At 41.4% G+C, this 72,089-nt stretch overlaps 2 protein-coding genes across 2 annotated transcripts; both read left to right on the forward strand.

The window, feature by feature from the left end:
- The first annotated feature begins 30,128 nt into the window (after positions 1-30,128).
- Positions 30,129-30,587, forward strand: LOC149006152 (uncharacterized). The gene has a single exon (XM_089165347.1). The coding sequence runs from the start codon at positions 30,129-30,131 to the stop codon at positions 30,585-30,587; it is 459 nt and encodes a 152-aa protein (XP_089021473.1).
- A 1,509-nt stretch (positions 30,588-32,096) lies between these two features.
- On the forward strand, positions 32,097-36,658 carry LOC149006153 (uncharacterized). Its single transcript, XM_089165348.1, has 2 exons — positions 32,097-32,910; positions 36,408-36,658. Exons 1-2 carry the CDS (start codon positions 32,097-32,099, stop codon positions 36,656-36,658), a joined length of 1,065 nt encoding a protein of 354 aa, XP_089021474.1.
- The last annotated feature ends 35,431 nt before the right edge of the window (positions 36,659-72,089 follow it).

Raw genomic sequence — 72,089 nt, forward strand, 5'->3', positions numbered from 1 at the left:
CGTTTTGTGAGACCTACACCCTATCCCACTCCTGCTTTTCAGCCTAGGAGTGTAGGTCAGAACTTTGGTTTTCAGCAGCCCGGCCAGTTTAAGCAGTATGGCGGGAATCGACAACCTGTGAATGCGAGTGCTAGGCCAGTGAATTCGAATCTAAGGCAATTGGTTAAGAAGCCCCCTGTTGCGGCTACTTCAGTAGGACTTAGCAATCCTGGTTGCTTCTACTGTAAACAGCCTGGTCATTTTGCTCGTGAATGTCCGAAGAAGCCTGTCCAGAGCCCTGCCCTAGTGGTGAAGAGTGCCGCTGCTCCTCCCTCTAGTAGAGTGTTCACTATCTCCAATACTGAACAGGATCCAAGCCATGAAGTGATTACAGGTACATTGTTAGTCGCTTCTATTCCTGCATTTGTTTTATTTGATACGGCTGCATCTCATTCATTCATATCATCTGCATTTATCAAGAAGACTGACCTAATCCCTGAGAAATTTTCTAGTTGCTTATTGATTAGTACACCTACTGGTCTTGTTGTGAAACTAGATAAAGGGTTAGTTAAATGTCCTGTATTGATTAGTGAGAAGAACTTGGAAGCCAATTTGGTACTTCTTGACATGAAGGACTTTGATGTCATCTTGGGAATTGACTGGTTGACAGCCCACAAAGCTATGTTTCTTTGTTCCTCAAGGAAGATCCAGTTCCATGTTGGTGGAAGTCGGGTTTTTGAATTTCAAGGTGAGAAAAGAAGGGTATGTAGGAAGATATTGTTCGCACTGATGCAAATCTATGCCCTAGTAGATGATGCTTCATCTAAAGGCAAGAGTAAAGTGGAGAAAAGAATTGACGAAGTCAAAATTGCCTGTGACTTTGTTGTCTTCCCTGATGATCTATCAGGAGTGCCTCCAGATAGGGATGTTGAGTTTTCTATTGATCTCATCCCTGGTGCCGCTCTGGTATCTAAGGCTCCGTATAGGATGGCTCCTACTGAGATGAAGGAGTTGCAAAACCAGTTGAATGAGCTCATTGATAGAGGTTTCGTACAACCTAGTGTGTCACCTTGGGGAGCTCCGGTCTTGTTTGTCAAGAAGAAGGATGGTAGTATGCGTCTGTGCATCGACTATCATGAGTTGAATAAACTGACTATCAAGAATAGATACCTGCTGCCCAAAATTGATGATCTCTTTGATCAGTTGAAGGGTGCAGCCGTGTTCTCGAAGATTGATTTAAGATCTGGATATCATCAGTTGAAAGTAAAGCCTAGTGATATTTTCAAGACAGCTTTTCGAACAAGGTACGGCCACTATGATTTCCGAGTCATGCCTTTCGGATTGACTAATGCTCCTGCAGTGTTCATGGACCTCATGTACAGAGTCTTTCATGATGTGCTCGATAAGTTTGTGATCGTCTTCATTGACGATATCCTGATTTATTCGAAGAGTGAAGAAGAGCATGCAAGGCATCTAGATTTCACTTTGCAAAGACTGCGAGAAAAGAAGCTTTATGCTAAGTTTAGCAAGTGTGATTTCCGGCTCAAGAGTGTAGTATTCCTCGACCATGTGGTTTCAGCTGAAGGTATTCGTGTTGATCCTGAAAAAGTCCAAGCAGTGGCTAATTGTGAAAGACCGAAGACGGTGACGGAAATAAGAAGTTTCCTTGGATTGGCAGGCTACTACAGAAGGTTTATTGAGAACTTTTCTCGGTTGGCTGCTCCTATGACTAAGTAAACTAGGAAAGAAGAGAATTTTGTTTGGTCTGACGCTTGTGAGAAGAATTTCCAAGAGTTGAAGGATAGATTGACAAGTGCCCCGGTTTTGACTATACCTGATAGTTTCGATGGTTTAACAGTCTATACTGATGCGTCAATGATTGGTTTGGGTTGTCTACTGATGCAGCATTGTAAGGTTGTAGCCTATGCTTCTCAGCAATTGAAAGATTATGAGCGGAATTACCCCACTCATGATTTAGAGCTTGCCGCGGTGGTTTTTGCTTTAAAGATTTGGAGACATTACCTCTACGGTGAGAAGATTGCCATTTTCACGGATCATAAGAGTTTGAAGTACTTCGTTACCCAAAAGGAGTTGAACATGAGGCAAAGAAGATGGTTAGAATTGATCTCTGATTATGATTGTGATATTCAGTATCACCCTGGGAAGGCAAATGTTGTTGCAAATGCTCTTAGTAGGAAGATTCAGAAGAAGACTTTGGATCTGAATACTTTGAGTTTTGATTTGGAAGTTGTCCCTGAGAATTCTGATTTTGTTCTTTCTGCCATGACGGCAAGATCTGGTCTTAGAGATAAGATTGTTGCTCTGCAGAGTTCTGATCAAGAACTTAAGGACAAATTTGAGAAGATTTCTTCGAATCCTGAGTCGGACTCTGACTTTGGTATATCCATGGATGGTGCTTTATTGTTTAGAGGTAGATTGTGTGTGCCAACAAATGATGAAGTTAAGAAGGAAATATTGAAGGAAGCACACCAGTCGATCTTTACAGTACACCCTGGAAGCACCAAGATGTACAAGGACTTGAAGGAACATTTTTGGTGGATTGGTTTGAAGACTGATGTTGATATTTTGTTGCCAAGTGTGAGACTTGCCAGCGTGTGAAGGCTGTTCATCAACCTCCATCTGGATTACTTCAACCCCTTCCTGTTCCTAGTTAGAAGTGGGAAGATATCTCTATGGACTTCGTGACTAGCTTGCCTCGGACAAGTAAAGGCAATGACACTGTGTGGGTGATTATTGATCGGTTGACCAAATCAGCCCATTTCATTCCTATGAAGATCACTCATACTCTGGATAAGCTAGCAAGGCTTTATGTGGATAATGTGGTTCGTCTGCATGGTGTGCCAATGAGTATCGTTTCTAATCGTGATCCTAGGTTCACCTCAAGGTTTTGGAACAGTTTGCAGAAGGCCTTGGGAACCCAATTGAATTTGAGTACAGCTCATCATCCACAGTCTGATGGACAATCTGAGCGGACAATTCAAACTTTGGAAGACATGCTCAGATCTTGTGTGGTGGATATGGGTGGAAATTGGGATGAACACTTAAGTTTGGTTGAGTTTGCCTATAACAACAGTTATCAAGCAACAATAAGCATGGCTCCGTTTAAGGCTTTGTATGGTAATACTTGCAGGACACCATTGTACTGGACTGAGACTGGTGAAAGAAAAGTCTTGGGTCCTGAGATGATTGAAGCTACTAGCGCAATGGTCGATATGATAAGAGAAAGGATGAAGTCTGCCCAGTCTAGGCAGAAATCTTATGCTGACAAGAGAAGGACTGATCTAGAATTTCAAGTTGGAGAGAAAGTTTTCTTGAAGGTTTTGCCAATGAAGGGTGTGATGAGATTCAATGTTAAAAGAAAGCTTAGCCCTCGTTTCATTTGACCTTTTGAGATTTTGGAAAAGGTTGGACCTGTTGCATATCGATTGGCATTACCTCCGTCTATTGCTGTTGTGCATAATGTGTTTCATGTTTCGATGCTCCGGAAATATATAGAGAATCCGGAACACATTCTACAGCAAGCACCTGAAGGACTTAGTGCTAATCTCACTTATGATGAAGAGCCAGCCGAAATTTTGGATAAGAAGGACAAGCAATTGCGGAATCGCACCATCCCTTTGGTAAAGATTCGTTGGAAGAACCATACCCCTGAAGAAGCTTCTCGGGAGAAGGAAGAAGATATAAAGGAGAAGTTTCCTCACCTCTTTGGAAGCACAGGTACGCTTTCAATTTCGAGGACGAAATTTCTTTAATGGGGGGAGAATGTGAAACCCAGCCATAACCCTGACCCAGAAACTCTGTTGTTTGTAGGTCCAGCAACCCGAAGTAAGGCAAAAAGTCATCTTTGGGCCATTTCTGTTGAAGACTTGATGGCTAGATTGGAATCCTTGAGTGCGGATGTCAGTGTTCCATTTATGGAAACTACACCCTGATGAAGATTGGATTAGTTGATGGACTTGGAGTGCTCTCTATATTGGTTCGAAGGCATTTTTACCTACTAGGTATGTCACTTTAGGTGTGTGCAAAACCCCTTGATGTTTGGACTTGATCTGAGCCTTCAATTCCCTGTTTTGAAGTTGCTGTTCTGATTGGTTGACTCATTGGTTGACTGGACCAGTCGACCAATCAATCGACCAATTGATTCAGTTTTTGAAAATTAGGTCGTGGCTACTCTATTTAAGTTTAGTCTCGGGAATACTCCACCTCCTAAGCCTCTGGAACGAGTTAGAACCCTATTCTAATCAATTCCCTTGCATCTTTGGTTGATATCTCGCAAGAACTCAAGTGATCTTCATCCTCCTGCATCAAAGGTATGTTTATGATCTCTTTCTTCTCTATCTCTGATTTTTCTTTTCTTTAATCTGTTCTTGATTGAGATCAGGAAGATGATGCTGCATTCTTGCAACCATCTATTCCATGATCTCATTCGATTCTTTGAGATCCGTGATCATCATCATGATCTCAACCTTAACCAGTTGAATCCTGGAAACCCTAACCTTGTGTGGTCATCAGGAGAACCTTTGGTAACCTCCCATGTGAGGGAAACCTCATGGGTAATGTGGAGGTTGATCTAAATTTAATATTCTTTAATTCTTCTTGTTGTAATTGGCCTATCATTAATTCCCTCCCTCCTGTGATCTCAACCTTTTTCATGGGAGCCAAAAAGGGTGAAACCCTAATTTCTTGGATATATATTATTGACCCTATTAACATCCAATCAATGTGTTTTCTTTACTAGAATCATAACCTATCATCCTCTAGTTCATTATCCTTGATCCATACTATATTCCCTTCATGATCTATGATTTAACCTAATTAGGTTAACCTTCTGGTTCCTAAGTTGTAACCTGGAAACTTGAATTGATTAATGGTTTGATGTCCTCTATAGACATGGATGCTTCCATTGAAGTTTCCCCCTTATTTTGTACCCTTTTGAACCACCAAATTCGGATTCATATTCTAAAATTTCTGATTCTTGAAGGCTATTGTCTCTGTTGGTCGATCAAGAGACCAATCGATCGACCAATGGGTACAAACAACCCCATTATTGGTCTGTTTTGATTGAATTGTGATCTTTCCTTCTATGTATCTTTCCTAACTTATTGTATACACTTGTTTAAGACTCTTTTCTCAGGTTTAGTCAAGGTCTTACTTGATTCTCTAAGTTCCTTTACGAGTTAGAAGGTAAGGACAGTTATCTCCTTAACTACATAGATCACATACTCTCTAGTTTCTATCTTTATGAAACTATGAGTTTAATTATTGTTTGTATACTTTTACTTCTGATATACTACTGTGAGAACAGTAGCACTTGTTTGGGTTATCTTTTCATTATTCGTACTTATATGAATTAGTTATTATCATGTTGTTAATGATTAGATTCATGACTTTATATTTTCTTTGATATATGATGAACTATTGATTGTGTATGTCATGACTGATCTGAGATCGTATCTGATTAGGTATGATTTGGGATTGAGAGGTGTCCTTTTGACACTTTTGTCCTTGGACATTATCGGAAATAGTATGGGATGTTTCCGGGGTTGTCCATCGACGCTTTCCCGAATTATTGATTGTCATACCTAGGGCTGTCTAGCAGTGTTTGGCTAGGATATCCCCATTATATCAGACCCAAATCGGAAGGGTATTGAGACCGAATGACCCGTGGCAGCAATGGGGATTCACGGGCGCTCAAGACCGGTAACCAACCCGTGAGAGGACGGGAATCACATTGTGGGGGCCATGTATTGGAGGGTTGCATATGGCTAGACTTGGGCTCATGGGCGCTCAAGACCGGTGAAAGGATCCGTGAGGGGAAATGAGAGCTTCCCGTTTACCATATGTGAATAACCAATAGGGTTGATGAGTCCGTAGTCCGGGACTATTAGGACTCTAGTGGAAAGGATACTGGAAAGGATCGCCCGGGGTAAGGAATGGAAGTATCTAGACCTGAGTTGATGTAACTAAGTAGATGACTTGCATTGGGGTAGGCTTTACCCTGACATGCGCCGGTACTTATGCCAAATGGATGTGTGAGAGAGTATTGACTTGACCCCCTGCCATGGTTTGTCCTGAGGGATGCCAGACCCACTACCAACAGGAGCCGTATGCGTGACCTACCCAAAGAAGTACGGTGCTATGACTTAAAGCATGTCTGCCATAGAGACCAGCATACATAGAGTTTAGATGCATACATACATTAATTGTTTCATATTGCATTTCATCTTTTTATGGATTGCTTTTATGTTATTTATGTTGTTATGGATTAACTACCTTACTGAGTTTTTTCGGAACTCATTCCTTTTGTACATTGTTTTGTTAGACTATTCTACAAGTACTGATTACTATGGCCAACATTACGATGAAGCGCAAGCCGATGAAGCGTACTACACGCAAGGTGTTGGCAACAATCAAGATTACTCTGATGATCCCTTAGTTGATCAAGTTGCGTACTACGATTAAAGACAACGTGTATTTAGAACGTCTCAAATGGATTGATGAAGTCTACTATTTTGAAGACGTCATCTATAGAATAGAAAACTCTTATGTTTAGTTATCTTTCTTAGTTCTTTTGATATAGTTTTTTTTTTCTTTTAGACTTACATACTGCGTTCCGTTGTATTTTGTGGAGTGAGTTTCCGCCTCACTCTACTTCTTTTGATGTGATTACATCAGGTATCATTTTTGCACTCTGATTATATTGGTTATTCATTTCTTGACTTTAATCTTTTGTTTATAATATTAAACCTTGATTATTTCCTGTTTATGATTATGTTATTGTATATGTGGGAGGATGATTTCCTCGATACTTGATCTTCGGGGCTGTGGATCACAATCTCGAGTATGCCAGTTAGGGTACCGGCTGGGAGGATGTGACAATATACCTTGAATCGGTTTTGAGTTCAATCGTTTATTAGAGAATTGTAGGGGGCAATTTTGGGGATTTGCAAAGGAGTTGGATATGGGGGAACACAATGGGGATGGTTTGTCACGGGAGGAGAAGGGGGTGGAGGTGTATGTAGAAGAGGGGTGAAGGGATTATCTACTTGGGTATGGGAGGGTACTAAATTGAGGTTATATTGTCGTTTCTTTTCCTAGAGGGCATTTGGGTAATTTGAAATTTAAATTTTAAAGATTTAAATAAAAGTTAGGGCATTTGAGTAATTCCATATCTTATTTTAACAACAAATTTTACTGTGAGTAACTTGTAATTATGCATGTAGGTGCCATGTAATTTATGAGACAATAGTAGATGATCACTAGTTTCACCCCAAATATAGTAGGTGCATGTAATTTGCTCAATATTGAAATAGTGCCCTCATCTCATGAAAGAGATTAGAGTGGCTAAAGAATGATTTAAACCGCAGCTAATAAAATTATACAACATTTCTTGGACTGAATTAGCCACTTGGAATTCAATTCAATTAGTTGATCATTTTTTTTTGGGGGGGGGGGGGGGGAGAATGAAAGTGAAAATCCTTGATTTGAAATACTGTCCTCATCCCCATATAAAGAGATTAGAATGACAGGAGAATAATTGAAACAACAACAAATAAGATCATACGACATTCCTAACACTGAGGCAGCCACTATAATTACAATTCAATTAGTTCAGCAGTTCAGACATTAATGTAGAAAATCTGTGATTTTGGCGATGGAACTATTTAAGAGGCAAGCTTGTAGGGAATTCTAAATTTACAGAGACAATCGTTATAGATAAGCTAAATTTGCAGAGAAAATCGTTAGGGAATTCTATCTTAATTTGCCAAATTTTTAGATATATTCTCTCCTTCAGAAAATCCCTTGGCTCCTGACAGATTAAGGTTAAATTATGGAGAGAATCGTCATGTAAGATTATAAGAGGCCATTGGGAGAAATATCTTAATTGTCATTGCTCTTGTAATATATGTATCACTTCCGCGTAAAATATCAAACAAAATTAAGAACAGTTGCCAATCCCATCTTGGAAAAGCATCCTTAATTAACGTGTTAATAACACAACTTGACCTTCTTCCTATTTTGTGTCTGCTGATAGGTTAGTGGTTTTTTTGCAAATATCGATTGTATTTGGAACCTCTATCTGGTGGCGCTTTGGACATCTGACAGCTGAGTTTTGGTCGTGACTGGGATGTGCTAGCTTTGGATGGAAACCAAGCATGGTTGTTCATTCATGGCTACTAGCTAGGGCCAAGTTACATCACACCATAGACAGTTTTTGAGGCCATTCTTAAGCCTGCAGAAGTAGACACATGATCCTGCATTTGATAACCTGATCGTATTGGAAGGCCATTCGACATGTACAATCTTGATACAAATCTGAGTTTCTGCTTTTTTTAATAAGAAATGAAAGAATCATTGTTTTAAAAGTTATGTTGATGGGAGAACATGATCAAGAATAATTAATTACGAGGTGACAAGAGGAAATCTTGCACATTCTGCATTTAGTGGAAGCTTTAAAAAGTCATGTATATTAATATATTAAAACATCTAAATGGTCAGTGTAAACCATATCTTGCTCTTAAATGATTATCCACCAAGAATGAGCATCGGAAATTGACGTTCTGGCCGTCTTCCATTTCAAAGTTTTGCAGCTCCTTTTCATCATCATCAAAATCTTCATACAACAACCTTTGGAAAACATCTATATCATTAGTGGAATAATCACTGAGATGTAAACTGGGGTCCGAATGAATGACCTGCTTGAGTTCATTTTTCGTGGATTCCTTCTTCATTCTATAAAATCTATAAAATCTAAAAAACGAACGCGTATGTGGAAAAAACCTGATCCTAACATCCGGACGCTCTAGCAGAGGCCCCCTGGCCATGCCATCCACATACACCACCATCTCATCTGGCTGTGCTGGATAGAGCAAGATTTCTGAGTCATTCTTTATACCATAATGACTCCTTAAACATAAGGAACCGTTCCTTAGAACTTTGTCTTGGAATTTCAGTGCAAATTGGTTTCCATTGAAGCCAGTGATCTCTGAAATTGTGCTTCTAATTTCAGATACTGTGGTTGTTGACGTGATTGTTACTTCAGCTCCGTTTTCAACAATACATTTCACCTCCATCTGAAAATAAAAATAAATAAATAAATTAACGGCATATTTTTAAAAAATAGTTAATAAAAATTATAAATAGTAAAAGATTCACCTTGACACAAACGAACGAGCAAAATAGGCGGTGGAGTTACAAGAGGAGAAGGAAGAAAAGCGAGAGAGACACGATGCGGGTGAGTGAAAAAAAGTGAGAGTGAAGGGTTAATATATAACCTCTACTTCGGATTCAAGGCTAGTTAATTGGTAGTTGGCGGGCATCTATATCATGAGATTTAATATCATGCAATTTGGGACTTTGTGGGAGTCGTGTGTGAGAAGATTACTTACATGGGAAGTTGGTGGAAGGTGTGGGATTTGTGGCATTTGATAGAAATCCTCGATCTGAAGTTGGAAGGTGTGGGATTTGGGCCTCCTACTCTTGGTACTTCAACTGGGCCTCAATCTGATTTTTCAGTTATGCATGGACAACATGATTTAGTAACTCATGGGCTTTCTGCAGATCATGGGCTTTCAGGATCATTTCCATCAACACCACCATATGGGCCTCCTTGAGCAGCTACTACTACAGAAATTTTACAGCACTCTAGTGGATTTTGATACTGTTCATTTGATTCTGCAAAATTCTGTAACTAATGATTCTTTTCTGACTGTAAATGGGACTGTTAAAGGAGTAGTATCTGTAAGTGGGACAGTTTTTCCAAATTCTAATATTTGTCGTTAGGGTTGTAAATGGACAACCGAAATCCGCTTCTGAATTCGCATCCGCATCCGTTTAGGGGTATCCGAATCCGTCCGATTATTAATAGGATGCGGATATGGTATTGATATGGAGAAAATATAACCGAACCTGGTTCAACCTTGGTTCGATCCTCGACCCCGGGGTCCAGGAGATAGCTTGCTGAGGAAGTAAACTAACTCAGTCACAAGCACGCCCTAATCTGCTATGATCGGAATGGACTAATCGTCAAAGAGATAGGTAATAGCATTTGGCGGCTGTTACTTATCACTATTATATGGATAACTACCATATAACAATCGTATGATCGAAGGAGTCATCTACTAGTCTAACCTAGTAGGGATCTATCACTCAACGGATCTATCCGTTAAGATCTTACGACTATCCGAAGAAGGCTCAAATACATCCAACGAAGGAGATTCGAAGGTACACTCTATATAAGACATCACCTATTCACAAGGTAGGAGGACGGATACAATCTGAATCTTATTCGTTATTCATTCCTTATCTCTGTGCTCAAGCAGAGCCGTTTTTGATTAAGTTCATCAACTAACTTAGCCTTCGGAGGTGGACTCCCGACCCCAGCGGTCGGGCCACATCTGACGTTCATTTTTGCAGGTCATCCACAAGAGATCTAAGGGCTGAGCAGATTTTGGACGCATCATTTGGCGTCGTCTGTGGGAAACGCTTCAAAAAGCCATGGTGACTAGATCATCGACAGCAGGATAATCTAGATATCCCTGAGGGGAGTTGACCTCTCGAGGTACGGGAAGATGGCGGACAAGGAGGTAATAATCCTCCGGATCCACTCCAATATCAATTGGATCAACTGAAACTCCAGTTATTGGAGGTGAGTCAGACGCTTCGTACGCTGACCAGACAAGTGGTGGCACCACAAGCACCGGATCACAGTAATGCGGGAAGACACGTGTTACAACGAGAGCAAAGATTGATCGATGAGCAGAATGTCGGTCAAAATTTCCGGGAAGGCGACCGGTGGCGAGAAGGAGAGCCTAGGAGAACGGGAGAACTCCTTAGGCGGGACGATCAGTTCGAAGGACCGCAAGGGAGTACAACCGATTCAAATACAAGGTTGGGTGCAGGAGTACGAACTCACTCACCAACCATCAGACGTGTTGCTCGAGAGAATGATCGTGTCATCGAAGATCGATCCGCATATATTGGTCAAGAATTGGCCAATATCAATCAAAAGCTCGGACAATTGACGAAAGGGAGAATAATTGATGATATTTATTCGGGTTATTCGAAAAACTCCATTTGCCGGGCCCATAGCCGGATATTAGTTCTCTCACAATTTCCGTTTGCCGACTTTTTCCACGTTCTATGGTTCAGGAGATCCCACCGCTCACATTAGTTATTATGAACAGACTATGGCTGTTGCGGGTAATTCCGATGAAATCCTTTGCAAAGTTTTCGGTTCATCCTTGACTGGAGCAGCTCATAAATGGTTTTCAAATCTCCTGTCGAGAAGGATAGTGGATTTTGAAGAATTGGCGCGCAAATTCATAGGACGATTCCAAAGTGGTATTCAGATCAAAAAGACCGAGGAGACCTTGTTCACTATCAGACAAGGGAAAAGTGAATCGATTTGGGAGTACCTAAAAAGATTCAACAGGGTCACAATGGAGATAGAGAATCTAGATGAACAAGTAGCTAAAACTGCTTTGTTCACTGTACTCACTAACCAACGACTTTTGGAGTTATTACTTCAAGATATGCCTACCACTTATGCTAAACTGGTGCAAAGATGTCAAAAGCAGGTAGAGGTGACGGAGATCCTAGATGCACGCCAGGGGGATAATAAAACCTTTATAAGAGAACAGAAGGCCCCTGAGAACAAGCAGAAGCCGAAACAAAATGTTCGTGATCGGGTCGGAAAGCCTCACCAGGCGTGGCGACAAAGATCCCCCGGTAAAAGCGAGTATACTCCATTAAATACTCCTCGAGCTTATATTTTAAATATTATCAAGAAACAAAATATCTTGAAGTGGCCTCCAAAGCTTCCCACCAAACCTAGGGAGCAGGATCCATAAAGGTATTGCCGTTTCCACAAGGATTACCGTCACTATACCAATGATTGCAGACATTTAAAGGCGGATATTGAGAGATTGATATCTCAAGGGCACTTGTCCAATTTCGTCAGAGGAAGACGAGCAGAACCGCGAGACACAGGTAGCAAAAGGGACCGTTCAGTTAGCCCAGAACAAACCCGGATACTCTTTGATCGTAGGTCTGAAGACCCAAAGTAGAAGTGAAAGTCAACTATGGGCCATATTGGTAGATGATATAGTGTTCGACTCCGAACCTATGGAGATTGAAGATGATGCCCCATACTTGAAGACAGTGTTGGATATAGAGAAGAGACTGCACCTTGATGAAGAGAAGATTAGTTGATGACCTTAGAGCTTGTGTGATTTGATTTAAAGCCATTTTTCCATGCTAGGTATGTTATAGAATATGTGTTTAAAGTTTCGTTTGATTCCGAGTAGTGGAAGACCCTCAAATCCCTATTTTTGGCTTTGCTGTCAGCCTGGGTCGAGTGCTTGGGTCGAGTGCTCAATGCTACCTAGCCAATCGACCCAGAGTTGCTAAACTCGAACAGAATCTTCTGTTTTGAGAATCTTGCTATATATACCCCATGACTTCGTGATTTTAGTATCCCTAGCCTCCATAACACCTAGAGAACGAAGGGAAACCATCTCCAAGCCTCCAAGAGTGAAGAAGAAGACCTAATCTTGCAATCTTGCTAACTCTCTCTCCTGTTCTTCAATTAAAGGTTAGTAATCTATCTTTTATGTTAATGATTTATTCTTTAGTAATCTATCTTTTATGTTAATGATTTATTCTTTCTATGATCACTCTCATCTCTGAACTGAGATTATGATGAAGATGCTGCAACCTTGTAGTCATATATTTACAATCTCTTTTCATTCTCTTGTACTATGATCATCTCATTCATTCTTGACATGATTCTTTTGATTTCTTCTTAAACTATGATAATATTTCCTATTTTGATTCATTCTAGCATTATAGATGCTTTTCTATGATTATTCATACCTCTGATCTACTATGTTCTTGTACTAGAATGAGATCTAATCATCTCTAGTTCATCTCTTTCATTCATAGCATGTTTCCAATGAAAACTATGATTTTTACCAAAATAGAAACTATGGTTCTAAATTAGGAAGTAATGTTTTAATGGTGGTTTGATGTCTAAATTATGCTTTCTAGGCTTAGACTACTGTGTTAGACAATCCCTCCAAGTTTCGTCGCATTCCGGTTTGTGTAGCATAGGTTTCGGATCAAGATTCCCTTTTTACTTTCGAATTTGCTCTTGGGCAAACTGCCTGGGTCGACTTGCCAATGCTACCCAACCAATCAACCCGCAACAGCAGATTCTGTTTTCTTCGTCCGATTTGATTCGAATCATGCTTATTCTTTTAGGACTACTTCCTAATGATTGTGTGATGCTATTTTAGGGATTATTTGCTGACTTTGGATTCATCCTCTTGTTCGTCCGGAATATTCTCAGATCTATTTAAGGTAAGGAAAGTTGTTACCATATTAACATAGATTTGCATAGATTTAGTTTCTAATTTGGGAACTACTTAGACTTGCTACTGTTATGTTAGTTTCTATTATGATATGAATGTTGTAAGTACATTAGGATTTTATTTCCTTATTTACTTTATGTACTTGATTATGTGTGAATACTTACTCATGTATGTTTCCTTATTTATTTAATCTTGTCTTATTATACTCTTTCATATGATGTGATATTTGTCGTGGCTGATATGACTGAATTATGGTTGTGATTGCTTAGGTATGATTTGGGATTGGGGAATGTCCTTTTGACATTTCTGTCCTTGGAGCTCATTGGGAGTAGTATGGGATATTTCCAATGTTGCCCTTTGACGCTTTCCCGGATTATTGGTTTTCATACCTAGGACTTGTCTAGCAGTGTCTGGCTAGGTTATACCCCTGTTATATCAGACCCGAATCGGAAGGGTATTGAGACCGAACGACCCGTGGTAGCAATGGGGATTCATGGGTGCTCAAGACCGGTGAGTTATATCCGTGAGGGGACATGAATCACATTGTGGGGACTATTTGTGGGTAGAGTTGCATATGGATAGACTTGGGCTCATGGGCGTTCAAGACCGGTAACCAACCCGTGAGAGGACATGAGAGCTTCCCATTTACTATATGTGGATGACATATAGGGTTGATGAGTCCGTATTTGAGAGAGTCGGATATGCTGACTCTAGTGTGAAGGATACCGAAAAGGATCCCGAGAGGGGAGGAATGGACATATCTGGATCTGAGTTGATATGACTAAGTAGAAGACTTGCATTGGGTTAGGATTTACCTTGACATGTTCCAATACTTAGACCAAATGGTGATGTGAGAGAGAGGTGACTTAACCCCTAACCATGGATTGTCCAAGATGGATGAAGGACCCACTACCAACCGGCGTTGTGTGATGAGACCTACCCAAAGAAGTATGGTGCTATGACTTAAAGCATGTCTGCCTATAGAGACCAGCATACATAGAGTTAGACTCATACATACATTGTTGCCTCATATCATATCATCTTATGCTTTGTTTGTGATACTATGTTATTTATGCTATTATGGAATAACTTGCCTTGCTGAGTTTCTTTGAAACTCACTCCTTTTTGTACAATATCCTTTGTTAGAATATTCTACAGGTTTTGATGGCTATGAAGCGCAATATGAGGAAGCGCAAGATGAAGAAGCGTACCATACGCAAAGTGCTGGCGACTACGAAGATTACTGTGAGGATCCCTCGAGTGGTCTCTCTGGTTACCAGGATTAGCCCTACTGTGGAGTGGGAGCGTTTGAGCATCATCGATGAAGTCTATGTCTATGAGGACATCCTTTACAAAGTAGAAAAGACTCTAGTTTAGATTATATCTTTCTTTCTTGTCTTTAGAATCAGTTGTAATCCCATTTGATTTTCGAACTACATTCCGCTATACTCGTGGAGTGAGATTCCGCCTCACTCTACTTTTGATTTATATATCTATTGGTATCTTTTCCGCACTCTGATGAATATCTCGTTACTTTACCTTGATTCATTGAATAATATTGTTAACATTGATTTAGTCTTGTTCTTGATTATATTGTTGTGAATGTGGGAGGTTGATTTCTCTAACTACTGGATCTTGTGGACTGTGGATCACACACTCGGGTATGCCAGATAGGGTACCGGCTGGGTGGATGTGACAGATATGAAACATTGAGTTTTATGGATGCATACTCAGGATACAACCAGATCTTCATGAACAAAGAGGACGAAAAGTTTACGGCTTTCATGACTGATTGTGAGAGTTTTTATTACAAAGTCATACCGTTTGGCCTGAAAAATGCAGGGGCTACTTATCAGAGGGCCGTCAACAAAATTTTTAAAGACCTGATCGGGAAGAACGTGGAAGCTTATGTCGACGATATGCTGGTAAAGAGCACTGCAAGGACAAAACACAATGAAGATTTAGCAGATGTATTTTCAGTACTGTGGAATTATCAAATGAAGTTGAATCCGGAAAAGTGTGCCTTCGAAGTGTCGTCGGGCAAGTTCTTGGGCTTTATGATATCACAAAGAAGTATTGAGGCTAACCCGGCCAAAATACAAGCTTTAATTGATATGGAAGCCCCCAAGACTATTCGGGATGTGCAATGCTTAATGGGGAGAGTAGCCGCGTTGAATCGTTTCATCTCACAGTCGGGAGAAAAGTGCCTACCTTTTTTCGAAGCACTCAAAGATTTAAGGGGCAGTAAGTAGGCCAAATGGACTGAGGAGTGTTAGAAGGCTTTCGAAGATATGAAGGAAACATTAGGAAGACCACCACTATTGTCCCGACCCGAAAAGGGAGAAGTTTTATAGCTATATTTAGCAGTATCCCCTTCAGCAGTTCGCGCGGTACTCGTTAGGGAAAAAGACAAAAAGCAGTGGCCAATCTATTATGTCAGCCAAGTATTACTCGACGCAGAGATACGGTACTCTCAGATCGAAAAACAGGCTTTAGCTCTTATGATAGCAGCTAGAAATCTACGGCCATACTTTCAGGCTTATCCAATCGAGGTATTTACTACTTTTCCCCTTTGTAAAGATCTTCGTAAACCTGATTTGTCTAGAAGAATGGTAGCTTGGTCGGTCGAGCTCAACGAGTTCCAAGTAAGCTTTAAGCCTTGAACGGCAATTAAAGCTCAAGCATTGGCCGATTTCGTAGTAGAGACTACTGCACCGACCAAGGAAACTGTCGAACCCACTATTCCAACTGTTTGGGAAGTGTACGTGGATGGTTCGAGTAATAAGCAAGGAGCAGGGGCTGGAATTCTTTTGAAGAGTCCAGCTGGTTTTATTATTCGATATGCATTAAGATTCACATTCGAAGCAAGTAACAATGAGGTAGAGTACGAGGCCCTAATAGCTGGACTTCGATTGTCAAAAGCATTGGCAATAGTAGAGGTAACTATTTTCAGTGACTCACAGCTTATTGTCAATCAAGTACAAGGGGAGTATGGCGTCAAAGAACCTCGATTACTAAAATATCAAGAGATTGTGCAAGCATTGCAGAAGGAATTCGGGAATCTGAAAGTATGTCATCTCCCAAGAAAAGAAAATATGATGGCAGACGAGCTATCCAGATTAGCCAATGCCAAGGAAAAGAATTTAGACCCTTTGGTCTATATAGAAGAAGTAACATTCCCAAGTTATCGGGAGAAGGAGATATCCTATATTGAAGCTGAATGGTGCTGGATGGATCCAATCGTGGAATATCTGAGAGATGACAAATTTCCAGAGGATCCGAAAGAAGCAAGATTAATCAAGGTGCGACCAGCACGATTTATTATGCAGAATGGAAGGCTATACAAAAGATCCTATGCCGGACCCCTCTTAAGATGCTTGGGTCCCCAAGGATCTGAACTAGCTTTGGCCAAAGTGCATGAAGGAATTTGTGGTGCTCACATGGGTGGTCGGGCCCTGGCACACAAAATTTTGAGGCTCGGTCTATATTGGCCTAAGCTTCAGCAAGCTGCTATGGAATATGTTCGTCGGTGTAGCAATTGCCAAATCCATGCTACGGTATCTAAAAGCCCAGCTGAAACCTTGACTTCGATTCTAGACCCCATCCCTTTCGTGATGTGGGGAATCAATATCATGGAAAAATTCACCAAGGCGTCGGGCGGAAGAGAATATCTCATAGTAGCGATTGACTACTTCACCAAATGGGTCGAGGCTAGCGCCCTGGCAACCATCATTGAACAAAAGGTGGAGAAGTTCGTGCTCAAGTCTATCATATATCGGTTCGGGATGCCAAAAATAATCGTGACCGATCATGGCACTCAATTCGATAACCCACAATTGAACAATTTTGCGGAACTTATTTGATCGAGCATCATATGTCATCAGTGGCATACCCCCAAAGCAATGGCCAAGTAGAGGTTACAAACCAACATTACTTGAGGGGATAAAGAGAAGACTCGAAGCTGATAAAGCCTTATGGATCGAAGAATTGCACAACGTACTGTGGGCCTATCGAACTACGGTTCGAACACCCACAAGAGAAACTCCTTTTAAACTGGCTTATGGATCTGAAGCATTGGCACCTGTTGAAGTAATGGCTGGAACACTACGGGAAAGAGAGTTCGAAGAAAAAGCGAACGAACAAGGACTGCTAGATAGCCTTGACTTGTTAGATGAAGTTTGTGCAAAAGCAATAGCATGAACTCAACGTTATCAACGAAGGATAGCGTCACATTTTAATTCCCGAGTGAAGAGTCGTCGATACATAGCGGGAGACTTAGTATTGAGGAATACCTTAGCTTCAGATCCACGCCATCAGAGGAAATTGGACCCTTCATGGGAAGGCCCATATATGGTTATTAAACTAGTTGGTTCAGGAGCTTATAAGCTAAAGAACGTGACAACGCAGAAAGAGTTGGATCGTTCGTGGAATGCCAGGCACTTGAAGAAATATTATCCTTGAGGAGATTATCATTTTCATTCATGATGTAACAAATTTCAACTCAATCAATACAATTTCAGTTTTCAACATACTGTCTTTTGATTGGGAGCAACACAAAACATCAAGATCAGATCCAGCAACAAAATCAAAAGGCATCGGTTTAAAACCCATGTGGGACCTTCTACAAGGCATCGGCTTAAAACCCGAGTGAGTTCCTTCTCAAACTTATTGAATTTCTCCGATTCCCACGAATTTGGATTTGGCTTTCAGCTTCTGAAGCGACTCAGGTTCGGGACCTCCAAATATTGTTAGTATGGGTGATTGAGTGGCATCAATCACTTCCTTACCTTTCTTAGATTTAGGAGCCTCCGTCGGTTGTTCAGGGCTAACCGAACTGTCCCTTTTGCTACCTGTGTCCCGCGGTTCCGCTTGCCTTCAGACGAAATTGGACAAGTGCCCTTGAGATATCAATCTCTCAATATCCGCCTTCAAATGTCTGCAATCATTGGTATAGTGACCGTAATCCTTGTGGAAATGACAATACCTTTCTCGATCCTGCTCCCTAGGTTTTGTGGGAAGCTTTGGAGGCCACTTCAAGATATTTTGTTTCTTGATAATATTTAAAATATCAGCCCGAGGGGTATTCAATGGAGTGTACTCACTCTTACCGGGAGATCTTTGTCGCCATGCCTGGTGAGGCTTTCCGACCCGATCACGAACATTATGTTTCGGCTTTTGCTTGTTCTCAGGGGCCTTCTGTTCTCTTGTAGAGGCTTTATTATCCCCTTGGCGTGCGTCTAGGATCTCCGTCACCTCTACCTGCTTCTGACATCTTTGCACCAGTTCAGCATAAGTGGTAGGCATATCTTGAAGTAATAACTCCAAAAGTCTTCGGTTAGTGAGTCCAGTGAACAAAGCAGTTTTAGCCACTTGTTCGTCTAAATTTTCTATCTCCATGGTGACCCTGTTGAATCTTTTCAGGTACTCCCGAATCAATTCACTTTTCCCTTGTCTGATAGTGAACAAGGTCTCCTCGGTCTTTTTGATCTGGATTCCACTTTGGAATCATCCTATGAATTTGCACGCCAATTCTTCAAAATCCACGATCCTTCCCAACAGGAGATTCGAAAACCATTTTTGAGTTGCTCCAGTCAAGGATGAACCGAAAACTCTGCAAAGGATTTCATCGGAATTACCCGCAACAACCATAGTCTGTTGATAATAACTAATGTGAGCAGTGGGATCTCCCGAAGCATCGAACGTGGAAAAAGTCGGCAAACGGAAATTGTGAGGAAACTGATATCCGGCTATGGGTCTGGCAAACGGAGTTTTTCGGATAACCGAATAAATATCATCAGTTATTCTCCCTTTCGCCAATTGTCCGAGTTTTTGATTAATATTGGCCAATTCTTGACCAATATGTGCGGATCGATCTCTGACGACTCGATCATTCTCTCGAGTAGCACGTCTGATGGTTGGTGAGTGAGTTCGTACTCTTGCACCCATCCTTGAATTTGAATCGGTTGTACTCCCTTGCGGTCCTTCGAATCGATCATCTTGCCTAGGAAGTTCTCCTGTTCTCCTAGGCTCTCCTTCTCGCCACCGGTCGCCTTCCTGGAAATTTTGACCAACATTCTGCTCATCGATCAATCTATGCTCCAGTTGTAACGCGCATCTTCCCGCATTAGGTGATCAGGTGCTTGTGGTGCCACCACTTGTCTGGTCAATGTACGAAGCGTCTGACTCAACTCCAATAACAAGAGTTTCAATTGATCTAGTTGATACTGGAGTGGATCTGGAGGATTATTACCTCCTTGTCCGCCATCTTCCCGTACCTCGAGAGGTCGACTCCCCTCAGGGATATTTGGATTATTTGCTCCGGGAATTTGGACGCCAGCATCTCGCTAGGTTGCAGCAGCCGCTGCTACCGATGATCTAATCACCATGGCCTTTTGAAGCATTTCCCACAGACGGGGCCAAATGATGCGTCCAAAATCTGCTCAACCCTTGGATCTCCTGTGGATGACCTGCAAAAACGAACGTCAGATGTGGCCCGACCGCTAGGGTCGGGAGTGCACCTCCGAAGGCTAAGTCAGTTGATGAACTTAATCACAAACGGCTCTGCTTGAGCACAGAGCTAAGGAATGAATAATGAGAATAAGATTCAGATTGTATCCGTCCCCCACCTGGTGAGTGGGTGATGTCTTATATAGAGTGTACCTTCGAATCTCCTTCGTTGGATGTATTTGAGCCTTCTTCTGATAGTCGTCAGATCCTAACAGATAGATCCGTTGAGTGATTGATCTCTACTAGGTTAGACTAGTAGATGACTCCTTTGATGACACGATCGTTATATGGTAGTTATCCATATAATAGTGATAAGTAACTGCCGCCAAATGCTGCTACCTATCTCTTTGATGATTAGTCCATTCCGATCATAGCGGATTAGGGCGTGCTTGTGACTGAGATAGTTTTCTTCCTCAGTAAGCTATCTTCTGGACCAGGCTTGCTCGGAAGCGAGTCGATTCCTTTTGTCCCGACCGGGGTCGAGGATCGAACCAAGGTTGAACTAGGTTCGGTTATATTTTCTCCATATCAAGAGTTCTTGGGTTTGATCCTTGCAGATGGCACGGCACCAGTACCAAAAAAAATGTTACCAAAATTACTAAATTCTTAAATTTCAAACTTAGCCCTCACAAATAAAAGGGTAAAATGTAAACAGGTAGTTGAAAACTAAAACTTTTATTAAATCTATATTCATGCCCATTTAGGCTGCCAACACCATATCTTTCCACAAGAGTTAGTAGCACCACACCCAAGGTTTAAAAACTTAACATATTCTTAATTATATTTTGTTAGGCAAATTATTTATTACTTTGTATTGTTTACTTTGGTGATGATTCTCTGCTTCAGCACAACAAAGCTGGGATTACACTATTTGGATTCATGTTGGATAGGTCTAGGCTGAATACCATCTTTGGCATCCAATTATCTCTTGTACTTTGGTTGCTTAAGAAAACAATTGAAATTTCTTAGGGCCTATTTGGCTGCATGAATCTAGAGATTTGAAATCTCTGGATTCATGAATGTGAGATTTATACCCGTTTGGTTGGGAAAATCTCTAGATTCATGAAATCTAAAGATTTATCATTTTACACTAAAAACATGAATCTATAGATTTATGGGTATGGGGTGAAATCCAGAGATTTCATCTCTACTATTAAAATACTAAATATTTGCATATTTACCAAAATTATAGATGAATCCACAGATTTCATTCCACATATTCGGTTAAGCAAACAATTAATTTTATAAATTATGACTCCACACATTTGAAATATATAGATTTGAAATCTCTAGATATTTGAAATCTCTAGACTCATGTAAGCAAACAGACCCTTAAATATCTTTGGGCTGGCTCTCATTTCTTTTCCCCAGCATACACTTGGAGAAAGGGAAAAATGATGTTTATCATGTAAGTATTGTGGGTTTTTTTTTTTAGTTAATTATTTTTATAATTCTTCTCACCTTTTTCTTCTATTGTGGATTCTTTTACTGTCCCACTAGGGAGAGTTGTTTGCCTTGAAACAAGTCCTAAGCATAGTCTTGGGACTCTTTATTCCCATGGATGGTGTGTTTTTCAAGGAATCTTACATCTGTCATACAATTTTCTTTTGTCTCATAAATGTATATGTTCTCTAGGATTTGATTAAAAAAGATAAATTGTGGATTGCATGTTTTAGTGGAACTTAAATTCTAAGTTATATGCTTTAATGCCCTTGATACGAGGAAAATTACAACCGAACCCTCAGACCGGGTCATAATCTTTGTGCTAGTCAAACCAGTGACCGGGACCCACTAAAACCCTAATTTAATGATGATAGAAGGGTGCCGTATTTCAGTTACCAGTCCGGTACGACCCTCCAATTGTTATTGTCACATCCCCCCAGCCAGTACCCTAACTGGCATACCCGGGAGTGTGATCCACAGCCCTGAAGATCAAGTATCGAGGAAATCATCCTCCCACATATACAATAACTTAATCATAAATAGGAAATAATCAAGGTTTTAATATTATAAACAAAAGATTCAATTCAGGAAATGAATAATCAATATAATCAGAGTGCGGAAAATGATACAAGAAAACCGAAGATATCAAAAGAAGTAGAGAGAGGCGGAAACTCACTCCACAGCTACAGCGGAACGTAGTATGTAAGTCTAAAAGGAATTACAACTGAAACAAAAGAAAATAAGAAAGACAAACTAAACTTAAGAGTTTTCTATCCTATAGATGACATCTTCAAAATAGTGGACTTCATCAGTCCAACATAGATGTTCCATCTCTACATTACGTCTAATCGTAGTATGCAATGTGATCACTCGATGGATCATCAGTGTAATCTTGATTGTCGCCAACACCTTGCGTGTAGTACGCTTCATCGGCTTGCACTTCATCGTACTGTCTGTCATAGTAGTCAGTACCTATAGAATAATCTAACAAAAGATCGTACAAAAAGGAATGAGTTTCGAAAGAAACTCAGTAAGGCAAGTTAACTCATAACAACATAAATACATATATCAGAACATAACAAGATGCAATGCAGTATGAAACAAATAATGTATGTATGCATCTAAACTCTATGTATGCTGGTCTCTATTGGCAGACATGCTTTAAGTCATAACACCGTACTTCTTTGGGTAGGACAATCACACAACACCAATTGGTAGTGGGTCCTTCATCCCTCTCGGACAATCCATGGTTGGGGGTTAGGTCACCGCTCTCTCACATCACCATTGGTCTAAATAGTGGCGCATGTCAGGGTAAAGCCTAGCCCAATGCAAGTCATCTACTCAGTTACATCAACTCAGATCCAGATATGTCCATTCCTCCCCTCTCGGGATCCTTTCCAGTATCCTTCACACTAGAGTTAGCATATCCGACTCTCTCAAATACGGACTCATCAACCCTATTGGTTATCCACATATGGTAAACGGGAAGCTCTTGTAAAACCCAGCCCTAACCTTGACCTTGAAACCTTGTTATTTGTAGGTCCAGTGACCCGAAGTAAAGTAAGAAGTCAGCTTTGGGCCATCCCAGTGGAGGACTTGGTGTCTGGCTTTGAATCCATGAGAGTTGATGATGAAGTTCTATTTATGGAAACTGAATCTTGATGAAGATCGGATTAGTTGATGGACTTGGAGTGCTCTCTATCATGGTTTGAAGGCATTTCTACCTATTAGGTAAGTCACTTGATATGTGTGCAAAACCCCTTTAGGATTGGATTTGATCTGGGTCTTCAATTCCCTGTTTTGGAATTGCCATGCATTGGTCGACTGATTGGTCGACTGGACCAGTCGACCAATCCACTCGACCAATGAGTGCTGTCTTTGGCAATTAGGTCTTGCTTGCTCTATTTAAGTCCAATCTCGAGTCTACTTCGTATTTGCTGCCTCCAAACTCTTTGGAACGAACCAAAGACCTCTGCAAGTCATCTCCCTTGCATCCTTGGTGATTTTCTTGACGGATCTTCGTCAAAACTCTTCCTTTTGCATCAAAGGTATGTCTACACTCTCTTCTTCTCCTCCATCTCTGTTTTCTTTTCTTTTTGAGTTGAGACAGTAGAGGAGATGCTGCATTCTCTGTTGCAAACATCTCTGGACTTGTCTCTCATGATCTTCCTAAGGATTAATGGCTAATGCAATGATCTTAACCATGATCATTGCAAGCTTTTGAAGGAATCATGATCAAACCATGATCTAGTCTGTGTTTATCTTTTGATTTGAATTCTGATCTCCTTGGATCTACTATATTGATCATGTTAGTAGTCAATTGCTGTGTTTTCTTTTCATGATCCATGATCTATCAATCTCTAGTTGTTTCTCTTCTACCATACCATGTTTTCTTCATGAATCATGATAGTTACATATATGGTAGGTTTTGTTTCCTTATTTAGATTTATGCTCTTAGGTCTATTTTCTTGAAGATCTAAGTATGCTTTTCATGATACCTTTACCTAAATCAATGATCCATTCTCCTATTGTTCTTGTCTTTGATTTCTATCTTGAATTCTTCAAGATCCATGATTGATCTAATTATGGTAACTTTTTGTTTCCTAATTTGGATCTTGATGACTTGATTTGATTAGTGTTTTGAGACCCCCTATATGTTAGGATACTACTAATGTAGTTTACCCCTTGATTAGTACCCTTTTGAACCACCAAATTCGGATTTTATAACTCAAAACTCTGATTTTATAGGCTACTGTCTGCATTGGTCGACTGATTGGTCGACTGGACCAGTCGACCAATCCACTCGACCAATGAGTACAAGCAACCCCGCAATTGGTCTGCTTTTGGATGTTTTGGTATCTTTTCTGTTAGGGATCTTTCCTAATATGTTGTATATACTTGTTTAGGACCTTCTTCTCAAGTTTGTCAAGATCTTACTTGATTTCTTAGGATTCCTTTGCGAGTTATAAAAGGTAAGGATGGTTACTTCTTTAACAACATGAATTGTAAATCTTAGTTTCTATATTTGAATCTTGTTAAGTTATTTCTTTAATTAGATTCTTATAATGTTATACTACTGTGGTACTGTCTTGATATCAGTAGCATTACTTATTCATATTGAATTGACTCATGAATGATTTACTTACCAATTATATACAAAATTGATTGTAGTTATTGATTTCTTTCCATATATGAAGTTACCATATATGTGATGATATGTATTGATGCATGTGTATGCTTAAGTATGGTTTGGAAAGGAGAGGTGTCCTTTTGACACTTCTGTCCTTGGACTACTACGGGAATATTATGGGATGTTTCCGGAGATGCCCTCTGGACACCTTCCTAAACTGTTGGATGACATATTGAGGATTGTCTAGTAGTGTTTGGCTAGGATGTCCTGTTATGTCAGACCCTAATCGGAGGGGTATTGAGACCGAACGACCCGTGGTAGCAATGGGGATTCATGGGCGCTCAAGACCGGTAACCAACCCGTGAGAGGACAGGAATCACATTGTGGGGGCCATTTATTGGTAGGGTTGCATATGGATAGACTTGGGCTCACGGGCGCTCAAGATCGGTAACCAACCCGTGAGGGGACGTGAGAGCTTCCCGTTTACCATATGTGGATGACCAGTAGGGTTGATGAGTCCGTAGTCAGGGACTATGAGGACTCTAGTGTGAAGGATACCGGAAAGGATCGTCAGGGACGAGGAATGGACGTATCTGGATCTGACTTGATGTAACTAAGTAGAAGACTTGCATTTGGCTAGGCTTTACCCTGAGATGTGCCGGTACTTAGACCAATGGTGATGTGAGAGAGTGGTGACCTATACCCCCAGCCATGGAATGTCCCGAGGGATGCCGGACCCATTACCAACTAATGATGAGTGATTGAGACCTTCCTAAAGAAGTACGGTGCTATGACTTAAAGCATGTCTGCCAATAGAGACCAGCATATGTAGAGTTAGGTTCATACATTCATTGTTTGTCTTATACCATATTGCATCTATGTTTGTTGTGTAATCCTGCCATTTATGTTATTATGGATTTAACTGCCTTACTGAGTTTCTTTGAAACTCATTCCTTTATTGTACAATGTTTGTTAGACTATTCTACAGGTACTGAATATCATGACGGCCCCTATGAAGAAGCGCAAGGCGAAGAGGCATATCTCCAGGAAGGTGATTGCGGTTACAACAATTACACTGAAGATCCCGCGAGTGGTTATGCTCCGTACGATGCTTAGTCCGACCATAGAGTGGAAGCGCCCTTGTGCCGTTTATGAGATTTATACTTATAGGGATGTTGTCTATAAAGTTGAGAACAATTTAGTTACCTATTGTACCTGCTACTGGGATTAGATTCTGTCTTGCTTATTCTTTTTTAGAACTACTTTTCCGCTGGTTGTAGAGTGGGATTTCGCCTCACTTTACTTATCTGATTTAGACACTCTGATTTTATCTAGTACTCTGATTTATATATGATTCATTCTTTCCGTTTTTGGATCTATGGTTTATCTTCCGCACTTTTATTATTATTGTTCATGATTATGTTATTGTTTATGTGGGAGGTTGATTACTCGATACCTGATCTTCGGGCTGTGGATCACACTCTCGGGTATGCCAGATAGGGTACCGGCTGGGAGGATGTGACAGCTCTCATGTCCTCTCACGGATATGACTCACCGATCTCAAGCGCCCATGAGCCCAAGTCTAATCATATGCAACCCTCCAATAAATGGCCCCCACAATATGATTCCCGTCCTCTCACGGATATAACTCACCGGTCTTGAGTGCCCGTGAATCACATTGCTACCATGGGTCATTCGGTCTCAATACCCTTTTGATTCGGGTCTGATATAACGGGGACATCCAAGCCAAACACTGCTAGACAGCCCTAGGTATGACAACCAATGATTCGGGAAAGCGTCGATGGGCATCTTCGGAGAACATCCCATACTATTCCCTCTGATGTCTAAGGACAGAAGTGTCAAAAGGACACTTCCCAATCCCAAACCATACCTAATCAAATACATTCTCAGATCAATCATGACATACACAACCAACAATTCATCATATAAAAGAGAATGTAAAAGCATAATCCGATCAAGCAGTAATAAACATTTCATATAAGCTTGAATAATGAAAAAGAATACATAAACAAGTGCTATTGTACTTACAGTAGTATATCAGAACTATAAAGTACAAGAACAGTAAACAAACTCATAGTTTCATAAAGTAGAAACCAGAGAGTATGCGATCTATGTTATTATGAAATAACTGTCCTTACCTTGATTATCGCCGAAGATAATCCAAAGATCAAAGAGAGAGACACCAAACTTGACAAATAGACTCCTAACAAGCATAGATACAACATTAGGAAAGATACCTAAAAGATCAGAGAGCAAACGAATCAAATCGGGCAAAAAATTAAGCTACTACCTCCTTTGGTCGAGTGCTTGGTCTACTGACCAGGTCGACCAAGCAGTCGACCAATCAAGTCAGTACAGAATTGCAGAATTTAGATTGGTCATAACTTCTTTGTTTGAAGTCGGATTGATCCGAAATTTGAAGGGGAACTTCCTAGAATGTATTAGAATCATTTAGGAGGATAAAAACATCAAGCCATGGTCAAAATATGTGTTCTTGATTTGACCCAAGAAACTAGGGTTTCAACCTTTATGGTTCCCATGAAAAGGTTATGATCACATATTGAGAGGGAATGATTGCTATCAAGAAAATAACAAGAAAATCATTGAAAGATCAAATTTAGATTAACATAAATATTACCCATGAGGTTTCCCTCGCATGGGAGATTACCAAAGGTTTCTAGAAAAATCATAGAAGGTCAGGGTTTCAAGAAATTAATCAGGCTAGGGTTAAGATCATGACGATGATCATAGATCTCAAAGAAATGAAGGAGATCACAAAGGGATGGTTGCAAGAATGCAGCATCTTCTTCCTGATCTCAATCAAGAACAAGATCGAAGAAAAGAAATTCGTAATGTCGAAGTGATTACAAACCTTGAATTGGCAGATTAGAGATGAGAGGCTTCAGATCTGCAGAGGAATCGTTCGAATCACCAGAGAGTTTTGGAGAGGTCTTCTCACATTCAAAAAGTGTTTAGGAGGCAGCCGTAACTAAGAAACACGAAGTAGGGTTTAAATATAAGTGAAAAAACCCTAAAATTACATTTTCTCAGATTTAACAATCCTTTGGTCGAGTGCTTGGTCGACTAACCCAGTCGACCAATCAGTCGACCAAGGCATACAGTAAGGAACAATCAGGGAATTGAAGGATCAAATGGGCTCTAAACCTCAAGGGCTTTTGCACACACATCAAGTGACATATCTAGCATGTAGAAATACCTTCAAACCAAGTCAGATAATATTCCAAGTCCTTCAACTAATCTCATCTTCAGACAGGTGTAGCTTCCTTTCCAAATCTACACAGACTTCCAAGTATGGAACTCCATCATCAACATCCATGGGTTCAGAGTCAAACACCATGTCTTCTACTGAGATGGCCCATAGTTGGCTTCTTCCTTTACTCTGGGTCTTCGGACCTACAAACAACCGGGTTACCGGGTCAAAGTCAGGGTTAGGTTAAGGCTAGGTTTCACAGTTATAGTAGATGAAGCTGACTTGTAGGAGGCTACTACCAGAAAAGCGGAGAGGAAATCATGCTGAGATAGGTAACTACTCACGTCTCCGAGTATTCAGGGAATAACCCTATGATTGGACGGCCTTCAAAGGGGATCGAGAATTCACTCAACGGTCGAGAATTGGGGTAAGGTCTATTTACACTAGTGATCAACTCACTCTAGAGGTATCTGAATCGTTTCCTAATTACGTATTCGTTATTCTTATGCTCTGCAATCAGCCAGAGCCTTGGTGATTAGTCTAGTTATTGACTTAAGCTTCGGAGGTGGTCTCCCAACTCCCATAGTCGGGCCACGTCTAATTCTATTTTGTGGGTCATCTTTACAAATCCAAAGGCTTAACAATTTTTGGACGCATCATTTAGTGCCGTCTGTGGGAAACGCTTCGAAAAGTCATGGTGACTAGATCAGCAACAGCAGCGGCAGCTTTACGAGAAATTACTGCTCGTCCTCAAATAGAGATTCCGGTCGTTAGACTTGAAGGAAGCAGACTCCCAGAGGTCCAGGAGGATGGAAGGGAAGAAAATCAAGACCCTCCCAATCCTCTCCAGGAACAAATGGAGCAATTACAAACCCAGTTCTTGGAAATGCAGCAAACGCTCCGTTTGCTACCCGGACAAGTAGTTGCACCACAAGCACCTGACCAAATAGAGGTGAGAGGACGTGCACATGGACCAATCTTGGTTCCACCCTTGATCCAGGCACCAACACTTTCTCATCAAGTAGATAAACAACAGGGTGAAGGTCAGAATTATGGTCAGAATCATCAAAAAGATCCTCAGGACCGAGTCCGGGAAGTAAGAGCCGACGAACCACTCGAAAGAGATGAGCGGCATGATAGGCCACAGGCAAGCCAAATAGGAATGAAGGCGAGGAGGCGAAGAGGAGTCCACACCCACTCACCAACCTCGAGACGTTTAGGAAGAGGAACTGTTCGGACAGAAGATGGACGATCGCTACATATTGGCCAAGAACTCGCCAACATAAATCAAAGATTGGGGCAACTGTCTCGAGGCAGAAAGGTTGATGATATCTATTCAGTCATCCGAAAGACTCCTTTCACTGATGCTATCACTTTGTTCGAATTTCCACATAACTTTAGGCTTCCAACTTTTACGGCTTTTGATGGATCGGGAGACCCCACGGCCCATATTAGTTACTATCAACAAACGATGGCAGTGGCTGGAAACTCTGATGAAATCCTTTGCCGAGTTTTTGCTTCTTCCCTAACCGGCGCGGCCCAGAAGTGGTTCTCAAACCTTCCTTCGGGAAGAATCAATGGCTTTGAGAACTTAGCACGCAAGTTTATTTGACGTTTCCAGAGTGGTATCCAGATCAAGAAAACAGAGGAGAAACTCTTTACTATCAAGCAAGGAAGGAATGAATCAATACGGGAATACCTGAAGAGATTCAATAAAGTTACTATGGAAATAGGCAACTTGGATGATCAAGTAGAAAAAACGGCCCTCTTTACAGGTTTAACCAACCAAAAGCTACTGGAGTATTTACTTCATGATATGCCGACCACCTATGTTGAGTTAGTACTACAATGCCAAAAACAAGAGAAGTGGTAGAGATACTTGATGCCCGACAGGGAGATGGTACGCGACAAGGAGAACCCAAGGTAGCAACCAAAGAGATAAAAAGTCTTAGAAAGAGGCCCAAAGCAGAAGCAGCCCGATCGAGAACGGGCTAGAAAGACACGTTTGGCTTGAAGAAGGCGATCCCCAGACCAAGACGAGTACACACCATTAAATACTACTCGGTCTGAGATACTAATGCAGATAAAGAATCAAGATATTTTAAGATGGCCCCCCAAGATCGTTACAAAGACGGGAGAAAAGAATATGGAAAAATATTGCCGCTTTCTCAAGGACTACGGGCATTATACTAATGACTGTAGGCATCTCAAGGCGGATATTGAAAGGCTAATTAATCAAGGACACCTTACAAACTTTCTAAAAATTAGGGAAGATGAAAAGAGAGCGATCAATGAAAAAAGAGGTCGTTCGCCAAGCAGGGAACGTCGGGTCGAAGCACCAAAGTCTAAGAAAGGAAAGGAGGTGGCAGGACCCTGCAGATCCCCAATTCTTACAATGTTCGGGGGAACTGAACCCGAATCCTTACGAAAGTTGAAATAAAAAATGAAATTTGTGGGATTGGGGGAAGCTCAGAAAAGAAAGAAAATGGATGAAGTACCTATTACTTTTGGTGAGGAGGACGAACGAGGCATTTGCATGCCCCATGATGATGCTATAGTCATCAAAGTAGAAGTTGGGCGAAGACACATAGGATCTTCAGTTGATCTCCTATCTTATGAAGCTTATGAGAAGCTGAATCTTGAAGAAGGGCTGATGAAACCATCCTCGACTCATCTCTATGGATTTGTGGGTTCATCAACCGTGGCAGAGGGGACAATTCAGTTGGATCTCTCGGTAGGAAATTTCCCGAAAGAATCAACCATTCAAGCGAATTTCTTGGTTGTTCGAGATCTTCCCGCATATAATATGATCTTGGGAAGACCCTTGTTAACAAAGCTGGGAGTTGTGGTGTCGCCAAAACACATGAAGATAAAGTTTCCTACACACACTGGAATCTGGTAAGTAGTTTCAAATCAGAAACTATCCCAACAGTGTTATGTGGCTTACCTGAAGGACAAGGTAGGACCTGAAAAAGCCACGGCCTTACCAATTGAAATAAGGGATGATCGGGAAGAAGACATCATGCAAAGGCCCGAACCCGTGGAAAAGTTGGAACGTATATGCTTACAATCGGAAGATGAAGTAAAGTTTACTTATATCGGGTCCGAACAACCTGAAGCCTTCAAAGAGGAATTGATGATTTTCCTTCAGAAAAACATAGACGTGTTCACCTGGTCAGCAAGCGATATGCCAGGAATTGATAGAACTGTGGCCGAACACAAGCTATGGCTTAATCCCGACTTCAAACCTGTAATTAATTCAAAGGAGGCGAAACTTCTCGATTGAAAAGCATGAAGCTACCAGAGGGGAGGTTGAGAAACTAGAGAAATCTGGTTTTATCAAGCCCATTGAGTGCCCAACATGGTTGGCCAATGTAGTAATGGTAAAGAAGCCCAACCGAAAATGGAGAATGTGCATTGACTACACAGACCTCAATAAAGCATGCCCGAAGGATTGTTATCCTTTGCCACGAATAGATCTCTTAATTGATGCCACTATCAGGTATAAAACGTTAAGTTTCATGGACGCTTATTCCGGATATAACCAAATCCTAATGAGTAGGGAAGACGAAAGATTCACGGCGTTCATGACCGATCGAGAAAGCTATTTCTATAAAGTCATGCCATTCGGTTTCAAAAATGTAGGAGCTACATATCAAAGAGCCGTAAACAAAATTTTTAGCAACCTAATTGGGAAGAATATGGAAGCATACGTAGATGATATGCCAGTAAAAGGCCTCCTACGGACAGGCCACATTAAGGATCTTCAGGAAATATTTCCGTCCTGAGGAAGTACCAAATGAGGCTGAATCCAAAAACATGTGCCTTTGGAGTGTCTTCGGGCAAATTTTTGGGGTTTATGGTTTCCCAAAGAGGAATTGAGGCAAACCCCGCCAAGATACAAGCATTGATCGACATGGATTCCCCAAAAACTGTTCGAGATATACAATGCTTAACAGGACGAATTGCAGCTCTAACCAGATTCATCTCACAAGCGGGGGAAAGATGTTTACCTTTCTTCAAGGCATTGAAAGACCTAAGGGGAAGTAAGGAGGCTCGTTGGATGGAGGAATGTCAGAGGGCATTCGATGAACTAAAAAGAAGAATCAGACAGCCGCCACTACTTTCTCGACCCAAAAAAGGCGAAACCTTACAAGTATACCTAGCGACCTCACACTCGGCAGTGAGTGCAGTCCTCATTCAGGGGAAAGATAAAAAAACAATGACCTATTTACTATGTAAGCATGTACTCTTGGATCCTGAAAGAAGATATTCAGCGACCGAGAAGCAGGCTTTGGCCCTCATGATAGCGGCCCGCAAGTTAAGACCTTATTTCTAAGCTCATCCAATCGAGGTGTTAACCAATTTTCCTTTGAAGAAAGTACAATTTAAACCGGATCTATCGGGAAGGATGGTAGCGTGGTTTGTCAAGTTAGGAGAATTCCAGGTAGATTTCAAGCCCCGAACAGCTATAAAGGCACAAACCCTAGCTGATCTCATAGTAGAATCCGTAGTCCCAAGCGAAGGGGAAGACGAGCTTACATTACCCAGCATGTGGCACATTTATGTCGACGAATCAAGCAACAAATTTGGTTCGGGAGCAGACGTTTTGTTAAAGAGTTCAGGAGGATTTTTAATCCGGTATGCTTTGAGATTCGGGTTCCCAGCAAGCAACAATGAAACCAAATATGAAGCTCTCATTGCGGGGCTCAAACTAGCGAAGGCTTTAGCAGTAACTGAAGCAACGATATATAGTGACTCCCAACTTATCATCAATCAAGTAGAGGGGGAATACGAAGTAAAAGAGCCATGTCTGCGGAAATACCAGGAATTGATTCAAGTCCTGAGAAAAGATTTCAAGGACATGAAAGTGTGCCAAATACCTCGAATGGAGAATTCGGTAGCAGACGAACATTCAAAATTAGCAAATGCTAAAGAGAGAACTTTAGAGCCATCTATTTACATTGAGGAATTAAATCTCCCAAGTGAGAAGGTTGAAATTGTTTCGTACATTGAAAGTGCAAGATGTTGGATGGATCCCATCATTGAATACATTCGAGACGATAAACTCCTTGAAGACATAAAAGAGGCCCGATCAATCAGGAATCGTGCGGCGAGATTCACCATCCAACATGGAAGGTTATATCGTCAATCATTCGCGGGAACCCTGCTCAGGTGTGTCGGCCTAGAGGGGGCCAAAACGGCGTTAGCCGAGGTTCATGAAGGTATCTGTGGTTCACATACGGGAGGACGAGCTCTTGCACATAAAATCCTTTGTCTTGGATTATATTGGCCTAAATTACAAGAAGATTCCTTCAAGTACGTTCGGGAGTGCCCCCAATGTCAGATACTGTCACATCCACCCAGCCGGTACCCTATCTGACATACCCGAGTGTGTGATCCACAGTCCACAAGATCCAGTAGTTAGAGAAATACCTCCCACATTCACAACCATATAATCAAGAACAAGACTAAATCAATGTTAACAATATTATTCAAATGAATCAAGGTAAAGTAACGAGATATTCATCAGAGTGCGGAAAAGATACCAATAGATATATAAATCAAAAGTAGAGTAAGGCGGAATCTCACTCCACGAGTACAGCGGAATGTAGTTCGAAAATCAAATGGGATTACAACTGATTCTAAAGACAAGAAAGAAAGATATAATCTAAACTAGAGTCTTTTCTACTTTATAAAGGATGTCCTCATAGACATAGACTTCATCGATGATGCTCAAACGCTCCCACTCCACAGTAGGGCTAATCCTGGTAACAAGAGAGACCACTCGAGGGATCCTCAAAGTAATCTTCGTAGTCGCCAGCACTTTGCATATGGTACGCTTCTTCATCTTGCGCGTCCTCATACTGTGCTTCATAGCCATCAAAACCTGTAGAATAGTCTAACAAAAGATATTGTACAAAAAGGAGTGAGTTTCAAAGAAACTCAGCAAGGCAAGTTATTCCATAATAGCATAAATAACATAGTATCACAACAAAGAATAAGATGATATGATATGAGGCAACAATGTATGTATGAGTCTAACTCTATGTATGCTGGTCTCTATAGGCAGACATGCTTTAAGTCATAGCACCATACTTCTTTGGGAAGGTCATTCACTCTCCCTCAGCCATCTAGGCATCTTGGGCTCTGCCAGTGGTAGTTGGTTAAGGCATCCCTCAGGACATTCCATGGCTGGGGTTTAGGTCACCACTCTCTCACATCACCATTGGTCTAAGTATTGGCGCATGTAAAGGTAACGCCTAGCCCAATGCAAGTCTTCTACTTGGTCATATCAACTCAGATCTAGATACGTCCATTCCTCGCCCCCAGCGATCCTTTCCGGTATCCTTCACACTAGAGTCAGCATAGTCCCAGACTACAGACTCATCAACCCTATAGGTCATCCACATATAGTAAACGGGAAGCTCTCATGTCTTCTTACGGGTTGGTTACCGGTCTTGAACGCCCATGAGCCCAAGTCTATCCATATGCAACTCTACCCATAAATGGCTCCCACAATGTGATTTATGTTCCCTCACGGGTTGGTTACCGGTCTTGAGCGCCCATAAATCCCCATTGCTACCACGGGTCGTTCGGTCTCAATACCCTTCCGATTCGGGTCTGATATAACAGAGGTATAACCTTGCCAAACACTGCTAGACATGTCCTAGGTATGACAAACCAATAATCCGGGAAAGCATCAAAGGGCAACATTGGAAATATCCCATACTACTCCCAATGAGGTCCAAGGACAGAAATGTCAAAAGGACATTCCCCAATCCCAAATCATACCTAAGCAATCACAATCATAATTCAGTCATATCATCCACGACAAATATCACATCATATGAAAGAGTATAATAAGACAATATTAAATAAATAAGGAAACATACATGAGTAAGTAATCATACATAATCAAGTACATAAAGTAAATAAAGAAATAAGATCCTAATGTACTTGCAGCATTCATATCATAATAGAAACTAACATAACAGTAGCAAATCTAAGTAGTTCCCAAATTAGAAACTAAATCTATGCAAATCTATGTTAATATGGTAACAACTTTCCTTACCTTAAATAGATCCGAGAATATTCCGGACGGACAAGAGGATGAATCCAAAGTTAGCAAATAAACCCTAGAATAGCATCACACAATCATTAGGAAGTAGCCCTAAAAGATTAAGCATGATTCGAATCAAATCGGACGAAGAAAACAGATTCTGCTATTGCGGGTTGATTGGCTGGGCACCATTGGCCAGTCGACCCAGGCAGTCTGCCCAAGAGCAAATCCAAAAGTAAAAAGGGAATCTTGATCCGAAACCTATGCTACACAAACCAGAATGCGATGAAACTTGGAGGGATTGTCTAACACAGTAGTCTAAGCCTAGAAAACATAATTTAGACATCAAACCACCATTAAAACATTACTTCCTAATTTAGAACCATAGTTCTATTTTGGTAAAAATCATAGTTTTCATTGGAAACATGCTATGAATGAAAGAGATGAACTAGAGATGATTAGATCTCATTCTAGTACAAGAACACAGTAGATCAGAGGTATGAATAATCATAGAGAAGCATCAATAATGCTAGAATGAATCAAAATAGGAAATATTATCATAGTTTAAGAAGAAATCATAAGAATCATGTTAAGAATGAATGAGATGATCATAATACATGAGAATGAAAAGAGATTGTAAGGATATGACTACAAGGTTGCAACATCTTCATCATAATCTCAGTTCAGAGATGAGAGTGATCATGGAAAGAATAAATCATTAACATAAAAGATAGATTACTAACCTTTAATTGAAGAACAAGAGAGAGAGTTTGCAAGATTGCAAGATTAGGTCTTCTTCTTCACTCTTGGAGGCTTGGAGATGGTTTCCCTTCGTTCTCTAGGTGTTATGGAGGCTAGGGATACTAAAATCACGAAGTCATGGGGTATATATAGCAAGATTCTCAAAACAGAAGATTCTGTTTGAGTTCAGCAACTCTGGGTCGATTGGCTGGGTAGCATTGGGAAGTCGACCCAAGCACTAGACCCAGTGACACAGCAAAGCCAAAAATAGGGATTTGAGGGTCTTCCACTACTCGGAATCAAACGAAACTTTAAACACATATTCTATAACATACCTAGCATGGAAAAATGGCTTTAAATCATATCCCACCAAGCTCTAAGGTCATCAACTAATCTTCTCTTCATCAAGGTGCAGTCTCTTCTCTATATCCAACACTGACTTCAAGTATGGGGCATCATCTTCAATCTCCATAGGGTCGGAGTCGAACACTATATCATCTACCAATATGGCCCATAGTTGACTTTCACTTCTACTTCGGGTCTTCGGACCTACAATCAAAGAGTATCCGGGTTAAGGTTAGGGCCGGGTTTCACAGATACACTCAAACGTGCCCAGGCAATCGGCCACAATATTTACGTCAATTCTAAACCCAATTCCATTCGCAATGTGGGGAATTGACTTAATGGGAAAGTTTCCACAAGCAACAGGAAGAAAAGAGTACTTGATCGTGGCAATCGATTATTTCACAAAGTGGGTCGAGGCAGCTCCATTGGCGTCAATCAAAGAAAAACAAATGGAAAAGTCCGTACGACAATCAATTATATAAAGATTCGGGATCCCTAAAGTATTGGTTACCGACCATGAAACTCAATTCGATAATCCTCAATTCAAAAACTTTTGCAATACCTATATGATAGATCACCGAATGTCATCGGTGGCATATCCTCAAAGCAATGGTCAAGTAGAGGTCACAAACCTAATGCTATTAGAAGGAATCAAGAAGAGGATTGAGACCAATAAGGCCTTGTGGACAGAAGAACTTCAAAATGTACTATGGGCATACCGAACAACGGTCCGATCTCCAATTGGTGAAACTCTGTTCAGATTGACTTATGGTTCAGAAGCACTGGCACCAGTCGAAGTAATGGCAGGAACCATTCAGGAGTGAGAATTTGAAGAACAGGCGAACGAAAAAGGTATGTTAGATAGCCTTGAGCTATTAGATGAAGTCCGCACATGCGCAGAGCCCGAACTCAACCAGTATCACCGAAGAATAGCCTCTCACTACAACGCTCGAGTCAAGAACCGACAGTTCCAAGTAGGAGATTTGGTTCTAAGAAATACTATGGCCTCCGACCCGCGTCATTAGAGAAAGTTGGACCCCACTTGGGAAGGACCTTATATGATCACAAAGAAGATTGGTTCGGGAGCGTAGAAGCTAAAAACTTTGGAGACCAACCACACATTGGACCGATCGTGGAACGCAAAGCATCTGAAGAAAATATTTTCCTAAAGTCAAGCGAAACTTCCCTTTGTTTATCAATTTTGATCTATGATTACTTAATGCAAATGACTGTTTTCCTTCCAATTCTTTTGATTGGGGGCCACTATATAGCAGAGTACATTAAAAATCAAAAGGATTCGGGTAACATCGAATAGACCTAAGATCATTAAGGCATCGGGTTAAAACCTTCGGGTAATACCGTATGAGACCTTCGAACATCCTGAAATATTCTTCGGAACTTTCGGGTAAAGGCATCGGGTAGCACCGAATGGGTCCTTCAAAAAGCCAAAGAAATTTCTAAGATTAAGTAGATTTCTTTAGGTCTAAGGCATCGTGTAAAACCGGGTGGGTCCTTTAAAAGCCTCGATGGAAATTCTGAGGAATTTCCTAAGGACAAGGGCATCGGATAAATTCCGAAAAGAACCTTATTAGCCTAGTAAGTTTAAAAACTCTCTAAGGTAAAGGCATCGGGTAACACCGAATGGGTCCTTTGAAAGCCGAAAAATCCTCAAGAAGTTTTTTCTGGTCAAAGGCATCGGGTAATACCGAGTGAGACCTTGAAAATTCAAGAAAATCAAAGAATTTTTGGGGATCGGGTATATCGGATGTACACCGAATATAACTTGTGAATCCTTAGAAGAAATTTCTTAGAAACTTTCGCGAATCATATACATTGGAAGCCGAACACTACATATCAAGGAAACTTGTTACAATCAAGATGATTAGTCTTTTATTCATACGAAGGCCAAACGAAACAACATTCGGTATTTACAAGGTATTCTAATATCTTGGACAAGGAACATTTCAGTAACCAAAACAACGATCGATGGATGAGAAGTGTCTTGGATAAGGAACATTTCTACAAAGAAAACAAAAGCTTCACCAACAACTGGGAGGAGCAGCCCGAATCCACAGTCCAGCTTTTCCAGGATCCTTATCCTTTGATTGATGAAGAAACATCATCTTCGGTCGCTGGGATAAGAAGGAAAAGAAAATATGGCAAAGAAGACTTAAACCTAATCTCCTCCTGTTCTTTGGATCGTTGTGGAATAACGATTGACGCTCTCTGGATTGACATTTGGAACGCCAACTTCTTCCTTGTTTTCTGCAATCTCCTCTTTTATTGGAGTTGTAGGAGGTGAGTCATCAAGATACAACATGATGTTCAGATTAGGAGTCGGCAGATCTTCTAGATCTTCGGCCCATTCGGGAAAAGGAAGCCCTAACTTCGTGAAGACTTCGGGATGGCAAAGAAATTGATGAGGAGCCATGTCAAAATTCGGATTTCTCCTCAAGATTGATTCAAACACCTCATTCTGGCCATCCCAATAAGCATGATCATTCAAAATATCCAAAAGATTACGAAATGGCTTACTGTCTAAATACTTGTGGATGCACGCTCTTCGGGTTTCAGCAGGGATAAAATCAAGATCGGGAGGAACTATTTGTTTCCGCATCTCTTCAACCTTGGCTTCGGACTTATTCAGTTCTCCTGAAAGATTAACAACCCTTCGCTCGAAACCACGAATTTGTCCATGCGCAATATCAAGAGCTTTAGAAAGAGTTAAAATTTTAGTATTCCTTACCTTTACCTCTTCCCAAAGCCTATCTCAAAGGCCTGTGATCTCCCGATCCTTGGACAAAGACTCAACCTGAAGTTGGGAAAGGTCAGAATGCATCTTTCCAATTCGGTAAGTTGCTTCCGCTTGTTTGTGGAAGTTATCCACGGTACTCCTGCAGCAAGATATTTTTAGAGTAATCAAAAAGCATGTACAGGAGCAACAATAAAACTCAAAGAAGAAACTCACATCACCAAAGATTTCACGAAGGCATCGTTGGGAACGGAGTCGAAAGCCTTGCTTTCAGCTGGCGTTTGGGCCAAACTGCTCCATTCCAACTCCCGATCAAAATTGCCGGTAACGCGGTCAGAACGTTGCAATTTCCAGGGAGGCCTGTAAACCTCCTTTGAGGAGTGACGACAAAGCTCAGCAACTGAAGCAGCCCCTTCACCTTCTTCCCTGGGTCTCTCCTGTGATGAAAACTTCGTGGATATTTCGGCGGAAGGAACACCAGAGGAATCCATTAGCAGCAAGATGAAGATTACTGTTTTTTCTTTTTTGGTTTCTGATTTTAGAAATGTCAGAGCTTCACACAAAGGAAAGAAGAGTACAAGAAAAAAATTAAGAGCCAGTGTTTAAATAGACACTCAAGCAGTATGATGATGGTTCAAGTTTTGGAAATCCATCGATGAAAGAATAATGACGGTTCAAGTTTTGGAAATCCAACGGTGAAAGAATGATGATTGTTCAAGTTTTGGAAATCCAACGGTGAAAGAATGATGACGGTTCAAGTTTCGGAAATCCAAGGGTGAAATTGTAATGACGGTTCAAGTTCTTGATCAATGGTCAAAAACAACAGTGATTGGGATATGCCAATGTTGAACGGTGGATATTAAATGTCTTTTTGAATTACAAAATACAATTCGAACACGTCGCATCTGTCCACGTGGAGAAAAAGGCACCAATTATGAAAATCGGCGGACTCGAGTGTGCAACCGTCAATCAGAGCATTTAACACCTGAATGACGTTTGATGTTTCCCAAAAATGATAAATTCCAAGAAACAACGAAGGTTTAATCGCATTAACTGCAAGATGACCGAACGCAAATAAAACCGGAAGCTCCCCGAACAAGATGGATCGTCCGAAAGTCAAAACTTCAAATAATTTAGATAAGGGGCAGTAGAAGAAGTATCAGATAGCACAATGATAAATCCAAAAGATTTTCAGTTTATGTTCGGAGTTATACAGGCTTATGTTCGGATTTATGCAAGTTCGCATTCGGACTAATGTGGGTAAGTACGATTAAATACAAGTGCAAGAAACGGTCAAACATGCAAAGGAGCAACCAACAAAATTACAGCAAACAACAAGTCTGGAAAGATCTCATCTTAAAATTCAAGACCCAAAAAGGAGGATATGTCGCTACAAAAAAAAAAAGGAGGGCGGTATTTATAAATTGGTAGAAGATTCGGGAGTTCTTTCATCAGAGGCGCCTTCGGAAGTTTGTTCCTCGAAATGTTGAGCAGTTGGAATATTATCCGTAGCTCCTTTGGCATCCGAAGGTAGGGCAGGCTCATCGTCCAAGTATTTGCAAATGACAGTGTGGGTAGGATTGGCTGGTGTGGATTGTTCTTTTCAACAACCCAAGCTAGAATTGGAAGATCCAGATCCACAAAAGTTTCCTCAAAAACTAAATCCTAATGCTCTTCAATCGGGAAGGAAGGATCAGTCGTCAGAATACTCTTCCACACGTCTTTAACACCCTCCCAGTAGGCAACAAGATTATATAGATTGAGCAACTCACCGAAGGGCACGCTATTCAAATATTTCAAGACAGAAGCTTTCCGAACCTCTGGTTTCAAATCCTCAGGATTTTCAGGAGAAACAATAGCTTCCAACTTTCCTTCCAACTTTTCCTTCTCTCAGGTAAGATCTTCAATTTGACACTCTGAGGGTTGAACGCTTTTCTTCAATTCTACCAACTCTTTCTTCGACTCTTCCAATCGGGACTTGGCAACAATAAGTTCTCCCGAGACGGGATGAAGACGAGCAATCTCTTCCTCCAATGCGGAGATTTCCGTCAGCCTTTTATCAGCAAGTTCATTACAAAGACAAACGTCTGCACACAAGCGGCCAACTCTCATATTTGCTTCCATCTCGCGATGGAAGTTCTCAGTTAGAACCCTGTTGCAACAGTGCAAAAACAAGTTAAGTCTGCTACAAAGATCTCGGCTAAAAGATGATTTATAAATCAGTACAAACCTAATGTTGAAGTTCACCAAGTCATCATCGGGCATCTCATTCAAGGCTTTTTGATCGCAAGGAGCCCGGGCGTTAATTGCCCAATCAATGGATGCCTCGATATATAAAAGAACAAGATCCCGAAGAGTCACTCTCCACTTGGGAATATAGATTTCCCCTTGATCAGTTTTGCTTCTCTTGGAAGCAGCATCATCAGTCAGTTCCCTTTTTCTTTTGACAAGGGCGGTATCATCATGAGTGGATTCCTCAACAATCACCGGATCATTCCCTTGGGCAACACGACCTGGCTTGAGCCTCAAAGGCCCCCTAGGGGGAGTAACTTCGGGGCGGCAACTGACGAAGCCCTCTTCGGCGATGGGGCAATGTTGGCAGTATCTCTTCGTCCCTTTAGGGGAACTCTCTCCTCGGCCTCGGTGAAACTTTGTTGAGCCAGAGACTTAACGACGTTGCGATTGAATTTGGAGGCATTGCATGACAAAAGAAAATCGAAGTTATTAAAAGAATGAAAAGCACATAAGAAAAGGGCAGAAACTTTTGAGTGCTCACCATAGCTCAAGCCTCAGTAGCGGAGGACTGCTTCATACTCCATGGCATATTCGTGAATTTTTGGGACGCCAAGGAATGGATCTAATGACCTGAATCACATCTTTATCGCGATCGGAAGGAATCGAAAGACGGTTGATTTGGGTATAGGAATCCTGAATGTTCCATTTCATCGGGAATCCAGGGCGAGAGTCGGGAACCCGACAGAAAACAAATTTCTTCCGCCACCCCTTGTTGTTGGAGGGACCTTCTACAAGGATTCCCCCTTCCCATTTTAGTTCGACTCTTGAACGCTTGGAAAAGAATACCCATCCAGGAGGATTTGACTTGTTCAGAACGTGAAAATGACGAAAAACACCCAAGGAGGGGGGTATTCTAAGATCTTGACAAAGCCCCAAGAAACCAATGATAAGCCTCCATCTATTCGGGAGAAGCATGCCCGGATAAATACCCTAGTGTGTAAGAATTTTGGCAATAACGGGGGAATAGAACGGTATCCGGACTCCACTCTTGAAAGAATCGTCATAGATGGAGAACTCTCTAGGAGGATTAGAATTAACCCTTTCATCCTCACCAAGAGCGCGAAGAAAACAAGAAACGGGAATCAAGTAATCAGAGTAAAATTTAGTAAGACCCTCTGGGCGAACGGAAGATTTTACATTTGAGGGTTCGGTAGAAGGTCTTTTTGACGGCCGGATGTTCCTAGCTGTTGATTTCTTAATAACTTTCCTCTTCTTGGAGGAAGCTCCTTGAGTCGATGGGGGCATTACCAGGGGGATCCCTGGGGACAACAGGGACAGATTGAACCCAGTTGTCGGTCACCCTAGGGCTTTGATCATCAGAAAATTCAATGGAAAGGGTAGGGGATCTACGTTCAGCGGAATCTTTCCCCAAAACTAAACGATCGACAGAATCACGGTTGATGGAATCATCATTAGAAGTCTGACCACTACCCATACTAGAAAGAAAAGTGAGAAACAAGAAGTTGATACGAAAAAGGGAAGACAAAAGTAAGGAGAGAGAACTTACTTGTGATCCCAGGAAATCTAGATAGACAAAGCTTGACTACTGGTAAGACTGGAAAACCAAAGTAGAAGCTCTTCTAAAGAAATACAAAGGAGTAAAAAAAAGAGGAAATGAGGAAGAGAGAATCTTTTATAGATTTGAAATACGAATGTAATTGGTGGAGAAAGGCACGCACCAATCCACTAGGAAGAATCGAACGCTCAAGATTGCAAACCATCGACGGCCTGTAATCCTTGACGGTTCAAAAACCTTCACCGTGATGATAAAATTTGGAGACATGACGGTTTGGGCGACAGGACAGAGTGAGCACACTTTCCCGATTGACACGTGGCCCATTACGCGCAATAAACGAAGCGTTAGAGCGTGTCGACGGCACCTCGATGGAGAAAAATGTCAAGGGTATTAACTGTAAAGTTGCTTTTGCTGGAAAAGATCACCCGAATTCGTTCATATTCGGGTAAAGCAGTGATCCGAACCAAGCATCCCACATTGTGACTCGAATGCTTGGCCTATGGGGAAAATGATATGAGGAAAATTACAACCGAACCCTCAAACCAGGTTCATAATCTTTGTGCCGGTCAAACCAGTGACCGGGACCCACTAAAACCCTAATTTAATGATGATAGAAGGGCACCATATTTCGGTTACTAGCCCGGTACGACCCTCCGATTGTTATTGTAGATGAAGCTGACTTGTAGGAGGCTACTACTAGAAAAGCGGAAAGGAAATCGTGCTGAGACAGGTAACTACTCACATCTCCGAGTATCCAGGGAATAACCCTATGATCAAATCAAGCGGAGAGGACGGCCTTCAAAGGGGATCGAGAATTCACTCAACGGTCGAGAATTGGGGGTAAGGTCTATATAAACCAGTGATCAACTCACTCTAGAGGTATCTGAATCGTTTCCCAATTACGTATTCATTATTCTTATGCTCTGCAATCAGCCAGAGCCTTGGTGATTAGTCTAGTTATTGACTTAAGCTTCAGAGGTGGTCTCCTGACTCCCACGGTCAGGCCATGTCTAATTCTATTTTGCAGGTCATCTTTACAGATCCAGAGGCTTAACAAATTTTGGACGCATCAGCCCTAAATTACATATTGCAGGATTTCAAAATTACAAGTGTCACGCCCTCCCATCCGGTACCCTATCTGGCATACCCGAGAGTGTGATCCATAGCCCGAAGATCAGGTATCGAGTGATCAACCTCCCCATAAACAATAACATAATCATGAACAATCATAATAAAAGTGCGGAAGATAAACCATAGATCCAATAAAGAAAGAATGAATCATAAATGAATCAGAATAATAGATATAATCAGAGTGTCAAACAGATAAGTAAAGTGAGGGAAAAATCCCACTTTAAAACCAGCGGAAAAGTAGCTCTAAAAGAATAAACTAGACAAAATCTAATCCCAGTAGCAAGTACATTGGGTAACTAAATTGTTCTCCACTTTATAGACAACATCCTTATAAGTGTAAATCTCATAAATGGCACAAGGACGCTTCCACTCAATGGTCGGACTAAGCATCGTACGGAGCATAACCACTCGCGGGATCTTCAGAGTAATTGTGGTAACCGCAATCACCTTCCCGGGAGATATGCCTCTTTGCCTTGCGCTTCTTCATAGGGACCGTCATAATACTCCAGTACTGCAGGATAGTCTAACAAACATTGTACAATAAAGGAATGAGTTTCAAAGAAACTCAGTAAGGCAGTTAAAAATCCATAATAACATAAATGGCAGGATTCCAGAACACTCATAAATGCAATATGATATGAGACAAGCAATGAATGAATGAATCTAACTCTATGTATGCTGGTCTCTATTGGCGAGACATGCTTTAAGTCATAGCACCGTACTTCTTTAGGAAAGTCCACTCACATCCTCAACCATTTAAGATATCTTGGATTCTCTCACGGATCATTTCACCGGTCTTGAGCAGCCGATTGGTAATGGGTCCTTCATGCCTCACGACAAACCTTGGCAGGGGGTTAAGTCAACACACTCTCTCACAACCATTTGGTATAAGTACTGGCGCATGTCAGGGTAAAACCTAGCCAAATGCAAGTCTTCTACTTAGTTACATCAAGTCAGATCCAGATACTTCCATTCCTCGTCCCTGACGATCCTTTCCGGTATCCTTCACACTAGAGTCCTCATAGTCCCTGACTACGGACTCATCAACCCTATTGATCATCCACATATGGTAAACGGGAAGCTCTCACGTCCTCTCACGGGTTGGTTACCGGTCTTAAGCGCCCGTGAGCCCAAGTCTAACCATATGCAACCCTACCAATAAATGGCCCCCACAATGTGATTCCTGGCCTCTCACGGGTTGGTTACCGGTCTTGAGCGCCCATGAATCCCCATTGCTACCACGGGTCGTTCGGTCTCAATACCCCTCCGATTAGGGTCTGACATAACAGGACATCCTAGCCAAACACTACTAGACAATCCTAGATATGTCATCCAACAGTTTAGGAAGGTGTCCAGAGGGCATCTCCGGAAACATCCCATAATATTCCCGTAGTAGTCCAAGGACAGAAGTGTCAAAAGGACACCTCTCCTTTCCAAACCATACTTAAGCACACACATGCATCAATTCATATCATCACATATATGGTAACTTCATATATGGAAAGAAATCAATAATTACAATCACTTGTATAACATTGGTAAGTAAATCATACATGAATCAATTCAATATGAATAAGTAATGCTACTGTAATCAAAGTTATGCAACAGTAGTATATCATTGTAAGAATCTAATTTAGGAATCATATCTATGATATTCAAATATAGAAACTAGATTCATGCTATCTATGTGATTAAGGAAATAACCATCCTTACCTTTTATAACTCGCAAAGGAATCCTAAGAAATCAAGTAAGATCTTGGCAAACTTGAGAAGAATGTCCTAAACAAGTATATACAACATATTAGGAAAGATCCCTAACAGAAAAGATACCAAAACATCCAACACAGACCAATTCTGGAGTTGCTTTGTACTCATTGGTCGAGTGGATTGGTCGATCGGCCCGATCGACCAATCATCGACCAATGCGAGACAATAGAGCCTAGAAAAACAGAGTTTTAAGATATGAAATCCGAATTTGGTGGTTCAAAAGGGTACTAATCAAGGGGTAAACTACATCAGCAGTATTCCAACATATAGGGTACCTCAAAACACCAATCAAATCAAGATATCAAGATCCAAATTAGGAAACAAAAAGTTACCATAATTAGATCAACCATGGATCTTGATGAATTCGAAATAGAAATCAAAGACAAGAACAATAGGAGGATGGATCATTGCTTCAGGTAATGGTATCATGAAAACATACTTAGATCTTCAAGGAACAAGGCTTAGAAGCATAAATCTAAATTAGGAAATAAAACCTACCATATATGTAACTACCATGCTTCATGAAGAACACATAGTATGGTAGAAGAGAACAACTAGAGATTGATAGATCATGGATCATGGAAAGAAAACACAAGAACTAACTACTAACATGATCAACATAGAAGATCCAAAGAGATCAGAATTCAAATCAGATGTTTAACAAGATTAGATCATGGTTTGATCATGATTCCTTCAAAAGCTTGCAATGATCATGGTTAAGATCATTGTTCTAGCCTCAAATCCTTAGGATGATCATGAGAACATGTTCAGAGATGTTTGCAACAGAGAATGCAGCATCTCTTCTACTGTCTCAACTCAAAAAGGAAAGAAAAACAAAGATGGAGGAGAAGAAGAGAGAGTAGACATACCTTTTGATGCAAAAAGAAGAGTTTCGACGAAGATCCGTCAAGAAAACACCAAGGATGCAAGGGAGATGACTTGCAGAGGTCTTTGGTCTGCTCCAGAGAGTTTGGAGGCAGCAAATACGAAGTGGACTCGAGATTGGACTTAAATAGAGCAAGAACAACCTAATTGCCAAAGACAAGACTCATTGGTCGAGTGGATTGGTCGACTGGCCCAGATCGACCAATCAGTCGACCAATGCCGACAAAGAAGACCAAAACAGGGAATTGAAGGCCCGGATCAAATCCAATCCTAAAGGGGTTTTGCACACAAGTCAAGTGACTTACCTAATAGGTAGAAATGCCTTCAAACCAAGATAGAGAGCACTCCAAGTCCATCAACTAATCCGATCTTCATCAAGATTCAGTTTCCATAAATAGAACTTCCTCATCAACTTTCATGGATTCAAAGCCAGACACCAAGTCCTCTACCGGGATGGCCCAAAGCTGACTTCTTACCTTACTTCGGGTCACTGGACCTACAAATAACAAGGTTTCCGGGTCAAGGTTAGGGCTGGGTTTTACATTCTCCCCCCCTTAAAGAAATTTCGTCCTCGAAATTGAAAGTGTACCTGTGCTTCCAAAGAGGTAAGGAAACTTCTCCTTCATATCTTCTTCCTTCTCCCAAGAAGCTTCTTCAGGGGTATGGTTCTTCCACCGAATCTTCACCAAAGGGATGGTGCGATTCCGCAGCTGCTTGTCCTTCCTATCCAAGATTTCAGCCGGTTCTTCATCATAGGTCAAATCAACACTAAGTCCTTCGTGTGCTTGCAGCAAAATGTGTTACGGATTCTCTATGTATTTTCGGAGCATCGAAATATGAAACACATTGTGAACACCAGCAAGAGGCGGAGGTAATGCTAATCGATACGCAACAGGTCCAACCTTTTCCAAAATCTCGAAAGGTCCAATGTAACGAGGGCTAAGCTTTCCCTTAACATTGAATCTCATCACACCCTTCATTGGTGAAACCTTCGTAAAGACTTTCTCTCCAACTTGAAATTCCAAATCGGTCCTTCTCTTATCAAGCATAAGATTTATGTCTTGACCCGGGCAGACTTAATCCTTTCTCTTATCATATCTACCATAGCACTCGTAGCTTCAATTATCTCAGACCTAAGACTTTTCTTTCACCTGCCCTCACCAAGACAAAGGTGTCCTACAAGTACTGCCATACAAAGCCTTGAATGGAGCCATGCCTATTGTTGCTTGATAACCGTTGTTATAGGCAAACTCAACCAAAGCTAGGTGTTCATCCCAATTACCACCCATATCCACCACACAAGATCCGAGCATGTCTTCCAATGTCCGAATTGTCCGCTCGGATTGTCCATCGACCGTGGATGATGAGCTGTACTCAAGTTCAATTGGGTTCCCAAGGCCTTCGCAAACTATTCCAAAACCTTGAGGTGAACCCGGGATCACGATCCGAAACAATACTCAATGGCACACCATGCAGACGAACCACATTATCCACATAAAGCCTTGCTAGCTTATCCCGAGTATGAGTGATCTTCATAGGAATGAAATGGGCTGATTTGGTCAACCTATCAACAATCACCCACACAAGTGTCATTGCCTTTACTTGTCCGAGGCAAACTAGTCACAAAGTCCATGGAGATATCCTCCCACTTCCAACTAGGAATAGGAAGAGGCTGAAGTAATCCGGATGGAGGTTGTCGAACGGCTTTCACACGTTGGCAAGTCTCACACTTGGCAACAAAATCATCAACATCCGCCTTAGACCAATCCACCAAAAATGTTCCTTCAAGTCCTTGTACATCTTGGTGCTTCCCGGTGTATAGTAAAGACCGACCGGTGTGCTTCCTTCAATATTTCTTTCTTAACTTCTTCATTTGCAGGCACGCACAGCCTACCTCTAAACAACAAAGCACCATCCATGGATATACCAAAGTCGGGGTCCGACTCAGATTCGAAGAAATCTTCTCAACTTTGATCAAAAACTCTTGGTCGAACTCAGCAGAGCAACAATCTTATCTCTAAGACCAGATCTTGCCGTCATGGCGTAAAGAATAAAATCAGAATTCTCTCAGGACGATTTCCAAATCAAAACTCTCAATAGAAGACCACAATGGTAAACTCAACGCATTCAAATCCAAAGTCTTCTTTTGGTTCTTCCTACTAAGAGCATCAGCAACAACATTTGCTTTCCAGTGGTGATACCGAATATCACAATCATAATCGAGACTAGTTCCAACCATCTCCTTTGTCTCATGTTCAACTCCTTTTGGGTAAAGAAGTATTTCAAACTCTTATGATCCGTGAAAATGGCAATCTTCTCACCGTAAAGGTAATGTCTCCAAATCTTCAAAGCAAAGACAACGGCGGCAAGTTCTAGATCGTGAGTGGGGTAATTCCGCTCATAATCCTTCAATTGCCGAGAAGCATAGGCTACGACCTTGCCATGTTGCATCAAGACACAACCCAAACCAATCTTTGACGCATCGGTATAAACTGTCATACCACCGGAACTATCGGGTATAGTCAAAACCGGGGCACTTGTCAATCTATCCTTCAACTCTTGGAAATTCTTCTCACAGCGGCCGGACCAAACAAAATTTTCTTCTTTCCCTGGTCAACTTAGTCATAGGAGCAGCCAACCGAGAAAAGTTCTCAATAAATCTTCGGTAGTAACCCGCCAATCCAAGAAAACTTCTTATTTCCGTTATCGACTTCGGTCTTTCCCAATCAGCCACACTTGGACCTTTTCAGATCGACACGAATACCTTCGGCTGAAACTACATGACCAAGGAATACCACTCTCTTAAGCCGGAAATCACACTTGCTAAACTTAGCGAACAACTTCTTTTCTCGCAACCTTTGCAAAGTGAAACTTAGATGACTCGCATGCTCTTCTTCGCTCTTCGAATAGATCAAGATGTCATCAATGAAAACAATCACAAACTTGTCAAGCACATCATGAAATACTCGGTTCATGAGGTCCATGAACACCGCAGGAGCATTAGTCAATCCGAAGGGCATGACTCTAAACTCGTAGTGACCATACCGCGTTCGGAAAGCTGTCTTAAAGATATCACTAGACTTCACTTTCAATTGGTGATATCCGGACCTTAAGTCAATCTTTGAGAACACAACTGCACCCTTCAACCGATCGAAGAGATCATCAATTTCGGGCAGCGGATATCTGTTCTTGATAGTCAACTTATTCAACTCACGGTAGTCGATGCACAAGCGCATACTACCATCTTTCTTCTTGACGAACTAGACCGGAGCTCCCCAAGGTGACACACTAGGCTGTACGAAACCTCTATCAATGAGCTCATTCAACTGATTTTGCAACTCTTTCAACTCAGTAGGAGCCATCCTATACGGAGCTTTAGATACCGGAGCGGCACCAGGGACGAGATCAATAGAAAACTCGACATCCCTCGTCAGAGGCACTCACGATAGATCATCGTGGAAGACATCAACAAAGTCGCAGACAACTCGACTTCATCGACTCTTTTCTCCACTATACTCTTGCCTTCAGATGAAGCATCATCCACTAGGGCATAGACTTGCATCAGCAGATAAAGACCTTCTTACAAACCCTTCTCTTTTCACCCCGAAATTCAAAGACCGGACTTCCACAAATATGGAACTCGGATCTTCTTTGAGGAACAAAGGAACACAAGCTTTGTGGGCTGTCAACCAATCAATTCCCAAAATAACATCGAAGTCCTTCATGTCAAGAATCACAAAATTGGCTTCCAAGTTCTTCTCACCAATCAACACAGGACATTTAGATAACCCCTTATCTAGTTTCACAACAGACCAGTAGGTGTACTAATCAATAAACAACTAGACAACTTCTCGGGATTAGGTTAGTCTTCTTGATGAATGCAGATGACATGAACGAATGAGATGCACCCGTATCAAATAAGACAAATGCGGAAATAGAAGCAACTAACAATGTACCCGTAATTACATCATGGCTTGAATCCCTGCTCAAGACCGGAAATACTGAAAACTCTACCCAGAGGGAGGAGCAGGAGCACTCTTCACCACTGGGCAGGCTGTCTGGGCTGCCGCTTCGGACAGCACGAGCAAAATGACCAGCTTGCTTGCAAGTAGAAGCAAACAGATTGCCGGATCCAACAGGGGTGGCTGCAACAGAGGGCTTCGAACAAAAGGCCTTGCACTTGCACTTGCACTTGCACTTGCCGGTGGTCGGTTTCCGCCATACCGTCTAAACCGGCCGGGCTGCTGAAAACCCGTGTTCTTACCTACACTCTTAGCTTGAAAGGTAGGAGTGGGGTAGGGTGTAGGTCTCACAAAACGACGGTCATTACGATCCACCAAACCAGAATTCCTTGATCGCCTGTGGCTTTTGCACACGAGCACTTTCCTTCTCTCGTTTCTTCCAACTTCTTCGAGTTCTCGCACCACTTGAGCATAGCTCACTATAGGCCGGACCGTGAGGTAAGCTTTAATGGCAGGGCGCATGATCCTTTGAAGAACTTCTTTGCTTTGGCGAGGTCATCCTTTCGGAGAATCTGAGCAAAGAAATGAAGCTCCTCGAACTTCCGTTGGTACTCCAACACGGACAGAGTTCCTTGAGTCGAATCATGAACTCGGCTTCCTTCGCATCTTTCACCGCCTCAGAAAGTAGTTCATACAAAAAGCCTCTTTGAATAATTCCCAAGTTACAACTCCCGCATGCAAACCTTCCAAAACAGCCGAGTGGAGATCCACCATGCATCGCCTTCTTGTTGCAACTTCGGCTCAAAGCAAACAAAATCTTCTCGAGCTTCCGAGCATTGCAGATGTCGGAAAGCCTTCTCCAACTCACGAAGCCACTTGTTAGGAAACAAGGGGTCCTTGGTAACTCCAGTGAAAGTGGGTACTTGCATCTTCGTAAAACTCTCCATCAAAGTAGTATGCGGAGTTCCAGCTAAACCTCCCGCATTCAGACTGCGGCATGAGGATTCACATTAGCACCAGCCCGGGTCTCATTATGCGAGTCATGAAACCCACCAACATCCGGTTGAACCGAGCCGCTTGTTGCTGCATCATATTGCCCATAATATTGGCAATATCTCGAAAACTTCCAACATTCGGGGCACCAGGTATCTCATGAGTACCCTGATCAACATTTGGTATCTCACCACCTCCATGAGGTACTTCACCACCTCCCTGAGGTATTTCACCACCTCCATGACCACTGGATTCACCACGCCCACTTCTCGAGTAACCATTCTCGCAAAACCGAGAACATCAAAATATCGAATTTCAAGATTCAACATAAACCACAAGTCCAAATGATTTGAAAACTTAAATCATGCTTAAATATATCCATATAGTCATCAAACAATATTCCATAAGGCAAAAATCACATTTTCCAAAAATCCAACAGCAATTGAGGTCAATGTGACCATTGGTCGAGTGATTGGTCGATCGACCCGCCGACCAATGAGTCGACCAATGCAGACTGAATGCGAAAATTCGCATTATAAGCCTCATTTTCACATTCCAACCTCATTCTAACTTCTTCCAAAGGTGAGAGAGCCCTAGGGAAAATCTCCAAGAGTTCTCACAAGTGTTCTTGAGGTGATTTGGTGCTTCAACAACAACACCACAACACACAATCTTCACAAACAAGGTAAATCTCTTATTCTTTCTTCCATTTTCATCTTCTCATGCTTGCATTTCAATAAAACCATGCTTTACTTGTATCCAATGCTAGAAATCATGCTTAGGAATGCTTAGAAACATATTCCCTAGGTTTTAAACACAATGCCATGCATAGACAACAAGTTTTAACATAATGGTGTTCATCTCGCAAAGTTTTATACCGAAATCAATATCTTTAGAAAAATTCCGTTTTCTCTCAAACCGCTTGAAATTTTCGCACGAGATCAAATGCTACATGCTCAAGATGACATTATAGATAGGTCCATACAATTTGATTTAACCAATTTCAACTTTTCAAAAATCCAATTTTGACCTAAATTGCAAAATCCCCAAATTTCCTTCTTGCTGAATTTTTCGCTTTAATCCAAGTTTTCGATCGATTTTCATCAAACAAACTTCATAGACATGAAATTCCAAGTATTGCGCACATGCTAGTATGTTCAAATCAAATTTACCCCAAATTTGAAATTTTCCGAAAAATTACGAAAATACCCTTTTGGCTCAAATCTTAAAATAGCACTAACTGGAATTGTCTCTTGTCTCTTTCACAGATACCCACTATGCAGAGGGGAGGGCGAGGACGAGGTAGAGGTCGTGGTCGCATCGTAGGTGCTCTTAGGGGCAGAGGTCGGGTTCCTTCGAGCCTAGACAGGAGGTTAGGAGACCGGACATGTTTGACACACCTCGGGCCGAGTTCCCGTACGAGGCCTACTTCGTGCCATCGCAATATCGAGATGGAACGTCTACTTCACTTACGCCAGCTCGTAGCCTTTAGGATTCGGCGGAGATTCGACACATTGCAGTGGACTCATCTCTTCACCGAGGATCCGCCGGTATACCCGGAACTAGTGAGGTTGTTCTTCAAAGCAACCTTACTTACACAGAGGAGGCTCGAGGCCAAGGACATCCACTTAGACTTGTCCTCGGGAGCGGGGTCTTCCGGACTCGATTCGCTTCTCTACCCGGACACCGGCTGAGATCTTGCGGGTTCCTTACTATCCACAAGAAGTGTGTGTGGATACCTGCAGGAGCGGATCCGGACAGCCATCCGATGCCGTACGAGCTACGCGAGATATGCTCTACGCTATGGGATAGCCGTCGATGCTTCACTCCGTGGACCAGCGGACGGATGACGGATTCTGCACGGATTATCGGTCGCATAGTCGGCCGAAACATTATGCCGAAAGCCGGACATCACCATCGGGTCACAGTGATGGAGGCCTTAGTCATCTACCGCATCTACATGGGCTTCGAGATCGATCTCTCCTACATCATTCAGCAGGTCATGCCGGACTTAGTTCTCGCGGCCTAGCATGCGGAACCTTTGCTATGGGAGGCTACCGACTTTGATCTTCGGGCATTTCGGGGTGAGTTTCGAGGATACACCAGTGGACACCGGTTCATAGGGATACTCTATTGGGACTCGGACCATTCGTCGGATGAGACTACAGCAGTCAAAGAGATCTCCTGGTCCGGAGGGTGAGGATGATGATGAATCGAGAGGATGAGGATCAGGGGTCGGAGGATGGAGGAGAGGATATCGGTCCCGATAGTGATGATCAGGCCGGAGATGATGCAGATATGCGCGAGGCTGAGCTCGTGCATCACGAGTTTCCTTCATCACACTTCGAGGCGGGTGGCCCTTCACATGCGGTTCCGGAGACTTCAGATCTTGGAGCACGAGATGAGATCGATGACTTCCATGCTAGAGAGGATGGAGGTCGGACAGGAGCAGATGTACGAGAGGATGGAGTCACGACAGATAGGATAGAGCATCGGGTGACTCAGCTAGCGGAGGAGTTCGAGCATACGAGAGATCGGAGAAGATCACCTAGATAGACTGTACCTTAGGATTTCCATTTATGCATTTCAGATGTAATCATTGTAAAAACTTTTGAAATTAATGAAGTTCATTTTGTTTCCCTTTAATTATTGTATGTTATGCACCTTTCTTTTCCTTGCATTAGTGACATTTGTTCAAGTATAATTATGGTATGTTATTCGAAATGTTCGTTATGCCTCAAAGGTCAAGTTTCTAATTTAGTGTTCTATTATTCACTTCTAAGAGTAGAAGAGTCATTTCGGATCAATGACTCAGAATGTTCAGTTGTTGTCTTTTGTGGTTAGGATCTCCTCGAACCTTGGGCTCGATACCAATCTGTCACGCCCTCCCAGCCGGTACCCTATCTGGCATACCCGAGAGTGTGATCCACAGCCCGAAGATCAGGTATCGAGTGATCAACCTCCCACATAAACAATAACATAATCATGAACAATCATAATAAAAGTGCGGAAGATAAACCATAGATCCAATAAAGAAAGAATGAATCATAAATGAATCAGAATAATAGATATAATCAGAGTGTCAAACAGATAAGTAAAGTGAGGCAAAAATCCCACTTTAAAACCAGCGGAAAAGTAGCTCTAAAAGAATAAACTAGACAAAATCTAATCCCAGTAGCAAGTACATTGGGTAACTAAATTGTTCTCCACTTTATAGACAACATCCTTATAAGTGTAAATCTCATAAATGGCACAAGGACGCTTCCACTCAATGGTCGGACTAAGCATCGTACGGAGCATAACCACCCGCGGGATCTTCGAGTAATTGTGGTAACCGCAATCACCTTCCCGGAGATATGCCTCTTCGCCTTGCGCTTCTTCATAGGGACCGTCATAATACTCAACACTGCAGGATAGTCTAACAAACATTGTACAATAAAGGAATGAGTTTCAAAGAAACTCAAGAAGGCGATTAAAAATCCATAATAACATAAATGGCAGGATTCCAGAACACTCATAAATGCAATATGATATGAGACAAGCAATGAATGAATGAATCTAACTCTATGTATGCTGGTCTCTATTGGCAGACATGCTTTAAGTCATAGCACCGTACTTCTTTAGGAAAGTCCACTCACATCCTCAACCATTTAAGATATCTTGGATTCTCTCACGGATCATTTCACCGGTCTTGAGCAGCCGATTGGTAATGGGTCCTTCATCCCTCGAGACAAACCTTGGCGGGGGGTTAAGTCAACACACTCTCTCACAACCATTTGGTATAAGTCTTGGCGCATGTCGAGGTAAAACCTAGCCAAATGCAAGTCTTCTACTTAGTTACATCAAGTCGGATCCAGATACTTCCATTCCTCGTCCCCGACGATCCTTTCCGGTATCCTTCACACTAGAGTCCTCATAGTCCCTGACTACGGACTCATCAACCCTATTGATCATCCACATATGGTAAACGGGAAGCTCTCACGTCCTCTCACGGGTTGGTTACCGGTCTTAAGCGCCCGTGAGCCCAAGTCTAACCATATGCAACCCTACCAATAAATGGCCCCCACAATGTGATTCCCGGCCTCTCACGGGTTGGTTACCGGTCTTGAGCGCCCATGAATCCCCATTGCTACCACGGGTCGTTCGGTCTCAATACCCCTCCGATTAGGGTCTGACATAACAGGACATCCTAGCCAAACACTACTAGACAATCCTAGATATGTCATCCAACAGTTTAGGAAGGTGTCCAGAGGGCATCTCCGGAAACATCCCATAATATTCCCGTAGTAGTCCAAGGACAGAAGTGTCAAAAGGACACCTCTCCTTTCCAAACCATACTTAAGCACACACATGCATCAATTCATATCATCACATATATGGTAACTTCATATATGGAAAGAAATCAATAATTACAATCACTTGTATAACATTGGTAAGTAAATCATACATGAATCAATTCAATATGAATAAGTAATGCTACTGTAATCAAAGTTATGCAACAGTAGTATATCATTGTAAGAATCTAATTTAGGAATCATATCTATGATATTCAAATATAGAAACTAGATTCATGCTATCTATGTGATTAAGGAAATAACCATCCTTACCTTTTATAACTCGCAAAGGAATCCTACGAAATCAAGTAAGATCTTGGCAAACTTGAGAAGAATGTCCTAAACAAGTATATACAACATATTAGGAAAGATCCCTAACAGAAAAGATACCAAAACATCCAACACAGACCAATTCTGGAGTTGCTGTACTCATTGGTCGAGTGGATTGGTCGACTGGCCCAGTCGACCAATCAGTCGACCAATGCAGACAGTAGCCTAGAAAAACAGAGTTTTAAGATATGAAATCCGAATTTGGTGGTTCAAAAGGGTACTAATCAAGGGGTAAACTACATCAGCAGTATTCCAACATATAGGGTACCTCAAAACACCAATCAAATCAAGATATCAAGATCCAAATTAGGAAACAAAAAGTTACCATAATTAGATCAACCATGGATCTTGATGAATTCGAAATAGAAATCAAAGACAAGAACAATAGGAGGATGGATCATTGCTTCAGGTAATGGTATCATGAAAACATACTTAGATCTTCAAGGAACAAGGCTTAGAAGCATAAATCTAAATTAGGAAATAAAACCTACCATATATGTAACTACCATGCTTCATGAAGAACACATAGTATGGTAGAAGAGAACAACTAGAGATTGATAGATCATGGATCATGGAAAGAAAACACAAGTAACTAACTACTAACATGATCAACATAGAAGATCCAAAGAGATTAGAATTCAAATCAGATGTTTAACAAGATTAGATCATGGTTTGATCATGATTCCTTCAAAAGCTTGCAATGATCATGGTTAAGATCATTGTTCTAGCCTCAAATCCTTAGGATGATCATGAGAACATGTTCGGAGATGTTTGCAACAGAGAATGCAGCATCTCTTCTACTGTCTCAACTCAAAAAGGAAAGAAAAACAAAGATGGAGGAGAAGAAGAAAAAAAAAAAAAAATTTTTTAAAAAAAAAGAAGAGTTTCGACGAAGATCCGTCAAGAAAACACCAAGGATGCAAGGGAGATGACTTGCAGAGGTCTTTGGTTCGTTCCAGAGAGTTTGGAGGCAGCAAATACGAAGTGGACTCGAGATTGGACTTAAATAGAGCAAGAACAACCTAATTGCCAAAGACAGCACTCATTGGTCGAGTGGATTGGTCGATCGCCCGATCGACCAATCGGTCGACCAATGCCGATCAAGAAGACCAAAACGAGGGAATTGAAGGCCCAGATCAAATCCAATCCTAAAGGGGTTTTGCACACAAGTCAAGTGACTTACCTAATAGGTAGAAATGCCTTCAAACCAAGATAGAGAGCACTCCAAGTCCATCAACTAATCCGATCTTCATCAAGATTCAGTTTCCATAAATAGAACTTCCTCATCAACTTTCATGGATTCAAAGCCAGACACCAAGTCCTCTCTTGGGATGGCCCAAAGCTGACTTCTTACCTTACTTCGGGTCACTGGACCTACAAATAACAAGGTTTCCGGGTCAAGGTTAGGGCTGGGTTTTACAACAAGTTTGTTAAGTAATCAATAAAATGACTATATTACCCTCATTATAGTTGAATGACATAACTACCTCCATTTATACCCTCTTATATTTAACCCTTATTCTCCCTTCACTTATCTTCTACCTATCATTGTCGAAAATTGTCTGTCGCCGCTGCCGCTAGCGACCACCTCTCCCACCTCTCAATGATCTCAAGCCACCGTCAATCAGCCTACGTGAAGAATGAAACAAACCAACCCAATACCAAACATATGGCTTTGGTTCGGCCAATAATAAAGGGCTCGGTTTAAAGAGACCAAATCATAAATTAAAACATGAACCATCAGCTCAATTGCAAAGAAATACAAAGGCTGAAACCCATTCTCTTTGGCATGATATATGAATTCAAAGCCTATCGGAATGGAACGTATATGAATGAGATTAGAGATCTGAGTTTAAAATCATATAAAAATAATGATTTTTGTGGGATATCATCAATCCAGCTAGAGGACCAGGGCCTGTAGGCTTGGGAGGGCGAAGGGTCAAAGATAGAAGGATAAAATCTTAAACTTAATACCTCCTTGATCTTACTACCTCTACAATAGGAGGCTACTGCTAGAAGTACATCCACAAAGAAAAATGCTTTCAAAGAATTAACATGAGGCAGTAGTGGAATTTACCAAATTTGATTCTTTTATGGTAATAAGAATCCAAAATTGAATCTACAACCTATTAATTTGAGTATTATGAGACAAAGACCCTTCCCAGTAGGCTACCAACCCACTAGAATTAAATCTATTGTCACTAGATTTTATTTCAGAACATTGAAGTAATTTTCAAATTTTCAAGTATCAAGATTCTAAGATAGATTGATAACTATAAGCTGTCCTTATCACATATTTAGGAGAAGTACCTACCTCTAAATATAGATAAAGTAGATCATTTTGGATGTAAGATAATGAGGTCAAGATAGGATCCAAGGTATAGGAACCACACTCTTTACTAGAGCTTTTTTATATTTAAATATGACAACGCCATGATGGTTTTGTTGGTAAAAGACCAATGCTTCCACATAAGAAGTTGGTGTTCGGATCCCCTCAAGACTAAGGACCGCCTATATTCTAATTACATAAAAGCTCATTTGAGATGTAATCGAAGTACGCATAATATTATTAAGATGTAGAGTTCGTAACTATATGTGGGAGCCACTTGGGGAACCAGCGCTTACAATGTGGACCTATAGGGTTTTGAAAAAAAGGTCCATCGCCCTCCATACGAGGTAATTGGTTTTTGAGTTTTCAAAAAAAAAAAAAAATGCTAAACCAAAAAGAAAATATGCCATGAAATTATTTGGAGAAATTAACTAGTCAGAGGGCATAACTTACTCTTCCACCATCGATTTACTTTGGGAAAATTACGAGATTAGCCATTATTTTTCTTTTACAAAACTAACCACCATGAGTTTCGTTCAACGAGACTAGCTAATATGAGTTTGGGTATTACCAAAGTAACCAAAACAGTCCTCTAAGCTTCATCTTCAACTCTAAACTTATTCTTCTCTTCAAATAGGCAAAAAGAACGTTGTTTTCCATCAAGATGTTGCCGTGATCAGACATTCTTTCTCCGAAATGATGGACTCACTGTAGAACGACCAAAATTATACCAAAATCGCTGGCTAGAGAGAAGGTGAAAGAAGATGATGCTGTTTCAACTTCTTTTGCTTGTATCAAATTTAATGGGGAGAACGAAGCTGTTGGATATCAAGAATGGTGGATTGAGGTAAGTATTTGAGGTTTATAACCTTTTTTCCTTTTCCTTTTGTGGTTACTTTTGTTCTAATCCATCCCCTCTTTCTTTTCTTTTCTTCTTCTTCTTCCTCCAACTAGCATACTCTTCTAGATTCTATTGGTTTCTTAAAATTGGTTAGAAAGTAGACGATCATAGTAGAAGAAAATGAATCAAAGCATAAAATAGATGAATTGAATAAGTCCATGATTTTCAAATAATCATGTTTAAACTCTTGTTTAGCAGAGTAGAAATTATGTTGATAATCAACTATACTAAGGTCATATATATGTTTGGCTAAACGAGAGGAAAGTATTTGCAAAATAAAAATAACCACAAGCGCATGGTATCGTATAGCTAACGGGTTGATCTCAAGGAGATATGTCACTTTAGAATTTAACCACTTAATGGTAACGTGAGAGCAGAATGGTTTAAAATTTTAACTAATTAATTAAATTAAATGAGCAGTCTTAACAAATACATCTATTAATGTGATCGAATCGAGACTAAAAATAATACAAACATAACCTAACCATTCATCATTTAATTAATAAAAGCACATAAATAAAAGGCAGGAGTAATAAGAAAAATATAGAACCAAGCAATAAAAGGAAAAGGGAAATCTTAACCAAAGAGAGGCACGACTGTAGGCATCTTTGATCAAGGACCCAGGGGGAAAGGAGAACAATAACGGATATTAAAGAGAAAAAAAATGTAGAAAGTAAATAACAAAGCAATAAAAAGAAAATGGAAACCTTAATCAAAGAGAGGCACGACTGTAGGCATTTTTGATCAACCAAGGGGAAATGAGAACAATAAATAAATGCTGAAAAATAAATCCTAAGTTAAGAATATGGAGGGGTAGATAGAAGCGACAATGGAGGGGGGAGAGAAGATTATTGGCGAATGTTACTTGTATCTTTGAATCTCAAATAATATAAAAAAAAAACATGAACGAATGATTCGAATCTCAACCAACCCTAACAACCAGATCTAGATCTGCAATTGCTACTAGACCAAAGAAAAATGAATCCTTAAACTTGAAACTTGAAATTGAAATTAAAGTTGCATTACATAGAAAAATTGAACCTAAATATTCAATCTAAAAACTAGAATTTCACAAAGCAATCAAAGAAAACTAGAGAAAGCCTGATGTGGAGAAAATATGATCGAACCTAGTTCATGCTTGGTTTGACCTTCGACTACGGTCGGGACGAAAAGAGTCGACTCGCTTCCGAGCGAGCCGGGTCCAGGAGATAGCTTCCTGAGGAAGAAAACTAAATCAGCCACAAGCACGCCCTAATCCGACTTATGGATTAGGTTAATTACCCTAATGATGGCAAACACAACTTGGCGGCTGTCACTTATCACTATTGAAGGGATAATCATCAAATAACCGTGAGGTTATCCTAGGAGTCCTCTACTAGTTCAAACTAGTAGAAGTCTATCGCTCAACGGATCTAACTGTTAGGATCCAACGACTATCTAAAGAAGGCTCAAATACATCCAACGAGGAAGATTGGAAGGTACACTCTATATAAACATCAGTTACCTACGAGGTAACAGAGATCTAGATCCATACACACACATTTGGACGTAAACACTCAGATGCTTATGATCTAAATCATTTACCAGTTATTCATTCCTTAGCTCTGTGCTTCTAGCAGAGCCGTTTGTGATTAAGTTCATCGATTGACTTAGCCTTCGGAGGTGGACTCCCGACCCCAGCGGTCGGGCCACATTTGACGCTTTCGTTTTGCAGGTCATTCTAAGGAGATCTAAGGGCTGAGCAAATTTTGGATGCATCATTTGGCGCCGTCTGTGGGAAACGATTCAGAAAGCTATGGTGACTAGATCAGCAGCAGCAGCCGCAGTCGCAGCCACTGCACAACGCGATATTGGTGTCCAAATCCCTGGAGTAAATAATCCAGATATTCCTCAAGGAAGTTTACCACCTCTCGAAGTAGATGGCGGTCAGAGGGGACACAATCCTCCAGAGACGCTCCAAAATCAATTGGATCAATTGAAGGTTCAACTTTTGGATGTAAGTCAACCACTCCATGTGCTAACCAGACGAGTGGTATTACCACAAGAACCTGATCATCACAACGCAGGAAGGCATGTATTGCCACGATCAGAATATCGGTTAGAACTTTCGTGAAGGTGACCGAGTGCCTAGGAGAGTCGATGATCTACCTAGGTGGGACGATCGGGACCGCAAGGAAGTACAACCGATTTGAATACGAGGTTGGTTACAGGAGTGAGAACTCACTCACCAACTGTTAGACGAGCCGTTCGTGATGATCGAGCTGTTAGTGATGAGCGGGTTGTTCGTGATGAGCGGGCTTTCCGTGATGAGCGGGCTGTTCGTCATGATCGAGTAGCTCGTGATGATCGTTTTGTTCGAGGTCGTGATCGTGTTGCAGGAGATCATTCGACAAATATTGGTAAGGAATTGGCCAATATTAATCAGAAGCTGGGACAACTGGCTAGAGGAAGGATAACTGATGATATCTATTCAGTTATTCGAAAGACTCCGTTTGCCGAGCCAATTGCGGGATACCAGTTTCCTCACAATTTCCGTTTGCCAACTTTTTCCACTTTTGACTGCTCTGGAGATCCTACTGCCCATATAGGTTATTATCAGCAGACTATGGCAGTTGCAGGTAATTCTGATGAAATTCTCTACAGGGTTTTTGGTTCATCATTAACCAAAGCGGCACAGAAATGGTTCTCAAACCTCCCATCAGGAAGGATCATAAACTTCGATGAGTTGGCACACAAATTCATAGGGTGATTCCAGAGTGGAATCCAGATCAAAAAGATTGAGGAAAATTTGTTTCCTATAAGACAAGGGAAGAGAGAATCAATTCGAGAATATCTGAAAAGATTCAATAGAGTTACGATGGAGATAGAGAATCTAGATGAGCAAGTAGCTAAAACTGCTTTGTTCACTGGACTCACTAACCGAAGACTCTTGGAGTTATTACTTCAAGATATGCCTACAACTTATGCTAAGTTGGTACAGAGATGCCAAAAGCAAGCTGAAGTCACGGAAATCTTACATGCACGCCAGGGGCACAATAAAGCCTCCACCAAAGAACAAAAGGCTCCTGAGAACAGGCGAAGCCAAAGCAAGAATGTTTGTGATCGAGTTGGAAAGCCTCAGGCATGGCAACAAAGATCTCCCGGTAAAAGTAAGTATACTCCATTAAATACTCCTCGGGCTGATATTTTGAATATCATTAAGAAGCGAAATATTTTGAAGTGGCCTCCAAAGATTCCTTTAAAACCTGAGAGCAACAGGATCGAGAAAAATATTGTTGTTTCCACAAGGATTACGGTCATTATACCAATGATTGTCGTCATTTGAAGGCAGATATTGAGAGATTAATATCTCAGGGACATTTGTCCAATTTTGTTAATAAGAGAAGAGAGGAGCCACATGAAGCGGGCCCCAAGAGGGACCATTCGGTTAGTTCAGAACAACCGAAGGAGGCTCCGAGGTCTAAGAAAGGTAAGGAAGTGATTGATGCTACTCGGTCACCGATCCTTACAATATTTGGAGGCCTCGAACCTGAATCACTCCGGAAGTTGAAAACAAAATCTAAATTTGTTGGAACCGAAGAAACGCAGAAGTGTAAGAGGCCAAATGGTGAGGATTCTATCACCTTTGGCGAAGAAGATGAAGGAGGCATTTGTTTACCTTATGATGATGCCATAGTCATCAAGGTAGAGATCGCACGCCGAGAAGTATATAGAGTTTTAGTTGATACAAGGGGTCCTGCGGACCTAATATCTTATGAGGTGTATCAAAAGCTTAAGGTGGATGAAGACTTGATGGAGCCATCATCCACACATTTATATGGTTTTGCAGGATCGTCTGCAATAGCAGAGGGATCTGCCCAGTTAGACCTATCGATTGGGAGTTTTCCCAAGGAAGCTACCGTCCGAATAAATTTTTTGGTGCTTCGGGAACTTCCGGCCTATAACGTTATCCTCTGGCCCCCATGAAAAGGTTATGATCATGGAAAGAGAGGGAATGATTGCTATCAAGAAAATTACAAGAAAATCATAGAAAACCAAGTTTAGATTAATAGAAACATTGCCCATGAGGTTTCCCTCGGATGGGAGGTTACCAAGGGTTTCCAGAAAGGTCACACAAGGGTCAGGGTTTCAAGAAATTTATTCGGCTAGGGTTAAGATCATGACGATGATCATAGATCTCAAAGAAACGAAGGAGATCACGAAGGGATGGTTGCAAGAATGCAGCATCTTCTTCCTGATCTCAATCAAGAACAAGATCGAAGAAAGAATAATTAAAAATTCAAAAGAGATACTAACCTTGAATTGTCAGAACGGAGATGAGAGGCTTCAAATCTGCAGAGGAGTCTTCGAAATCACTAGAGAGAGTTTTAGAGAGGTCTTCTCACGTTCAAAAAGTGTTTAGGAGGCAGCCGTAACAAAGAAACACGAAGTAGGGTTTAAATATAAGTGAAAAACCCTAAAGTTGGATTTTCTTGGATTTGGCAATCCTTTGGTCGAGTGCTTGGTCGAGTGGTCCAGTCAACCAACAGTCGACCAAGGCAAACAATAAGGTTCAAACAGGGAATTGAAGGATCAAATGGGCTCTAAACCTTATGGGCTTTTGCACACACATCAAGTGACGTATATAGTGTGTAGAAATACCTTCAAACCAAGTCAGATAATACTCCAAGTCCTTCAACTAATCTCATCTTCATCAAGCTGTAGCTTCCTTTCCAAATCTGCACAGACTTCCAAGTATGGAACTCCATCATCAACATCCATGGGTTCAGAATCAAACACCATGTCTTCTACTGAGATGGCCCATAGTTGGCTTCTTCCTTTACTCCGGGTCTTCAAACCGGGTCAAGGTCAAGGTTAGGTTAGGGTTGGGTTTCACAGCTCCTGTCTGACCTCCATCCTCTCTAGCATGGAAGTCATCGATCTCATATGTGCACCTAAATTAGAAGTCTCTGGGACTGAGTGTGAAGGGCCTCCAATCTCAAAATGTGGTGATCTGGGAATCTCCTAATACTTTGGATCAGCCTCATGCATCTCTATGTCCTCCACCGCTTGATCATCAGAATCCGGACCAGCATCACCCTCATCTGCTGGAACCTCAACCTCATCCTCAGCCTCATCTGTCTCATCCTCACCCTTTGGACCTGGAGATCTCACAATCTGGTTAAGCCTCATCTGCCTGATTGTCCTCATCCCAATAGTGTACCCTAGTGCTCCAGTGACTCCATCTGCTCCCGCTAGATCCACCTCGAAGTGCTGGAAGACTAATGTCAGTAATCTCCCGAAGCAAAGGTTTCTCATACTCAGATGCGCCACTAGGTCTATCATGATGTTCTGTATGATGTAAGACAAGTCAATCTGGAATCCCATGTAGATCCGGTAGATGACTACAGCCTCCATCACTGTAACCATATGATGATGTCCAGCCTTCGGCATGATGTTTCGGCCCACAATGCGACCGATGATCCGAGCCGAATCCGTCATCTGTCCGTTGTTTCGCAAAAGGTAACACTCTGAGCTATCCCAAAGTGTGGCACATATCTCATGAAGCTTGTAGGGTATCAAGTAACGGTCCACCTCAGCTCCTTAAGGTATCCATAGGCACTGATGTGAATAGTATGGCACCTGAAGAATCTGTGCCAGTGTCCTAGTAGAGAACCGGATCAATGTCTCCACGACCCTGCTCTCAAGAATCAGTCTGAAAGGACGACCCTATCCTCTGGCCTCCTCGATAGACGTGAGGTTATCGAAGAACAACCTCACTAGCTTCGGGTAGACGGGCAAGTCCGCTGTGAAGAGATCAGTCCACCCTAGAGTGTCGAATCTATGTCGGATCCTAAACACTCTCAGCTCTCGTAGATGAAGCATCCACCCATACTCTATGTGGCAGTATCCAAAGAACGCCTCATACAAGAACTCGCCTTGAAATGTATTGAATTTGTCGAGCCGAAGTACCTCTTCTCTCGACTAAGCTGGAACTCGACCTCTACCTCACCTAGCACCAACTAACCTACCTCGGCCGCATCCACCTCTCTGCATGATGAATGTCTGTGGAAAAGACAAAAGACATTGCTTGTTAGTGTTGTTTCAAAAATTCAGCCAGAAGGGCATTTTCGTTATTTTCATCAAAATTGAAAATTTGGGGAAAATGCAAATTGAACATATTAGCATGTGCGCAATACTTGGAATTGCATGATTATGAAGTTTATTTGAAGAAAATCGATTGAAATCTCGGTTTAAAGTTAAAAATTCAGCAAGAAGGATTTGGGGATTTTGCATTCTAGGTCAAAATTGGATTTTTGAAAATTTTGGAATTGGTGGAATCAAACTACATGAACACATACACAATATCATTTTGAGCATGTAGCATTTGATTTCCTGCGAAAACTCCAAGCGGTTTGTGAGAAATCGAAGTTTTTCTAAAGTTTGGCGATTTCGGTTGCGTTAAAGATGTGAAAATGCAAGATGGTGTTAGAACTTGTTGTTTAAGCATGGAATTGTGCTAAAAACTCATGGAACATGTTTCTAAGTGTTCCTAAGCATGGTTTCTAACAATAGACACAAGTAAAACATGGATTTTGATAAAATGCAAGCATGAGAATATGAAATTGAGAATGAGAATGAGTGTTTACCTTGTGTGATGATCTAAGTGAGGTGTAGTGTTGTTGTTGAAGCTCCAAACTAATTGGAAATCACTTAGAAGGACCTTATCACTTATTCTCCAGAGCTTCCTCTCAAGTTTGCAAAGTTTGGAATGAGTTTGAATGGGATTTTGGCACTTAAAACCCTGATTTTCGCGTGCTGTCTTGATTGGTCGACTGATTAATCAACTAGGTCAATCGACCAATGGACCCAGTTGCTCCAATTTCTGTTGAATTTTGGAAAAATCTGATTTTTGTCTCATGATTGATTGTTTGATGACTAAATGGATGTATTTGAGCATAATTTAAGATTCTTAATCATTTGGACTTGTGGATTATGTTGAAACTTTGAAATTCGGTGTTTTTGACATTTTGGTTTTTGCAGAATGGTTATGTTAAGAAGTGGGCATGGTGAATCCAGTGGTCACGAAAGTGGCGAGATACCAATCGGTGGTCATGATCAGCAGACCAACACTGGTGACCAAGGTACCCCTGATGTACTCGGTGCCCCGAACGTCAGAAGTTTCCATGATATTGCCAACATTATGGGCAATATGATGCAGCAACAAGCATCTCAGTTCAATAAGATGCTGACAGGTTTCATGACACTGCACAATGAGACTCGTGCCGGTGCCAACGAAAATCCTCATGCCGCAGTTCTGAATGCGAAAAGGTTAGCCAAAACTCCTCATACCGGTTTGATGGAGAGTTTCCTGAAGCTGCAAGTGTCCAACTTCACCGGAGGGTCCAAGGATGCCTTGTTTCCTAAAAAGTGGCTACATGAGTTGGAGAAAGCTTTCCGACACATGCAATGTACTGAGGACCAGAAAATTTTGTTTGCTGAGCAGAAGTTGCAACATGAAGTTGACGCTTGGTGGACTTCCACCCGGCCTATTTTGGAAGGATTGCATGCGGGTGCTGTATCATGGGATTTGTTCAAGGAGGCTTTCTACAAGAACTATTTCCTGGAAGCAGTGAAGGATGTGAAGGAGGCTGAATTTATGGCTCTTACACAAGGACCTCTGTCTGTGTTGGAGTAACAACAGAAGTTTGAGGAGTTTCACTTCTTTGCTCCTGACTCCTTAAGATTGACATTGCCATAGCGAAGAAATTCTTCAAGGGATTGCGACGTGGAATCAAGGCATATCTCTCTGTTCAGCCTATTGAAAGTTATGCACACTGGTGCCAGAATTCCAAGAAGCTAGAAGAAACCGAGAAGGAGAATGCTAGAGTGTAGAGACCTTGGTAGTCAAGGAATCATGGATTTGCGGACCGTACTAATTGATGCTTTGTGAGACCTACGCCATACCCTACTCCTGCTTTTCAGCCTAGGAGTGTAGGTCAGAGTTCTGGATTTTAGCAGCCAGGCCAGTATAGTCAGTATGGCAGGAATCGACCACAGATGAGTGCAAATGCTAGACAGATGAATGCAAATGCTAGGCTCGTGAATATTATTCCTAGGCCTTTGGATCAGAAGCCACCAGTTGCACCTATTCCTATTGGATTAGTAACCCTGTTTGCTTCTACTGTAAGCAGACTGGTCACTTTGCTCTTGCCTGTCCTAAGAAGCCAGTTCAACAGCTGGCTCCAATGGTGAAGAGTACTCTGTCCCTCCTTTCTGGTAGAGTATTTAGTATATCTGGTACTGAACAGGATGCGAATCATGAAGTGGTTACATGTACTTTAATTGTTGCTTCTATTCCTGCATTTGTCTTATTTGATACAAGTGCTTCCCATTCATTCATATCATTTGCATTCATCAAGAAGACTGACTTAGCCCCTGAGAATTTATCTAGTCGTTTATTGATCTGTACACCTACTGGACCTGTTGTGAAACTAGATAAAGGTTTAGTTAAGTGTCCTGTTTTGATTGGTGGGAAGAATTTGGAAGCCAATTTGGTACTTCTGGATATGAAGGATTTTTTATATCATTTTGGTATTGATTGGTTGACAACCCATAATGCCGTAATTCTTTGTTCTTCAAAGAGAATTCAGTTTCAGATTAGTGGAAGTTCAATTTTTGAATTCCAAGGTGAGAAAGGAAGAATTGGTAAGAAGACTTTGTCCGCACTGATGCAAGTCTATGCATTAGTAGAAGGGAAGGTTAAGGAAGGAAAGAAAGTAGAGGAAGTCAAGATTGTATGTGTCACATCCACCCAGCCGGTATCCTATCTGGCATACCCGGGATGTGATCCATAGCCCAAAGATCCAGATCAAGAGGCCATGCCTCCCACATACACGATAACATAATCATGAACAAAATAATCAATGTATAAAACAAGCCATAATAGATCAATTGAATAAGAGAAGATAGTAAATCAGAGTGCGGAAACATTAAGTATCAAATTCTAAGTAATAGAGTCTCAAAGAGAAAGAGTGATCAGAAGTCACTCCTTCACCATCAGTGGAACAGTGATAAATCAAGTTAAGTTACACCCAGTGTTATAAACAAATCCATAGGAACTAGAGAGGGAATATCAAAATGATTACAGTCATCCAGGGAAATGGGGCCTACACATAGGTTTCCTCTATCCTAATGATATCCTCTTCGAAAGTATGGATGAAGTAAACCCAACGTGGCAGCTCCCTCACTAATGTGGGGCTAACCCTGGTACGCACTATAATCCTCCTCTGTATAGCAATCCTGACTCTCCACGTAGCCATCACCCGAAGGGTAGTATGCGGGATCATAGCTCGGGTCATAGGACGTGCCATCAAGGTCTTCTGGTACTGCAGTATAATCTAACAAATCGCACGAAAGGAATGAGTTCAAAAGAACTCAGAAAGGCAAGTTGTTTCATAATCCACAGTTCATTCAACACAAGTCAAAATAGGATGCAATATGATATGAGACAATGATGAATGATGATTCTAATCTTAAGTATGCTAGTCTCTAAGGTAGACATGCTTTAAGTCATGGCACCATACTTCTCTGGGTCGTCAGTCACTCCCCCTCAATCATAAGATATCTTAGGTCTGCCCGGGAAGTTCGGTAAAGTCATCTCCAAACCATGGTTGGGGATTTAGTCACCACTCTCTCACATCACCATTTGGCATAAGTACTGGCGCATGTCACAGTAAAGCCTAGCCCAATGCAAGTCATCTACTCAGTCATATCATGTCAGATCTAGATACGTCCATTCTTCGCCCCCGGCGATCCTTTCCGGTATCCTTCACACTAGAGTCAGCGTAATCCTGGATTACGAACTCATCAACCCTATTGGTCATCCACATATAGTAAACGGGAAGCTCTCACGTCCTCTCACGGGTTGGTTACCGGTCTTGAGCGCCCGTGAGCCCAAGTCTATCCATATGCAACCCTACCAATAAATGGCACCTTTCGGGTATCCGCAATATAGTTCAAGTCCTCTCACGGAGTGGGAACCGGTCTTGAGCGCCCTTCAACCATATTCTACCACGGGTCGTTCGGTCTTAATACCTTTTCGATTCGGGTTTGATACGACAAGGGAAATCCTAACCGTACACCTAGACAATCCTATACATGTCATCCAATAACCCGGGAAAGCGTCGATGGACACCTTTGGGGAATATCCCATACTACTCCCTCCAATGTCCAAGGACAGAAGTGTCGAAAGGACACCTCTCAATCCCAAGTCATACGTAGTCAATCACAATCTCAATCTCATCATATTATACTAAATCAATGATTCATTATATAAACAAATACATATCATAACATGATTGATCATACATGAATCATAAAGTAAAACTGAGCATGATATTCTAAATGATATATATACATTCTATTACTGATAAGAAAACACATAACAATCATGTATAGTAAAGGATTACTCATATAATCATAACTAATAAGTTCCCATAATGTAAGCATGTTGGTATAATTAACATACTTGAGTTAACGACTGTCCTTACCTTACTCAAGTTGTAAATAGATTCAATGATTACCAAGTATGGTCCCAAAATCAGTGTTGATACCCTAGATAATCATACAATTAATGTCAGAGAAGAAAACAATTGAATTGGGGTTCAAACGGATCAAATTGGCTGAGTACAGGGCCTTAACAACTCTGGTTGACTGGCTTGGTCTACTGTCAATCGACCAAGCAGTCGACCAAGACTTGTTATATTCAGGACAGCAATGGAAACTTGATCCGAAATTGCCCTTCCGATGCTCCAATCGTCATGAAATTTGGAGGGCATGTTTATAACAGTAAGAGGATACTACACTAATTTTCATGATGATCCAACGGTTCAATCAAAAATACCCAAATCGAATTTTAGGTTCTATATGATGCTTAGCAAGAATTAAATTGGAACTTATAGAAATTGAAAGGGATGATAAGAATCAATCAAATGAGTGCGCTAAGAATCAAGCTAGAATCTTAATTTCATTACAGCCTAAGGTTATCATGCATCTACATATTAGATTAGAATTAAAATAGGTTAGATTGAATAGAATCAAAGTGATGGAGTGCAATTAATCTCATTTGAATCATAGCATAGCAAGAGTGGGGGAGGATTAAGGAATTGAAAGGGGGGAAACTCATGGTTAAGTGTTTGCAAGGTTGCAGCACTTCAGCCATGGTTTCAAGATCATTAATTGATAGAAACATGAATAGATTAGAAGAGGAATAGAAGAAATCATACCTTGAGTTGATGATTAGTGTATACAATAAAGAATGGAGTCAAAGATCTTCCCAAACATCAAGGAGTAGCCCAAGAGAGTGTCCAACCTCGAGCTCTGAAGTGCAAATGATTAGTTTAGGTCCTCATTCACGAGTTCCAAAAAGGTAGGGGCAAAATGGGAAGAGATTTAGTGCAAACTCGAATTTCATTACTCTTGGTCGACTGGCTGGTCGACTGTCAGTCGACCAAGCACTCGACCAAGCTATGACAGCAACTTCAGGAGTGGATTCGGAAGGCTATACAGGGTCAAATTGAGCGGGGTTTTCTCCTACAAGTCAATCAACAAGTCTAGTTTCAGAAAATACCTTCGGATTGATCACGGGGGTTCAGGGAAGTGATTCAACTAATTCAATCTTCATCGATGCGCAGGTTTTTACTCAACACTGACAAGGTGCACAAGTGAGGGGCATCATTGTCAATGTCCATAGGCTCAGCATCAAGCATCGAATCATCCACTAAGAGGGCCCACAGGTCTCTTCTACCACCACTTCGGGTCTTCGGACCTGCAACAGTATAAAATCCCGGCCGGGTCAGGGTTAGGATAAGGCCGGATTTTACAGTATGTGACTTCGTTGATGTCTTTCCAGGGGATCTGTCAAGAGTGCCACCTGATAGAGAAGTGGAATTTTCAATTGATCTAATCCCTGGAGTTGCCCCAGTATCTAAGGCTCCATATAGAATGGCTCCTACCGAGTTGGAAGAGTTGCAAAAGCAGTTGAAAGAACTCTTATATAGAAGTTTCATTCAGCCTAGTGTGTCACCTTGGGGTGCCCCGGTCTTGTTTGTCAAGAAGAAAGATGGTAGTATGCGTCTGTGCATTGATTACCGTGAGTTCAACAAGCTGACCATCAAGAATAGATACCCGCTACCTAGAATTGATGATCTCTTTGGTCAATTGAAGGGTGCAGCAGTGTTCTCGAAGATTGATTTGAGGTCTGGATATCACCAATTGAAAGTGAAGTCAAGTGATATTTTCAAGACGTAATTTAAAACAAGGTATGGGCATTATGAATTTCGAGTCATGCCTTTCAGTTTGACTAATGCTCCTACTGTGTTCATGGACCTCATGAACCGAGTATTTCATGATGTACTTGATAAATTTGTGATAGTTTTCATCAATGACATCTTGATTTACTCGAAGAATGAAGAAGAGCATGCAAGGCATCTAGATTTCACTTTACAAAGACTACGAGAAAAGAAGCTTTATGCTAAGTTTAGCAAGTGTGATTTCTGGCTTAAGAGAGTAGTATTCCTCGGCCATGTGGTTTCAGCTGAAGGTATTTGTGTTGATCCCGAAAAGGTACAAGCAGTTGCCAATTGGGAAAGACCGAAGACTGTGACAGAAATATGGAGTTTCCTTGGTTTGGCAGGTTACTACAGAAGGTTTATCGAGAACTTTTCTAGGTTGGCTGCTCCTATGACTAAGTTGACTAGAAAGGAAGAGAAGTTTGTTTGGTCTGACGCGTGTGAGAAGAATTTCCAAGAATTGAAGGATAGATTGACTAGTGCCCAGGTTTTGACTATACCTGATAGTTTCGGAGGTTTGACAGTCTACACCGACGCGTCGAAGATTGGTTTGGGTTGCGTGTTGATGCAACATAGTAAGGTCGTAGCCTATGCTTCTCGGCAACTGAAAGATTATGAGCGGAATTACCCCACTCATGATTTAGAACTTGCCACTGTTGTCTTCACTCTGAATATTTGGAGACATTACCTCTATGGTGAGAAAATAAAAGTTTGAAATACTTCTTTAC

This window comes from Hakea prostrata, chromosome 8, assembly GCF_041222555.1.
Source record: "Hakea prostrata isolate BN-2017 chromosome 8, UWA_Hpros_2, whole genome shotgun sequence".
In the NCBI taxonomy this organism is placed as follows: Eukaryota; Viridiplantae; Streptophyta; class Magnoliopsida; order Proteales; family Proteaceae; genus Hakea; species Hakea prostrata.

Coding starts and splice junctions, on each gene's coding strand:
- LOC149006152 (XM_089165347.1), top strand. CDS start 30,129: ATGAAATTTGTGGGATTGGGGGAAGCTCAGAAAAGAAAGAAAATGGAT.
- LOC149006153 (XM_089165348.1), top strand. CDS start 32,097: ATGGTAGCGTGGTTTGTCAAGTTAGGAGAATTCCAGGTAGATTTCAAG. Junction 32,911..36,407: donor GTTAGCCGAGGTTCATGAAG/GTATCTGTGGTT, acceptor CCTATATGATAG/ATCACCGAATGTCATCGGTG.